The sequence below is a fragment of the Gouania willdenowi genome, chromosome 3 (genome assembly GCF_900634775.1).
Source record: "Gouania willdenowi chromosome 3, fGouWil2.1, whole genome shotgun sequence".
Taxonomy (NCBI): Eukaryota; Metazoa; Chordata; class Actinopteri; order Blenniiformes; family Gobiesocidae; genus Gouania; species Gouania willdenowi.
Window position 1 is genome coordinate 2436384 of NC_041046.1, and position 60948 is coordinate 2497331.

The 60948-nt window shown below is 42.0% G+C and overlaps 2 protein-coding genes and 1 long non-coding RNA gene across 8 annotated transcripts; 1 reads left to right on the forward strand and 2 right to left on the reverse strand.

The window, feature by feature from the left end:
- Positions 1 to 20963: 20963 nt before the first annotated feature.
- Positions 20964 to 40148, reverse strand: phospho2 (phosphatase, orphan 2). Of its 6 annotated transcripts, XM_028439007.1 has the most exons (5): positions 40110 to 40128; positions 39946 to 39997; positions 36162 to 36240; positions 21758 to 21852; positions 20964 to 21684 (listed from the first exon to the last, which is right to left on the reverse strand). In XM_028439007.1, the coding sequence occupies exons 3-5, from the start codon at positions 36230 to 36232 to the stop codon at positions 21119 to 21121; spliced, it is 732 nt and encodes a 243-aa protein (XP_028294808.1). In that variant the 5' UTR covers positions 36233 to 36240; positions 39946 to 39997; positions 40110 to 40128; the 3' UTR covers positions 20964 to 21118. The 6 variants fall into 6 exon arrangements, with proteins under 6 accessions (XP_028294808.1, XP_028294827.1, XP_028294842.1 ...); XM_028439026.1 differs by lacking the exon at positions 39946 to 39997 and having other exon boundaries at positions 40110 to 40146; XM_028439041.1 differs by lacking the exon at positions 36162 to 36240 and having other exon boundaries at positions 40110 to 40122.
- Positions 40149 to 42178: 2030 nt separating this feature from the next.
- On the forward strand, positions 42179 to 55875 carry syap1 (synapse associated protein 1). The gene is made up of 9 exons (XM_028443026.1): positions 42179 to 42500; positions 42757 to 42875; positions 44445 to 44511; positions 50274 to 50347; positions 50441 to 50580; positions 50654 to 50799; positions 54064 to 54113; positions 54202 to 54364; positions 55280 to 55875. Exons 1-9 carry the CDS (start codon positions 42302 to 42304, stop codon positions 55408 to 55410), a joined length of 1089 nt encoding a protein of 362 aa, XP_028298827.1. The 5' UTR covers positions 42179 to 42301; the 3' UTR covers positions 55411 to 55875.
- A 1508-nt stretch (positions 55876 to 57383) lies between these two features.
- Positions 57384 to 58246, reverse strand: LOC114461200 (uncharacterized). The gene is made up of 2 exons (XR_003673818.1): positions 57952 to 58246; positions 57384 to 57861 (listed from the first exon to the last, which is right to left on the reverse strand). It is a non-coding gene; the product is annotated as an uncharacterized LOC114461200 (long non-coding RNA).
- Between the last annotated feature and the right edge of the window lie 2702 nt (positions 58247 to 60948).

Here is a 60948-nt window from a genome sequence, read left to right on the forward strand (position 1 = left end):
GGATTTTCTTGTGTCATTATAGGCCCCTCCCACTGGCCATGATGGGTAATTTGGTCATCGAGCGTTGTTAATGGATGGACAATCATCGTGTGTATCAAATATGAAGCAGTTTGAACTTTGCATTGGAGCGTTATAAGCATTTTCCTGTTATAGCGTGCTGATGGCGAGGGATTCTCCCGTGTCATTATAGGCCCCTCCCACTGATCACAGCCTGTTTTTTCTTCCATAGCAATTTGCTACCCTTTGTGTAGGTTCATCCTACAGTGTTTTGAAGTCAACACGACATATCGTCTCTCCGCTACAGCTGCTCGTGTTGGACAACCACAGAAGTGGCGCCCTCTGAGAACGCAAGGCATTATGGGTAAATTGGTTCTCGAGTTTTGTTAATGGCTGTACGGTCATCATGTGTATCAAATATGAAGCAGTTTGAACTTTGCATTCTAGAGTTATAAGCTTTTTCCTAGAACGGCGTCCTGTAAATGCTAACCGTGTACGTGACCTTAAATGACACCGGTCGAAAACACAAGGCATGATGGGAAATGTTTCAAAGCAGTCATGACCAAGCTTGGGCACATGTCCTTTGTGTGAAATTTGAAGCTGATTGAAGTTTGTGTGTCAGAGTTATGGAGATTTGGAATTTTTTGCGTGCTAACGAAAATTAGCATTGCAGTTTTGTGGCGGCGCCACGACCAAACCGTGACAGATACAAAAATTCTTTCGATAACTTTTCATCTTCAATGGGTCCTATGTGGTGTTGCCAAGTTTTAAGCGAATCGGATGAATCCCCTCAGACGAGATAGCGCAGATGCGTTTCGAGGGCGAAACGCCATTTTTGACCTTTGACCCAAGATGGCTGACTTCCTGTTTGGTTTTGGGCGGGGTCACAATGTAACTTTTTGCTCATTCTGGGGCGAAGACTACATGTGGCGATTTTCGTGCAAATCGGTCAGACCTGGCGGTCGTGTGGTTCTATCGTTTGTTTTGGCGGCGAAAACGCACGCTACGCGTGCGTTTTCTGTCCGTTTTTTTTCACGCCACCAAATTATCAAATTTTTCGCCAGGCCTGAGGTGCGTGCAAATTTCGGTGAGTTTTCGGGCATTTTTAGGGGGTCGAATTAGCGATCAAAGGCGGGCGGGGTATAATAATAATAAAACGATATAATAGCGAAAACAATAGGTTCCTCTGTCCCATTCTGGGACATCGGAACCTAATTAAAGCCGCGAGCGGCGTCATAGGTTCCGATGAAGCGGCCGGGGGCGGTAACCCACGGTCACGTATACCACTGTTGGGGATTTGGGAATTGGCCTGGAGTTGTAAGCGTTTTCGTACAACGGCGTAGTTATGGCGAAGAATTCTCCTGTGTCATGATAGGCCCCTCCCACTTTTCACAGCCTGCTCTATTTGCCATAGCAATGTGCTTCCATCTAATAAGATTCATCCTACAGTGTTTTCAAGTCAACACGACATGTCGTCTTGCCGCTAGAGCTGCTGGCGTAGGACGACCACAGAAGCGGCGCCCTCTGAGAACGCAAGGCATTGTGGGTAAATTGGTTATCGTTTGTTGTTTAGCTCTGGACAGTGATCGTGTGTATCAAATATGAAGCAGTTTGAACTTTGCACTCTGGAGTTGCAAGCGTTTTCGTATAACGGCGTAGTTATGGCGAGGGATTTTCGTGTGTCATTATAGGCCCCTCCCACTGGCCATGATGGGTAATTTGGTCATGGAGCATTGTTTATGGATGGACAATCATCATGTGTATCAAATATGAAGAAGTTTGAACTTTGCATTGAAGCGTTATAAGCATTTTCCTATTATAGCGTGCTGATGGCGAAGGATTCTCCCGTGTCATTATAGGCTCCTCCCACTGACCACAGCCTGTTTTTTCTTCCATAGCAATTTGCTCCCCTCTGTGTAGGTTCATCCTACAGTGTTTTGAAGTCAACACGACATATCGTCTGTCCGCTACAGCTGCTCGTGTTGAACGACCACAGAAGCGGCGCCCTCTGAGAACGCAAGGCATTGTGGGTAAATTGGTTATCGTTTGTTGTTTAGCTCTGGACAGTGATCGTGTGTATCAAATATGAAGCAGTTTGAACTTTGCACTCTAGAGTTATAAGCGTTTTCGTATAACGGCGTAGTTATGGCGAGGGATTTTCCTGTGTCATGATAGGCCCCTCCCACTTTTCACAGCCTGCTCTATTTGCCATAGCAATGTGCTTCCATCTAATAAGATTCATCCTACAGTGTTTTCAAGTCAACACGACATATCGTCTGTCCGCTACAGCTGCTCGTGTAGGACGACCACAGAAGCGGCGCCCTCTGAGAACGCAAGGCATTATGGGTAAATTGGTTATGGAGTTTTGTTTATGGCTGGACAGTCGTCGTGTGTATCAAATATGAAGCAGTTTGAATTTAGCATTCTAGAGTTATAAGCTTTTTCCTATTACAGCGTGCTGATGGCGAAGGATTCTCCTGTGTCATGATAGGCCCCTCCCACTTTTCACAGCCTGCTCTATTTGCCATAGCAATGTGCTTCCATCTAATAAGATTCATCCTACAGTGTTTTGAAGTCAACACGACATATCGTCTGTCCGCTACAGCTGCTCGTGTAGGACGACCACAGAAGCGGCGCCCTCTGTGAACGCAAGGCATTGTGGGTAAATTGGTTATCGTTTGTTGTTTAGCTCTGGACAGTGATCGTGTGTATCAAATATGAAGCAATTTGAACTTTGCACTCTCGAGTTATAAGCGTTTTCGTATAACGGCGTAGGTATGGCGAGGGATTTTCCTGTGTCACGATAGGCCCCTCCCACTTTTCACAGCCTGCTCTATTTGCCATAGCAATGTGCTTCCATCTAATAAGATTCATCCTACAGTGTTTTGAAGTCAACACGACATATCGTCTGTCCGCTACAGCTGCTCGTGTAGGACGACCACAGAAGCGGCGCCCTCTGAGAACGCAAGGCATTGTGGGTAAATTGGTCATCGTTTGTTGTTTAGCTCTGGACAGTGATCGTGTGTATCAAATATGAAGCAGTTTGAACTTTGCACTCTAGAGTTATAAGCGTTTTCGTATAATGGCGTAGTTATGGCGAGGGATTTTCGTGTGTCATTATAGGCCCCTCCCACTGGCCATGATGGGTAATTTGGTCATCGAGCGTTGTTTATGGATGGACAATCATCGTGTGTCTCAAATATGAAGCAGTTTGAACTTTGCATTGAAGCGTTATAAGCATTTTCCTATTATAGCGTGCTGATGGCGAAGGATTCTCCCGTGTCATTATAGGCCCCTCCCACTGATCACAGCCTGTTTTTTCTTCCATAGCAATTTGCTCCCCTCTGTGTAGGTTCATCCTACAGTGTTTTGAAGTCAACACGACATATCGTCTGTCCGCTACAGCTGCTCGTGTAGGACGACCACAGAAGCGACGCCCTCTGAGAACGCAAGGCATTATGGGTAAATTGGTTCTCGAGTTTTGTTTATGGCTGTACGGTCATCATGTGTATCAAATATGAAGCAGTTTGAACTTTGCATTCTAGAGTTATAAGCTTTTTCCTAGAACGGCGTGCTGTAAATGCTAACCGTGTACATGACCTTAAATGACACCGGTCGAAAACACAAGGCATGATGGGAAAAGTTTCAAAGCAGTCATGACCAAGCTTGGGCACATGTGCTTTGTGTGAAATTTGAAGCTGATCGAAGTTTGTGTGTCAGAGTTATGGAGATTTGGAATTTTTTGCGTGCTAACGAAAATTAGCATTGCATTTTTGTGGCGGCGCCACGACCAAACCGTGACAGATACGAAAATTCTTTCGATAACTTTTCATCTTCAATGGGTCCTATGTGGTGTTGCCAAGTTTTAAGCGAATCGGATGAATCCCCTCAGACTAGATAGCGCAGATGCGTTTCGAGGGCGAAACGCCATTTTTGACCTTTGACCCAAGATGGCTGACTTCCTGTTTGGTTTTGGGCGGGGTCACAATGTAACTTTTTGCTCATTCTGGGGCGGAGACTACACGTGGCGATTTTCGTACATATCGGTCAAACCTGGCGGTCGTGCGGTTCCATCGTTTTTTTGGCGGCGAAAACGCACGCTACGCGTGCGTTTTCTGTCCGTTTTTTTTCACGCCACCTAATTATCAAATTTTTCGCCAGGCCTGAGGTGCGTGCAAATTTCGGTGAGTTTTCGGGCATTTTTAGGGGGTCGAATTAGCGATCAAAGGCGGGCGGGGTATAATAATAATAAAACGATATAATAGCGAAAACAATAGGTTCCTCTGTCCCATTCTGGGACATCGGAACCTAATTAAAGCCGCGAGCGGCGTCATAGGTTCCGATGAAGCGGCCGGGGGCGGTAACCCACGGTCACGTAAACCACTGTTGGGGATTTGGGAATTGGCCTAGAGTTATAAGCGTTTTCGTATAACGGTGTAGTTATGGCGAGGGATTTTCCTGTGTCATGATAGGCCCCTCCCACTTTTCATAGCCTGCTCTATTTGCCATAGCAATGTGCTTCCATCTAATAAGATTCATCCTACAGTGTTTTGAAGTCAACACGACATGTCGTCTTGCCGCTAGAGCTACTGGCGTAGGACGGTCCAAGTAGCGGCGCCCTCTGAGAGCGCAAGGCATTGTGGGTGTTTTTGGTAATCGTATGTTGTTTAGGGCTGTACGGTCATCATGTGTATCAAATATGAAGCACTTTGAACTTTGCATTCTGGAGTTGTAAGCGTTTTCGTATAACGGCGTCGTTATGGCGAAGGATTTTCCTGTGTGATTATAGGCCCCTCCCACTGGCCATGATGGGTAATTTGGTCATCGAGCGTTGTTTATGGATGGACAATCATCATGTGTATCAAATATGAAGCAGTTTGAACTTTGCATTGAAGCGTTATAAGCATTTTCCTATTATAGCGTGCTGATGGCGAAGGATTCTCCCGTGTCATTATAGGCCCCTCCTACTTTTCACAGCCTGCTTTATTTGCCATAACAATGTGCTTCCATCTAATAAGATTCATCCTACAGTGTTTTGAAGTCAACACGACATATCGTCTGTCCGCTACAGCTGCTCATGTAGGACGACCACAGAAGCGGCGCCCTCTTAGAACGCAAGGCATTATGGGTAAATTGGTTATGGAGTTTTGTTTATGGCTGGACAGTCGTCGTGTGTATCAAATATGAAGCAGTTTGAATTTAGCATTCTACAGTTATAAGCTTTTTCCTATTACAGCGTGCTGATGGCGAAGAATTCTCCTGTGTCATGATAGGCCCCTCCCACTTTTCACAGCCTGCTCTATTTGCCATAGCAATGTGCTTCCATCTAATAAGATTCATCCTACAGTGTTTTGAAGTCAACACGACATGTCGTCTTGATGCTAGAGCTGCTGGCATAGGACGACCACAAAAGCGGCGCCCTCTGAGAACGCAAGGCATTGTGGGTAAATTGGTTATCGTTTGTTGTTTAGCTCTGGACAGTGATCGTGTGTATCAAATATGAAGCAGTTTGAACTTTGCACTCTAGAGTTATAAGCGTTTTCGTATAACGGCGTAGTTATGGCGATGGATTTTCCTGTGTCATGATAGGCCCCTCCCACTTTTCACAGCCTGCTCTATTTGCCATAGAAATGTGCTTCCATCTAATAAGATTCATCCTACAGTGTTTTGAAGTCAACACGACAGATCGTCTGTCCGCTACAGCTGCTCGTGTGGGACGACCACAAAAGCGGCGCCCTCTGAGAACGCAAGGCATTGTGGGTAAATTGGTTATCGTTTGTTGTTTAGCTCTGGACAGTGATCGTGTGTATCAAATATGAAGCAGTTTGAACTTTGCATTGAAGCGTTATAAGCATTTTCCTATTATAGCGTGCTGATGGCGAAGGATTCTCCCGTGTCATTATAGGCCCCTCCTACTTTTCACAGCCTGCTTTATTTGCCATAACAATGTGCTTCCATCTAATAAGATTCATCCTACAGTGTTTTGAAGTCAACACGACATATCGTCTGTCCGCTACAGCTGCTCATGTAGGACGACCACAGAAGCGGCGCCCTCTGAGAACGCAAGGCATTATGGGTAAATTGGTTATGGAGTTTTGTTTATGCTCTGGACAGTCGATCGTGTGTATCAAATATGAAGCAGTTTGAACTTTAGCATTCTAGAGTTATAAGCGTTTTCCGTATATACAGCGTTGTTATGGCGAAGGAATTCTCCTGTGTCATGATAGCCCCTCCCACTTTTCACAGCCTGCTCTATTTGCCATAGCAATGTGCTTCCATCTAATAAGATTCATCCTACAGTGTTTTGAAGTCAACACGACATGTCGTCTTGATGCTAGAGCTGCTGGCATAGGACGACCACAAAAGCGGCGCCCTCTGAGAACGCAAGGCATTGTGGGTAAATTGGTTATCGTTTGTTGTTTAGCTCTGGACAGTGATCGTGTGTATCAAAAATGAAGCAGTTTGAACATTGCATTCTAGAGTTATAAGCTTTTTCCTATTACAGCGTGCTGATGGCGAAGGATTTTCCTGTCATGATAGGCCCCTCCCACTTTTCACAGCCTGCTCTATTTGCCATAGCAATGTGCTTCCATCTAATAAGATTCATCCTACAGTGTTTTGAAGTCAACACGATATATCGTCTGTCTGCTACAGCTGCTCGTGTTGGACGACCACAGAAGCGGCGCCCTCTGAGAGCGCAAGGCATTGTGGGTGTTTTTGGTTATCGTTTGTTGTTTAGCTCTGGACAGTGATCGTATGTATCAAATATGAAGCAGTTTGAACTTTGCACTCTAGAGTTATAAGCGTTTTCGTATATATGGCGTTGTTATGGCGAGGGATTTTCGTGTGTCATTATAAGCCCCTCCCACTGACCACAGTCTGTTGTTTCTTCAATAGGAATTTGCTCCCCTCTGTGTAGGTTCATCCTACAGTGTTTTGAAGTCAACACGACATGTCGTCTGTCCGCTACAGCTGCTCGTGTTGGATGACCACAGAAGCGGCGCCCTCTGAGAACGCAAGGCATTGTGGGTAAATTGGTTATCGTTTGTTGTTTGGGGCTGTACGGTCATCGTGTCTATCAAATATGAAGCACTTTGAACTTTGCATTCTGGAGTTGTAAGCGTTTTCGTATAACGGCGTACTTATGGCGAGGGATTTTCGTGTGTCATTATAAGCCCCTCCCACTGACCACAGTCTGTTGTTTCTTCAATAGGAATTTGCTCCCCTCTGTGTAGGTTCATCCTACAGTGTTTTGAAGTCAACAAGACATATCGTTTGTCCGCTACAGCTGCTCGTGTTGGACGACCACAGATGGCGAAGAATTTTCCAGTGATATTTTAGGCCCCTCCCACTGACCACAGTCTGTTGTTTCTTCAATAGGAATTTGCTCCCCTTTGTGTAGGTTCATCGTACAGTGTTTTGAAGTCAACACGACATATCGTCTGTCCGCTACAGCTGCTCGTGTTGGACGACCACAGAAGCGGCGCCCTCTGAGAACGCAAGGCATTGTGGGTAAATTGGTTATCTTTTGTTGTTTAGCTCTGAACAGTGATAGTGTTTATCAAATATGAAGCAGTTTGAACTTTGCATTCTAGAGTTATAAGCTTTTTCCTATTACAGCGTGCTGATGGCGAAGGATTCTCCTGTGTCATGATAGGCCCCTCCCACTTTTCACAACCTGGTTTATTTTCCATAGCAATGTGCTTCCATCTAATAAGATTCATCCTACAGTGTTTTGAAGTCAACACGACATATCGTCTGTCCGCTACAGCTGCTCGTGTTGGACGACCACAGAAGCGGCGCCCTCTGAGAACGCAAGGCATTGTGGGTAAATTGGTTATCGTTTGTTGTTTAGCTCTAGACAGTGATCGTATGTATCAAATATGAAGCAGTTTGAACTTTGCACTCTAGAGTTATAAGCGTTTTCGTATATATGGCGTTGTTATGGCGAGGGATTTTCGTGTGTCATTATAAGCCCCTCCTACTGACCACAGTCTGTTGTTTCTTCAATAGGAATTTGCTCCCCTCTGTGTAGGTTCATCGTACAGTGTTTTGAAGTCAACACGACATATCGTCTGTCCGCTACAGCTGCTCGTGTTGGACGACCACAGAAGCGGCGCCCTCTGAGAACGCAAGGCATTGTGGGTACATTGGTTATCGTTTGTTGTTTAGCTCTGGACAGTGATCGTGTGTATCAAATATGAAGCAGTTTGAACTTTGCATTCTAGAGTTATAAGCTTTTTCCTAGAACGGCGTCCTGTTGATGCTAACCGTGTACATGACCTTAAATGACACCGGTCGAAAACACAAGGCATGATGGGAAATGTTTCAAAGCAGTCATGACCAAGCTTGGGCACATGTCCTTTGTGTGAAATTTGAAGCTGATCGAAGTTTGTGTGTCAGAGTTATGGAGATTTGGAATTTTTTGCGTGCTAACGAAAATTAGCATTGCATTTTTGTGGCGGCGCCACGACCAAACCGTGACAGATACGAAAATTCTTTTGATAACTTTTCATCTTCAATGGGTCCTATGTGGTGTTGCCAAGTTTTAAGCGAATCGGATGAATCCCCTCAGACTAGTTCGCGCAGATGCGTTTCGAGGGCGAAACGCCATTTTTGACCTTTGACCCAAGATGGCTGACTTCCTGTTTGGTTTTGGGCGGGGTCACAATGTAACTTTTTGCTCATTCTGGGGCGGAGACTACACGTGGCGATTTTCGTACATATCGGTCAAACCTGGCGGTCGTGCGGTTCCATCGTTTTTTTGGCGGCGAAAACGCACGCTACGCGTGCGTTTTCTGTCCGTTTTTTTTCACGCCACCTAATTATCAAATTTTTCGCCAGGCCTGAGGTGCGTGCAAATTTCGGTGAGTTTTCGGGCATTTTTAGGGGGTCGAATTAGCGATCAAAGGCGGGCGGGGTATAATAATAAAACGATATAATAGCGAAAACAATAGGTTCCTCTGTCCCATTCTGGGACATCGGAACCTAATTAAAGCCGCGAGCGGCGTCATAGGTTCCGATGAAGCGGCCGGGGGCGGTAACCCACGGTCACGTATACCACTGTTGGGGATTTGGGAATTGGCCTGGAGTTGTAAGCGTTTTCGTACAACGGCGTAGTTATGGCGAAGAATTCTCCTGTGTCATGATAGGCCCCTCCCACTTTTCACAGCCTGCTCTATTTGCCATAGCAATGTGCTTCCATCTAATAAGATTCATCCTACAGTGTTTTCAAGTCAACACGACATGTCGTCTTGCCGCTAGAGCTGCTGGCGTAGGACGACCACAGAAGCGGCGCCCTCTGAGAACGCAAGGCATTGTGGGTAAATTGGTTATCGTTTGTTGTTTAGCTCTGGACAGTGATCGTGTGTATCAAATATGAAGCAGTTTGAACTTTGCACTCTGGAGTTGCAAGCGTTTTCGTATAACGGCGTAGTTATGGCGAGGGATTTTCGTGTGTCATTATAGGCCCCTCCCACTGGCCATGATGGGTAATTTGGTCATCGAGCATTGTTTATGGATGGACAATCATCATGTGTATCAAATATGAAGAAGTTTGAACTTTGCATTGAAGCGTTATAAGCATTTTCCTATTATAGCGTGCTGATGGCGAAGGATTCTCCCGTGTCATTATAGGCTCCTCCCACTGACCACAGCCTGTTTTTTCTTCCATAGCAATTTGCTCCCCTCTGTGTAGGTTCATCCTACAGTGTTTTGAAGTCAACACGACATATCGTCTGTCCGCTACAGCTGCTCGTGTTGAACGACCACAGAAGCGGCGCCCTCTGAGAACGCAAGGCATTGTGGGTAAATTGGTTATCGTTTGTTGTTTAGCTCTGGACAGTGATCGTGTGTATCAAATATGAAGCAGTTTGAACTTTGCACTCTAGAGTTATAAGCGTTTTCGTATAACGGCGTAGTTATGGCGAGGGATTTTCCTGTGTCATGATAGGCCCCTCCCACTTTTCACAGCCTGCTCTATTTGCCATAGCAATGTGCTTCCATCTAATAAGATTCATCCTACAGTGTTTTCAAGTCAACACGACATATCGTCTGTCCGCTACAGCTGCTCGTGTAGGACGACCACAGAAGCGGCGCCCTCTGAGAACGCAAGGCATTATGGGTAAATTGGTTATGGAGTTTTGTTTATGGCTGGACAGTCGTCGTGTGTATCAAATATGAAGCAGTTTGAATTTAGCATTCTAGAGTTATAAGCTTTTTCCTATTACAGCGTGCTGATGGCGAAGGATTCTCCTGTGTCATGATAGGCCCCTCCCACTTTTCACAGCCTGCTCTATTTGCCATAGCAATGTGCTTCCATCTAATAAGATTCATCCTACAGTGTTTTGAAGTCAACACGACATATCGTCTGTCCGCTACAGCTGCTCGTGTAGGACGACCACAGAAGCGGCGCCCTCTGTGAACGCAAGGCATTGTGGGTAAATTGGTTATCGTTTGTTGTTTAGCTCTGGACAGTGATCGTGTGTATCAAATATGAAGCAATTTGAACTTTGCACTCTCGAGTTATAAGCGTTTTCGTATAACGGCGTAGGTATGGCGAGGGATTTTCCTGTGTCACGATAGGCCCCTCCCACTTTTCACAGCCTGCTCTATTTGCCATAGCAATGTGCTTCCATCTAATAAGATTCATCCTACAGTGTTTTGAAGTCAACACGACATATCGTCTGTCCGCTACAGCTGCTCGTGTAGGACGACCACAGAAGCGGCGCCCTCTGAGAACGCAAGGCATTGTGGGTAAATTGGTTATCGTTTGTTGTTTAGCTCTGGACAGTGATCGTGTGTATCAAATATGAAGCAGTTTGAACTTTGCACTCTAGAGTTATAAGCGTTTTCGTATAATGGCGTAGTTATGGCGAGGGATTTTCGTGTGTCATTATAGGCCCCTCCCACTGGCCATGATGGGTAATTTGGTCATCGAGCGTTGTTTATGGATGGACAATCATCGTGTGTCTCAAATATGAAGCAGTTTGAACTTTGCATTGAAGCGTTATAAGCATTTTCCTATTATAGCGTGCTGATGGCGAAGGATTCTCCCGTGTCATTATAGGCCCCTCCCACTGATCACAGCCTGTTTTTTCTTCCATAGCAATTTGCTCCCCTCTGTGTAGGTTCATCCTACAGTGTTTTGAAGTCAACACGACATATCGTCTGTCCGCTACAGCTGCTCGTGTAGGACGACCACAGAAGCGACGCCCTCTGAGAACGCAAGGCATTATGGGTAAATTGGTTCTCGAGTTTTGTTTATGGCTGTACGGTCATCATGTGTATCAAATATGAAGCAGTTTGAACTTTGCATTCTAGAGTTATAAGCTTTTTCCTAGAACGGCGTGCTGTAAATGCTAACCGTGTACATGACCTTAAATGACACCGGTCGAAAACACAAGGCATGATGGGAAAAGTTTCAAAGCAGTCATGACCAAGCTTGGGCACATGTCCTTTGTGTGAAATTTGAAGCTGATCGAAGTTTGTGTGTCAGAGTTATGGAGATTTGGAATTTTTTGCGTGCTAACGAAAATTAGCATTGCATTTTTGTGGCGGCGCCACGACCAAACCGTGACAGATACGAAAATTCTTTCGATAACTTTTCATCTTCAATGGGTCCTATGTGGTGTTGCCAAGTTTTAAGCGAATCGGATGAATCCCCTCAGACTAGATAGCGCAGATGCGTTTCGAGGGCGAAACGCCATTTTTGACCTTTGACCCAAGATGGCTGACTTCCTGTTTGGTTTTGGGCGGGGTCACAATGTAACTTTTTGCTCATTCTGGGGCGGAGACTACACGTGGCGATTTTCGTACATATCGGTCAAACCTGGCGGTCGTGCGGTTCCATCGTTTTTTTGGCGGCGAAAACGCACGCTACGCGTGCGTTTTCTGTCCGTTTTTTTTCACGCCACCTAATTATCAAATTTTTCGCCAGGCCTGAGGTGCGTGCAAATTTCGGTGAGTTTTCGGGCATTTTTAGGGGGTCGAATTAGCGATCAAAGGCGGGCGGGGTATAATAATAATAAAACGATATAATAGCGAAAACAATAGGTTCCTCTGTCCCATTCTGGGACATCGGAACCTAATTAAAGCCGCGAGCGGCGTCATAGGTTCCGATGAAGCGGCCGGGGGCGGTAACCCACGGTCACGTATACCACTGTTGGGGATTTGGGAATTGGCCTGGAGTTGTAAGCGTTTTCGTACAACGGCGTAGTTATGGCGAAGAATTCTCCTGTGTCATGATAGGCCCCTCCCACTTTTCACAGCCTGCTCTATTTGCCATAGCAATGTGCTTCCATCTAATAAGATTCATCCTACAGTGTTTTCAAGTCAACACGACATGTCGTCTTGCCGCTAGAGCTGCTGGCGTAGGACGACCACAGAAGCGGCGCCCTCTGAGAACGCAAGGCATTGTGGGTAAATTGGTTATCGTTTGTTGTTTAGCTCTGGACAGTGATCGTGTGTATCAAATATGAAGCAGTTTGAACTTTGCACTCTGGAGTTGCAAGCGTTTTCGTATAACGGCGTAGTTATGGCGAGGGATTTTCCTGTGTCATTATAGGCCCCTCCCACTGGCCATGATGGGTAATTTGGTCATCGAGCATTGTTTATGGATGGACAATCATCATGTGTATCAAATATGAAGAAGTTTGAACTTTGCATTGAAGCGTTATAAGCATTTTCCTATTATAGCGTGCTGATGGCGAAGGATTCTCCCGTGTCATTATAGGCTCCTCCCACTGACCACAGCCTGTTTTTTCTTCCATAGCAATTTGCTCCCCTCTGTGTAGGTTCATCCTACAGTGTTTTGAAGTCAACACGACATATCGTCTGTCCGCTACAGCTGCTCGTGTTGAACGACCACAGAAGCGGCGCCCTCTGAGAACGCAAGGCATTGTGGGTAAATTGGTTATCGTTTGTTGTTTAGCTCTGGACAGTGATCGTGTGTATCAAATATGAAGCAGTTTGAACTTTGCACTCTAGAGTTATAAGCGTTTTCGTATAACGGCGTAGTTATGGCGAGGGATTTTCCTGTGTCATGATAGGCCCCTCCCACTTTTCACAGCCTGCTCTATTTGCCATAGCAATGTGCTTCCATCTAATAAGATTCATCCTACAGTGTTTTCAAGTCAACACGACATATCGTCTGTCCGCTACAGCTGCTCGTGTAGGACGACCACAGAAGCGGCGCCCTCTGAGAACGCAAGGCATTATGGGTAAATTGGTTATGGAGTTTTGTTTATGGCTGGACAGTCGTCGTGTGTATCAAATATGAAGCAGTTTGAATTTAGCATTCTAGAGTTATAAGCTTTTTCCTATTACAGCGTGCTGATGGCGAAGGATTCTCCTGTGTCATGATAGGCCCCTCCCACTTTTCACAGCCTGCTCTATTTGCCATAGCAATGTGCTTCCATCTAATAAGATTCATCCTACAGTGTTTTCAAGTCAACACGACATATCGTCTGTCCGCTACAGCTGCTCGTGTAGGACGACCACAGAAGCGGCGCCCTCTGTGAACGCAAGGCATTGTGGGTAAATGGTTATCGTTTGTTGTTTAGCTCTGGACAGTGATCGTGTGTATCAAATATGAAGCAATTTGAACTTTGCACTCTCGAGTTATAAGCGTTTTCGTATTACGGCGTAGGTATGGCGAGGGATTTTCCTGTGTCACGATAGGCCCCTCCCACTTTTCACAGCCTGCTCTATTTGCCATAGCAATGTGCTTCCATCTAATAAGATTCATCCTACAGTGTTTTGAAGTCAACACGACATATCGTCTGTCCGCTACAGCTGCTCGTGTAGGACGACCACAGAAGCGGCGCCCTCTGAGAACGCAAGGCATTGTGGGTAAATTGGTTATCGTTTGTTGTTTAGCTCTGGACAGTGATCGTGTGTATCAAATATGAAGCAGTTTGAACTTTGCACTCTAGAGTTATAAGCGTTTTCGTATAATGGCGTAGTTATGGCGAGGGATTTTCGTGTGTCATTATAGGCCCCTCCCACTGGCCATGATGGGTAATTTGGTCATCGAGCGTTGTTTATGGATGGACAATCATCGTGTGTCTCAAATATGAAGCAGTTTGAACTTTGCATTGAAGCGTTATAAGCATTTTCCTATTATAGCGTGCTGATGGCGAAGGATTCTCCCGTGTCATTATAGGCCCCTCCCACTGATCACAGCCTGTTTTTTCTTCCATAGCAATTTGCTCCCCTCTGTGTAGGTTCATCCTACAGTGTTTTGAAGTCAACACGACATATCGTCTGTCCGCTACAGCTGCTCGTGTAGGACGACCACAGAAGCGACGCCCTCTGAGAACGCAAGGCATTGTGGGTAAATTGGTTATCGTTTGTTGTTTAGCTCTGGACAGTGATCGTGTGTATCAAATATGAAGCAGTTTGAACTTTGCACTCTAGAGTTATAAGCGTTTTCGTATAACGGCGTAGTTATGGCGAGGGATTTTCCTGTGTCATGATAGGCCCCTCCCACTTTTCACAGCCTGCTCTATTTGCCATAACAATGTGCTTCCATCTAATAAGATTCATCCTACAGTGTTTTGAAGTCAACACAATATATCGTCTGTCCGCTACAGCTGCTCGTGTAGGATGACCACAGAAGCGGCGCCCTCTGAGAATGCAAGGCATTGTGGGTAAATTGGTTATCGTTTGTTGTTTAGCTCTGGACAGTGATCGTGTGTATCAAATATAATGCAGTTTGAACTTTGCACTCTAGAGTTATAAGCAATTTCGTATGACGGCGTAGTTATGGCGAGGGATTTTCGTGTGCCATTATAGGCCCCTCCCACTGGCTATGATGGGTAATTTGGTCATCGAGCGTTGTTTATGGATGGACAATCATCGTCTGTTTCAAATATGAAGCAGTTTGAACTTTGCATTGAAGCGTTGTAAGCATTTTCCTATTATAGCATGCTGATGGCGAAGGATTCTCCCGTGTCAATATAGGCCCCTCCCACTGATCACAGCCTGTTGTTTCTTCAATAGGAATTTGCTCCCCTCTGTGTAGGTTCATCGTACAGTGTTTTGAAGTCAACACGACATATCGTCTGTCCGCTACAGCTGCTCGTGTTGGACGACCACAGAAGCGGCGCCCTCTGAGAACGCAAGGCATTGTGGGTAAATTGGTTATCGTTTGTTGTTTAGCTCTGGACAGTGATCGTGTGTATCAAAGATGAAGCAGTTTGAACATTGCATTCTAGAGTTATAAGCTTTTTCCTATTAAAGCGTGCTGATGGCGAAGGATTTTCCTGTCATGATAGGCCCCTCCCACTTTTCACAGCCTGGTATATTTTCCATCGCAATGTGCTTCCATCTAATAAGATTCATCCTACAGTGTTTTGAAGTCAACACGACATGTCGTCTTGCCGCTAGAGCTGCTGGCGTAGGACGGCCCAAGAAGCGGCGCCCTCTGAGAGCACAAGGCATTGTGGGTGTTTTTGGTTATCGTTTGTTGTTTGGGGCTGTACGGTCATCATGTCTATCAAATATGAAGCACTTTGAACTTTGCATTCTGGAGTTGTAAGCGTTTTCGTATAACGGCGTAGTTATGGCGATGGATTTTCCTGTGTCATGATAGGCCCCTCCCACTTTTCACAGCCTGCTCTATTTGCCATAGCAATGTGCTTCCATCTAATAAGATTCATCCTACAGTGTTTTGAAGTCAACACGATATATCGTCTGTCCGCTACAGCTGCTCGTGTTGGACGACCACAGAAGCGGCGCCCTCTGAGAACGCAAGGCATTGTGGGTAAATTGGTTATCGTTTGTTGTTTAGCTCTGGACAGTGATCGTATGTATCAAATATGAAGCAGTTTGAACTTTGCACTCTAGAGTTATAAGCGTTTTCGTATATATGGCGTTGTTATGGCGAGGGATTTTCGTGTGTCATTATAAGCCCCTCCCACTGACCACAGTCTGTTGTTTCTTCAATAGGAATTTGCTCCCCTCTGTGTAGGTTCATCCTACAATGTTTTGAAGTCAACACGACATATCGTCTGTCCGCTACAGCTGCTCGTGTTGGACGACCACAGCAGCGGCACCCTCTGAGAACGCAAGGCATTGTGGGTAAATTGGTTATCGTTTGTTGTTTAGCTCTGGACAGTGATCGTGTGTATCAAAAATGAAGCAGTTTGAACATTGCATTCTAGAGTTATAAGCTTTTTCCTATTACAGCGTGCTGATGGCGAAGGATTTTCCTGTCATGATAGGCCCCTCCCACTTTTCACAGCCTGCTCTATTTGCCATAGCAATGTGCTTCCATCTAATAAGATTCATCCTACAGTGTTTTGAAGTCAACACGATATATCGTCTGTCTGCTACAGCTGCTCGTGTTGGACGACCACAGAAGCGGCGCCCTCTGAGAGCGCAAGGCATTGTGGGTGTTTTTGGTTATCGTTTGTTGTTTAGCTCTGGACAGTGATCGTATGTATCAAATATGAAGCAGTTTGAACTTTGCACTCTAGAGTTATAAGCGTTTTCGTATATATGGCGTTGTTATGGCGAGGGATTTTCGTGTGTCATTATAAGCCCCTCCCACTGACCACAGTCTGTTGTTTCTTCAATAGGAATTTGCTCCCCTCTGTGTAGGTTCATCCTACAGTGTTTTGAAGTCAACACGACATGTCGTCTGTCCGCTACAGCTGCTCGTGTTGGATGACCACAGAAGCGGCGCCCTCTGAGAACGCAAGGCATTGTGGGTAAATTGGTTATCGTTTGTTGTTTGGGGCTGTACGGTCATCATGTCTATCAAATATGAAGCACTTTGAACTTTGCATTCTGGAGTTGTAAGCGTTTTCGTATAACGGCGTACTTATGGCGAGGGATTTTCGTGTGTCATTATAAGCCCCTCCCACTGACCACAGTCTGTTGTTTCTTCAATAGGAATTTGCTCCCCTCTGTGTAGGTTCATCCTACAGTGTTTTGAAGTCAACAAGACATATCGTTTGTCCGCTACAGCTGCTCGTGTTGGACGACCACAGATGGCGAAGAATTTTCCAGTGATATTTTAGGCCCCTCCCACTGACCACAGTCTGTTGTTTCTTCAATAGGAATTTGCTCCCCTTTGTGTAGGTTCATCGTACAGTGTTTTGAAGTCAACACGACATATCGTCTGTCCGCTACAGCTGCTGGTGTTGGACGACCACAGAAGCGGCGCCCTCTGAGAACGCAAGGCATTGTGGGTAAATTGGTTATCTTTTGTTGTTTAGCTCTGAACAGTGATAGTGTTTATCAAATATGAAGCAGTTTGAACTTTGCATTCTAGAGTTATAAGCTTTTTCCTATTACAGCGTGCTGATGGCGAAGGATTCTCCTGTGTCATGATAGGCCCCTCCCACTTTTCACAACCTGGTTTATTTGCCATAGCAATGTGCTTCCATCTAATAAGATTCATCCTACAGTGTTTTGAAGTCAACACGACATATCGTCTGTCCGCTACAGCTGCTCGTGTTGGACGACCACAGAAGCGGCGCCCTCTGAGAACGCAAGGCATTGTGGGTAAATTGGTTATCGTTTGTTGTTTAGCTCTAGACAGTGATCGTATGTATCAAATATGAAGCAGTTTGAACTTTGCTCTCTAGAGTTATAAGCGTTTTCGTATATATGGCGTTGTTATGGCGAGGGATTTTCGTGTGTCATTATAAGCCCCTCCTACTGACCACAGTCTGTTGTTTCTTCAATAGGAATTTGCTCCCCTCTGTGTAGGTTCATCGTACAGTGTTTTGAAGTCAACACGACATATCGTCTGTCCGCTACAGCTGCTCGTGTTGGACGACCACAGAAGCGGCGCCCTCTGAGAACGCAAGGCATTGTGGGTACATTGGTTATCGTTTGTTGTTTAGCTCTGGACAGTGATCGTGTGTATCAAATATGAAGCAGTTTGAACTTTGCATTCTAGAGTTATAAGCTTTTTCCTATTACAGCGTGCTGATGGCGAAGGATTCTCCTGTCATGATAGGCCCCTCCCACTTTTCACAACCTGGTTTATTTTCCATAGCAATGTGCTTCCATCTAATAAGATTCATCCTACAGTGTTTTGAAGTCAACACGATATATCGTCTGTCCGCTACAGCTGCTCGTGTTGGACGACCACAGAAGCGGCGCCCTCTGAGAACGCAAGGCATTGTGGGTACATTGGTTATCGTTTGTTGTTTAGCTCTGGACAGTGATCGTGTGTATCAAATATGAAGCAGTTTGAACTTTGCACTCTAGAGTTATAAGCGTTTTCGTATTTATGGCGTGGTGATGGCGAGGGATTTTCGTGTGTCATTATAGGCCCCTCCCACTGACCACAGTCTGTTGTTTCTTCAATAGGAATTTGCTCCCCTCTGTGTAGGTTCATCCTACAGTGTTTTGAAGTCAACACGACATATCGTTTGTCCGCTACAGCTGCTCGTGTTGGACGACCACAGATGGCGAAGAATTTTCCAGTGATATTTTAGGCCCCTCCCACTGACCACAGTCTGTTGTTTCTTCAATAGGAATTTGCTCCCCTCTGTGTAGGTTCATCGTACAGTGTTTTGAAGTCAACACGACATATCGTCTGTCCGCTACAGCTGCTCGTGTTGGACGACCACAGAAGCGGCGCCCTCTGAGAACGCAAGGCATTGTGGGTAAATTGGTTATCGTTTGTTGTTTAGCTCTGGACAGTGATTGTGTGTATCAAAAATGAAGCAGTTTGAACATTGCATTCTAGAGTTATAAGCTTTTTCCTAGAACGGCGTCCTGTTGATGCTAACCGTGTACATGACCTTAAATGACACCGGTCGAAAACACAAGGCATGATGGGAAATGTTTCAAAGCAGTCATGACCAAGCTTGGGCACATGTCCTTTGTGTGAAATTTGAAGCTGATCGAAGTTTGTGTGTCAGAGTTATGGAGATTTGGAATTTTTTGCGTGCTAACGAAAATTAGCATTGCATTTTTGTGGCGGCGCCACGACCAAACCGTGACAGATACGAAAATTCTTTTGATAACTTTTCATCTTCAATGGGTCCTATGTGGTGTTGCCAAGTTTTAAGCGAATCGGATGAATCCCCTCAGACTAGTTCGCGCAGATGCGTTTCGAGGGCGAAACGCCATTTTTGACCTTTGACCCAAGATGGCTGACTTCCTGTTTGGTTTTGGGCGGGGTCACAATGTAACTTTTTGCTCATTCTGGGGTGGAGACTACACGTGGCGATTTTCGTACATATCGGTCAAACCTGGCGGTCGTGCGGTTCCATCGTTTTTTTGGCGGCGAAAACGCACGCTACGCGTGCGTTTTCTGTCCGTTTTTTTTCACGCCACCTAATTATCAAATTTTTCGCCAGGCCTGAGGTGCGTGCAAATTTCGGTGAGTTTTCGGGCATTTTTAGGGGGTCGAATTAGCGATCAAAGGCGGGCGGGGTATAATAATAAAACGATATAATAGCGAAAACAATAGGTTCCTCTGTCCCATTCTGGGACATCGGAACCTAATAATAGGAAATAAAAGCGAAAACAATAGGTTCCTCTGTCCCATTCTGGGACATCGGAACCTAATGATAAATATAAAGGATGAGGGATAAATAAAGGATAGATAGAGGATAAAGGATAAATAGGATAAATATAAATATATATATACAGTGCAGCAGGTATCAAGCTGGTGGAGGTGGTGATCGGGTGGGGGGGTTCAGTGGGTGACTTGGGGTGTGTTCATGTGGATGGTGGCAGAGGGAAAGAAGCTGTTTTTGTGTCTGGAGGTTCTGGTCCTGATGGACCGAAACCTCCTACCAGAAGGGAGAGATTGAAACAGTTTATGACCGGGGTGGGAGGGGTCGGCCACAATCTTTCCTGCACGCCTCAAAATCCTGGAGGCGTACAGGTCCTGGAGGGAGGGCAGATTGCAGCCGATGACCTTCTCTGCAGAGTGGATGATACGCTGCAGTCTGGCCTTGTCCTTGGCCGTAGCTGCAGCGATATGGATCGATTTTTTTCTTCTCATATTTTATATTGCGTATGTAAAAAAAGTAATTTGTACTTCATTAGTGTCTTGTTTTCTTTTTTTCTACTGTATCAATCACTGCTGTGAAGACAGTAAGAGGCTCACAGTCACAGCAACTCCACACATACCAGCAGCCGCTCCTCCGACACCTGATCTCAGCTGATTAGAGCAGACACTCTCTCTCCACACTGCAAAGGAATTGGGTCTGTACTTTTCACCTTAGATATTTTTAATAAGCTATTTATTCCATCTGCTATCACTCCCTCTCCCTCTGACTCAGGGTGGACTGCGCTGCACGTTTAACAATCACAAATGCCCCTTTTAGTATTAGATTTTATATCTTTACAGCAAGACAGCATAAAGAACCAAACCTATAGACCTGAAACAAGGTTGGTTTGGTCCCTGCTGATATTTTTTTGTTGCTTTCACATTATGACTTAGTTGTTAATCATTGTTTATCTGCGCTGTGGAGCTCCATCCAATGAGCTGTAAAGCATTTGGGAGAATGGAGCAGATATTACACTTCAGTTTTCAACCTGCTGCTATTAAGGATGACAGAACTAGCTCCATTAGAAGCCATACACAGTACCATGAAAACATTATCACCACAGTGGTTCCCTGATTTTTTTCTTCCATCAGTTAGGTACAAGAAATGTATTGTATTGAAAGGGTGGGGCTCAAAACTAGATAGACGCATGTTTTGTTCATGAAACCGTGGCTAGCAAAACTATTCCAACACCCTAAACATTTCCATAGTTGTTTAAATTACAACATAATGTAAATATATTTGATTGGGATTTTATGTAACTGATAAACAGGCACAACATGACATAACTTTAAAGTAAAAGAAAAATTATAGTTTTCCTTTTTTATTTAAAAAAAAAAAAAAAAGAGAAGTGTTAAGCAAACAAGCATTCAGCAGAAAATATGTTCCACAAAATGACACAAAACACCTACACCTCAGATTTTCTGACAAGTAGCACACACAAGTGTCCATTAAAAAATAATTATTCACCCGATAAGCGTAAAACTGTTTGAATGGTAAAAATACTACAGTGGAAACAAATTGCTGCAAGTGTCTCTGTGCAGTATGTGTGATCTGTCAGAGACGACTCAGGTTGATCGTTGCTATGGGAGCATCTACAGCTGAAGACTCCTTTTCACTTCATCCAGGATGTCAGCACCACTGCTCCAGGCAATGATTCTCGCCCTGAGCATGACATTAGTCTTGTGACCTTCCAGCTTAACCAGCAGTTTCTCAAGAGTGTATCCCACCCTAGGCATCACCACATCCTGTCCTCTGAGACAGAGCGCAGGACAGAGGTCGTTTCCACCGTCTCCCACATAAAACACCTGCTTGTACTCCACACCACTCTCTGACTGCTCGGACAGGTACTGTTCCAGAACTTTTCTCTTGCAGAGGTTGACGGGGCATTGGTCGCATGCGTGAGAGTGATGAAACTGTACCTCCATGTAGCCGCACTCATTAAACTTTGCTGGGTTGGTGAAAACTTTGTCTACACAGGACCGGAGCCCTGCGGCATGGAGAATCCAGTCAATAAACATTGAATTAGAGTCTGAGATGACAATGCAGTCAATGCTGTGTTTATTTTCCAAAATATATTGGAACAAGTCAGTCATTCCACCAGTGATGGGGATGGTCTCCATCACTCTTTGGACAGTGTCGGGACTGACCTCCTGCTCACCTAGATGAATGTAGAGAAAACAGTGTTCGGGTAAGTGTACTGTATAAAAACAAACTGTTTGATGAACTCTGACCTATGTATTTCATCGCTCTGCCCATGAACTCAGTCCAGTGGCCTTTCCTGTAGGAATTCCTCAAAGAAATTGGAAGACATTGACCTGGAAGACATCTGAAAACAAAATAAAACATCTAATCTTACAAACAGGGCTTTAAATGAACACCCGCCAACCTGCCAAATGCGGGTAAAAATTAACTTTGGTGGGAAACATTGTAGCGTTACTTGCCATTTTGGCTGGTGAAGAATGAAACAAACTGTTTGAATCGGTAGGCTGCAGAAACAAGGCAACAAGTCATTGTTGCCAGATTGGGCTGTTTTACACCAAGAAATTTGAAGGTGTTTGTGTGTTTAGACTTTAAAACGTATTACATATCTGGCAACCCTGCTGGTTGTACTAATCCTACATTTCCCATAAACACCATGTTGTGACGTGTCATACAACAATTGGCTACGTGCTTACGTTAGCTTGATTGTTGGTTCGTTTTTGGAGAAGTCAAATGGAAGGAAGATGTAAAATTAGTTATGAACAAACAAACATGTGGAGATACAGTATTTATTGGGTGTAGAGTTCCTATGCAAAGATTGAGCAGCTACTGAGCATATGCAGAATAGCACAGACTCCGAGGAGGATGCTGAAGATTAGATTTCACACATGATCTTTATCATTTGTTCACCTTTAAAATGTGCACTATACAGTTTGTGGGGAGTGGGATTTGTTAACAGTTGAAGAGCATGCATGTTAATAAAACATTTTTCTCTACGTGTATTTCTTAAAAATAGAAGTAATCAGTAGATTACTTCTATTTTTTCTAACTTCAAACAGTGTTCCAGGGTTTGTTTATTAAATTATGAGAATATACTTTATAAAAGGTTCACTTCTCCAACACACCCACAGTTCCATATTGCACCTTTTAGGCATTGTTACAACATTGTTTTTAAATTAAATATACTAGTACAGTGCCTGTCGGAAGTATGCATTCATATAGTGGGAGGAGCTTAAACAGAGTTGTCAATTATGGCCATATGAGTATGTGTTTTGAAGGTTGGATGTCCAAAGAGGTGTACATACTCTGTACTCTGTAGTGTTATAAAGGGGTTTATTTGCGGGTGCAAAATAAAATAGTGTGCGATTTACCTGGTTTATATCTATGGGACATGTGCATGATAAATGTGTTTGTTTTTGTTTTTTTTACTCACTTTTATATTGTTTTTGTTTGGTGTATTTTTTTGTAATGTATATTTTTTTGTAATGTATATTTTTTGGAGTCATTTGTATCTTTCTGTTGTATTTTTGTATAATTATTGTTTTTGTTGCCATTGTAGTGTGATTCAGGAGTCATTTTGTGTATTTTTTGTGTAAATATTTAGTTTTGTGTATTTTTTGTATAAATGTTTAGTTTTGTGTATTTTGAGCCATTTTCATATTTTTGTTGTATTTTTCTGTAATATCTGTTTTTTGAAGTCATCATTATGTGTATTTTTGTATCTTTCTGTTGTCTTTTTGTGCATTTTTTGTATAATTATTGTTTTTTGTTGCGATAGTAGTGTGATAGTGTCATTTTGTGCATTTCTGTTGATATTTTAGTGTATTTTTTGTATAAATATTTATTTTTGTGTATATTGAGTAATTTTCATATTTTGTTGTCGTTTGGTGTATATTTCTGTAATATATAGCATGTTTTCTTCTATCAATGCTCTTGTTGTTTTTATGCTGTAAAGTGTCTTTGATTGTCTCGAAAAGCACTTTTAAATAAAATGTATTATTATTATTACTATTAGATGTTTTTTTGAGTCATTTTGTGTGTTTTTGGAGCCTTTTTGTATATTTTTGTGCATTTCTGTTGTTTTGTGTACTTCTTGTATAAATGTTTAGTTTTTTGTTCTACATCATTTGTGGGGGGGGGGGGGGGGGTGAATCCATCCTAAACTTATGCGCACCAGTCCATCCATGTGTACCTGCCTAACTTTCACTAAACTTATCAATTTTCAGTAGTTAGGTGTAGTGGCAGGTGTGACGTGAGTGAAGCTGCAGTAATCAGGTGACCTTCACTATGTAACACCATCTACGTAACATGTAAACATTTACATCTGACTCAGAGCGTAACACTACAGTCACTACCACACTATGGATGGGTGTCGTGACACAGACTGTAACCGGACTAAATGGTGGTCCGTTATACACTCACTCTCACATGCCTGCATGTATGTCACGTAGACGGTGATCGATAGTGAAGTGCACCTGATTGGTGTGTGTATGTGTGAGACTCTCCACCTGGGACTCTAATCTCCTCCGTTGGGTCTCTCTCACACACACGCGTCGCGAAGAAATGTGCAGCTTTCAACACAGCAGCCATTGCCGTCAATAACTTCCGGGTGAGGTCTGTCCGGTCTAAATAGTGTACGGTTAAACTAACATGAAAATAAACTTTTTGAAACGTCATGACCAAATAACAGTAAAAAAGTATTTTTCCTCAAAAGAGAAGTCCACAGGAGCTCTTGCACGCACTGGAAATGAGCTGTGCAGTGAAATAGATATACTGTAGATGGTGCGCTAGCGCCCCCTCACACACTGAGGTCATAAGATGAATAGGTTTCACTTGCCGTGCCGTCCAGAAGTGAAATAAAATTAAAATAAACATTTTGAAGTTACCAAATTACTCCAAAATAACAGATGCACACACGCGGGGTATTTGGAAGCCGTTGACAAAGTTTCAGCTGGGAGATTTTTGCTGACACACACACACACCTCCATCTTCTCCGTGCGTTATCTCTCACTCTCACACACGCTGCTAGCATCCTTCTTAACACATAGAATAATATAAGAAGAAACACTCACCCTTGCGCAGAACAAACAATAATCATAGTGGAGCCGTGTTTGGAACCAATCCGCTTACAAAGACGTTACATTCCTCTGCCTGAAGAAGCAGATTTTGTGATATGGTCGGCTAATGGCCGTCAGCACAGCCACCGCCCAGTCATGGAGACGGAGGAGGAAGTGACGTCCGTGACCCGCGATTTAAAGGAAGTTTGGAATCACGTGAATAACATTAAATAACCATGAAATATTAACTTAAATGACTTTTAGCAGTACAAAAACGTTTTTAATATTGATCTTTTTTTTTAACCCAAACAAACTGCGACACAGTGACATCATAAACCCAAAACCGGAAGTAGCGTGCTCAATGCTGCACTCATTACCGAGAGGGCCGTAATCTTAAAATGAACGTTTTGCTACACTAAATTATTACACACTTGGGGTATTTGGAACCCGTTGACTAAGTTTCAGGTCGAACTCATACCGCGTTGAGGAGATATTTGCTCCACACACACACACAGACCTTTTTTTTTTGCTTTTATAGATATATTTTTACAATTTTGTGGCTCATAATGTAGTTGATTTATGCTGGAAAAAAAATTGTCTGGTGGAAAATCTGGTTGGCTAGTAACTTTAAGAATCTACTAGCCATGCTGGCTGGTGGTCTAAAAAGTTAATTTAAAGCCCTGTTTATAAAGCACAATTATGCAATCATACAACGATCAAGGAACATTTTAAAACAAACATTGTCTGAAATTATCAACATGTCTAATGTCTAAAGATGCTTTTTAAAAGCATCTTGTGAAGTACATCCTTTTGGGGTGGAACCTGGACACATCTGTAGTGATGTCACCTGGAGTCCTCAAGTGTTAGTTTTTTCAAGCACCACACATTCTCATCCAGGCAACCCCCTTGGTGGTGATCAGGTCCCAGGCTTTTGTCCAGGAAGTGCCAACTACCCACAAATCCTCATCCTCCGCAGTGGCCTTTTTCATAGCCCTTCCCCTCTTGGTCGCTGTGATGAGACTGACTGCATAGGGAGTGGCCTGCCACAAACCTTCTGAATCCCACCTCATTAAGATCACACTTTGCCTTCATCTCATTTTAAAAACATATCACACTCTTGAAAAAAAGGAAAAAAATCCCTCTTCTCTACAAACGTGAGGTGAATCTAAGAATATATTTTATTTAAAAAACTTAAAAGAAAAAAAAAAAACTATCGACACTGAAATTATTATTTAAAAAAACGTGACAAAAATATACTATAAACTGTGTGTATCATTTGACGTTTGTTAGTATCTATGGGGAGATAATTATCTCAAACATATACACAAATTGCTCCACAATTTTCACGTGTATTTTTCAGATTTTCACATGTATTTTTCAGATTTTAAAAATATAAATATAAAAAAAATCCGAGGTATCTTTTCAGCACTGTAGCCAGGCTAACACAAAGTCAGAGCTCTTTTGAACCCATGATTCCTCTAGCCCTCAGCTGTGAGGACTTTGACATTTTTTAACGATAAAATTCATAAGATTAGAGATAAAATTAGCCACTCCCTGCCTTCACCTGGGCCTGCTGTACCATTAAATGTAAATAGGCCTAACCTAAACTGTTTCACACATATAGGACTTCAGGAACTTAACAATTATTGCCACAGTCCTTTAAAGTAGCTGTAATCAAACCCCTTCTCAAAAAAACTACTCTTGATTCCAGCACTTTAGCAAACTACAGGCCTATATCTAATCTTCCTTTTATTTCAAAGATTCTTGAGAAAGTTGTGGCGGCTCAGCTCTGTGACTTCCTTCAAAACAACAGCCTGTTCGAGGACTTCCAGTCAGGTTTTAGAGGTCAACACAGCACAGAGACTGCTTTAGTTAAAGTAACTAATGATCTACTCTGGGCTGCAGATGAAGGACGACTCTCAGTGCTGGTTTTATTAGATCTTAGTGCAGCTTTTGACACTATAGATCACTATATTCTACTAGAGAGATTAGAGAAATTACTTGGAATCACAGGGACTGCCCTAAACTGGTTTAAGTCCTACCTATCCGATAGGTACCAGTTTGTACACGTGAATAATAAGTCTTCTGTGTACACTAAAGTAAGCTACGGGGTTCCTCAGGGCTCTGTGCAAGGTCCAATCCTCTTCTGCATCTATATGCTCCCCCTTGGTAATGTTATGAGAAAATAATTTGTTAACTTTCACTGCTATGCTGATGATACCCAACTGTATGTATCAATGAAGCCAGGTGAGACAAACCAGCGATCTAAACTTGAGGCCTGTCTAAAGGACATTAGGGCCTGGATGGACCAAAATTTTCTTCTTCTTAACTCAGACAAGACTGAGGTCATTGTACTGGGCCCACGACACCTTAGAGAAACCTATGCTAGCCTAACTGCCCTAGATGGCATTACTCTGCCACGAAGCACAACTGTTAGAAACTGTGGGGTTCTATTTGGTCAGGATTTATCCTTCAACTCTCACATAAAACAAACTTCAAGAACTGCCTTCTTTCATCTCCGTAACATTGCTAAAATCAGACCTATCCTGTCTCAGAGCGACGCCAAAAGGCTAGTCCATGCTTTTGTTACCTCTCGACTGGATTATTGTAATTCTCTTTTAGCAGGCTGCCCGAGCAAGTCGCTTAAGACACTTCAGCTTGTTCAAAATGCTGCAGCACGTGTATTGACTAAAACTAGGAGAAGAGATCACGTTACTCCTGTATTAGCCTCTCTGCATTGGCTTCCCATAAAATATAGAATAGAATTCAAGATTCTTCTTCTCACTTATAAAGCCCTAAATGGACAGGCACCAGTCTATCTCAAGGAGCTTGTAGTGCCATACAATTCCCCCAGAACACTACGCTCTCACAACATGGTGTTCATGGGAAATGTAGGATTAGTACAACCAGCAGGGTTGCCAGATATGTAATACGTTTTAAAGTCTAAAAAATCAGTGTGAGAAATGTCAGTGTGGCGTGGCGTGTCGTGAGAATGAGTCAAATTGCGTGACTGTCACACTCAAATGGTGAGGCTTGGCAGCTCTGACTCACTCACACACTACATTCATACTAGGCAATGTGGGTGAAGAGTCTTGCCCAAGGACACAATGACAGATACACATTTACAGATTAGTTGTTTCTTAAGTTGTATTTAAAAAAAAAAAAAAAAAAAATCGCAATAATCGCCTTATACTTTAATATCGGAATGTATCGTATCATGACCTATATATCGGGATAGAAATCATATCGCCAGATGCCAGGCAATACACACTCCTAGTAAATAGTTGATATATTTGTGGATCTGAAAAACACATGGGCAGTGAGGTCCCGAAAAAAGAAAAACAAATAGGCTTGAAAAAAAAAATAGAAGGCTAAAACACGTAGCGAGAAATCACTGCAGCAACACTTTTGGTGGATTATATGAGTGTAATTGTGGCTTTTCTTCTGTTTATTTTGTAGCACTTTTCTTAGAATGATGCATTCTCTCACCTAGTTTTTGTAAACATGATGCATTTACAAGTTGAAATCTGGTATCCATGATAATGATGACAAAAGATTTAGCATAATGATCAGTTTACCTCTTTTCAGTTGAAAATGTACCAACTTATAGTATACCAGTAGTATTGGATATTGGTATCGATCTGTTAGTAGTCCTCTGTAGAATGCTGTCTGGCACTGTAACATATCTACATGATTAACATCATTTTTGTGTGGTTTGCTTGTAGTTGGTTTTGGCAATATATTTAGTTGTATCATTGCACATTAATATTCATAGCATATCTTGCATATACCCTTACATTTGTGATTTTTGTAACCCAGTACCCTGAACGCAGGACTTTTAATTCAGGATTCACGATGATATTGATCATGAATGTTTAAAAAAATACATACATATCCAAATAAAAGCTGCAACTAACAATTATATTGGTAGTCGACTAATCTATCAATACATTTTTCGATTAGTCGACTAGTCACGGTTATTTTTCAGTTTTCAATCACATATTTTGGACTGCTTTTTAGCGCACCTGCTTAAATCCTTCCATCTGTGAAAGTGTCCCAGATGTACTGTCACAGCATGTTTTACAGAGAGGAATTAAAACAATAACATAAAACATGTATTTTTAGTGTAGTTGTTATAATAAACACATAAAATATCATTGAAATGACAATACAATCATGAATAAATGAAATATCAAACTTAAAGCGTAAGGTGTCTTGAACAAAGTAGTAGTAGTAGTAGTGTGGAGCAAATATCTCCCAGACGCGGGGCGAGTTCGACCTGAAACTCGGTCAACGGGTTCCAAATACTGTACCTCGAGTGTGTGTGTCTGTTATTTTGGAGTAATTATACAAAAATGCACAAAAAGACAACAGAAAGATACATAAATACACATGACTCCAAAAAACATATGTTACAGGAAAATACACCAAACAAAAAAATATAAAAGTGATGATGAAATCATGCATATAGTATGTCCCATAGAATTAAACCAGGAAAATTGGACCCGCAAATATAATTATGCTCTCACATGAATGCATACTTCCGACGGGCACTGTACTAGTAACTTTAAAAAGCTGGAGCTACCTTGCCTGCAAGTTGTGGAGATAATGAGGTTTAAACCAATCACAGAATTCCTTTTACTTTAATCAAGTCCATAAAATAAAATAATAATGTCCTGATGACATGATTCCGTTAAAGAGCCAATAGCGGCAAAGCGCCGTGTCCTTTGATCGCTATTTCAACCCGTGTCGAAAGTGCGGATTTCAAACTACAAACCAGTTTTTAAATGATGCTAATAGGCCAAATGAAAGTGGAAATGTGAGGGAAAATGTGGGCATGTTTTTCCGTGACATTTTCTTACACATTTAGTGCCCCCTCCGTGCACGAAGACCAGTGAGGAGTGCTTCTAAAATCAAATCAAATCAATCAAATCAAAAATGAGGCCAAAGTGCTGATGAGCAAAAAAACAACGCTGAAACGTGACACTATAGCTCTATCCTATTGGTTGAGAAGAAGAAGCCCATCGTCCAATCAAAATTTCACATAATAGTGGGCATTTTGTTCCCAGGCGAAAGGTAAACAAACAGAGACGGAGAAGCAGAGACGGAGAAGAGAGGGTGAGTTTGAGAGAATAGAGCGATTATTACCATGATTTGACTGGTTAGCGTGTAGTGAGTGAGATTAGAGTGTAGTGTCTAGTGAAGTCGTTTTTTGTTTTTTATCAGCACAATGAGGCGCCTTATGAATATGTCTCAGGCTCTGCATATATAACTGTGCTGTTTAACTGTGCTGTTTAATTCATCTGTATACAACTTTTTGAAATACATAGTTTAGATTTGCTATACAAGCAATAAAAATGATTCGTTAAACATGTTTGTGACTTTCATAGTAAAAAAATCAAACTTTTTCCCACTCAAATTTGAGTTTTAATAGTGGTTTTAGATCCACTGTGTTAATACAGTATGCCATATTAATGAAAATAATTCAGTCACATTTGTGGGATTGTCCTGAAAAAAATTATACCAAACAAGCAAGGTTTATGGATTTTCTTATTTCAAATATAAATGTAAAATTGAACACAGTCGAAAAACAGCATAAAACGCCTTAGGCCCCAGAGTGTGAACTCATTCAGTGCCAGCCATTTTCAGATTTTCTACCCCCCTCAGTGCCAACTGCTTTTTGGGAGTATGTCGACTGATTTTTAAAAACCCACAGAATAATTTCTACTATGACTATCTGAAATCTGACACCAGATTCTTAAAGACTGAAGCCTCTACTTATAATTTGTTTCTGGCTCGTTACATTCTTTTGAAATCAGCCATTGAATAGAGCAAGTTGTACACAAATCTTCAGTTTCAGAGCAAAAAGCAGAGAAACCAGCCTTTTTCTAAAAAAAAAAAAAACCCTGTCAGTGACTTTAAAGCTATTTTTTTGCTTTAGTGGCAACTCTAACATTTGAACATTGTTTCCTTATATAAAACAAAAAATAAAACACTGAGACCGGGCTTTTGATGGCAAAATTATTATTATTTTGCTATCGTTCCCCGTTTTTTTATATTGTTTTATCTCACCATCGCCACACTATCCATGAGTTCCACACATGCTCTGGTCGAGTGTGCGCTGCTGGGAACGTCAACTTCCGTACGTAGCACCATTTTCTGTCTCGTAAACGCCTTTCCTCCTCTCCTTCTTAGCTCTGCTGAGCACGGATGATCTCTCATCCAAAGGTGCGCTGCTACCTCCTACGTGTCACCTATTATTTTGCTATCTGGCTCACAGGCTGGGGGTATTTTGTACCCCCTCCCCCTTCCCGACACTGAGCGATGACCCGTTTGGCCTGGTTAGTTGATGGTTTTATCTCACCATCGCAACATTATTAATAATCTACTCATGACCATACATGTTCTGTGTTAGTATGTGGAGCTGTGAGCTGCTGGATATGTTACAATATCACTCCGTAGTGCCATAATCTCACTCGTTCCTGCTTCTTCCTCCTTTGCTGGGTAGCATCAGTGGCTAATCTCTCATCTAAAGGTGTACTGCTGCCATCTTCAGGGCACAGTTGGTCACTACAACACCCCACAGTTTAGATAATTATGAGAGACCTCCGCCAGGGTGTATTCCAGTAATCCCCATGAAAAAAACGCAAATGATGAGTTATCTCGTCAATGGCACTGAGCGTTTGGATTTGAAATGACGAGTTATCTCGTCAATGGCACTGAGTGAGGTAATGACTAAGAGTTGAACTTCAGGGCTTACACTCAAAGTTTTTCACCGGTTTGGGTTGCGTTAAGCTTCTTCAGTGTTTTCCTCTCTCCGCCATTCTTCTTCGCTGTTTACTTGCACAAAGTTAGTTGGGCAACACTAGCCCCACTAGCATCCCTAGCGGTCATTGTAAGGTACTGGGCTCTACACTAACTTTTTCAGTTGGTCGCACCAGTACAGAATTTGGTCGCACCCTTTTTTTGAAAAGGGGGGGGGGGGGGTGTACAGCATAGCCATGCATACTAATGATTAGTTGACTTAACTGGTGTACTGTAGTTTTGTATGAAGTAAAAATTGACAATGACTATTTGCAAAATGTTTTCAGGTTTTAGTGACAATATTAAGTTATTCTGCAACAAGCAATGGCTGAAATAACAGGTCATTTATTCTATATAATTAACAGCAAAGCATAACAACAGGTTACATGTTTTTTTTTTTTTGCAGAAAGGCTGTACTTGAATTAACTTAACAGTAGCATAACCAACTTAGCATCTGCATTGCTTCACCCAATGGAATTCAACTCAGAGGGTCCAGCTCTTATAGTTTAGTCTCCTAACCCTCTTCCCCTGGTCAGGGGTATGCAACCTTTACTCTACAAGAGCATTTTGCCTCATCTCACCTGGATTAAATTCCTCCAGGAGCCATAAAAATACCTTCTCAATGAAGACAATACAGTGTATTAAATTCTATACAGTTAAAATTATATAGAATAATGTTTAATTTAATTTGATTTATATTGATCGCATAAATGGAAACTTAAAAACAGTTGAAAATAAAATAAAATTGACATCAAGAAATAAAACAGTATCTTTCATCTGCAAATTCTTTTACATCTCAGTTTACATGAACACAATGTTATATGAAGATTTTTTTTTTGGTTAATGTATTTGAAAGGCTACAAAAAGTAACTTGAATTTGAAAACACATGCTAATTGCTCATTTCTTGCCACACATAAAGCGTGCATATTTAACCGGCACATTGGCGGTTAAATGAATCTGTCCACACACAATTAAAATCTCTATTTTCTTCCAGAATGGTATTTGTTTATTGGTTTAGTTATCTTACCAGGAATTTAAAACTTAAGTTTAGCCACAGGTGCAGAAAAGTTGATGGTCTGTAAATGTTGCAGGAGGTAGAGTAGGAAGGTGCCGAGTCATTGAACAACATGATTTATTTTAGGTTAATGGAGACATATCATGCTTTTAAATCCTTCCTTTTTACATATAAATCATACAGTTGTGGTCTATATAAAGCGGAACTGCAATGCTTGGGTCTGAATTCCTCATTATTATAGCTCCACAGGCCCCTTTTCTACCCCTTTTCTGATGTGCTTCTAAGAGCAACTCGTTTTAGTGCGGTCTCTTTAAATGCAAATGAGACACTTCATACCCCGCCCCCTCTCCAGGTTGCAGCGGTGACACTCGGGTCAACTCCACCCTGTTCTGCCATTTTTGTAGTTTGATAGAAGAGATACGATTAACTAGTGGCGTAGAAAATGTTTATTCACACATAATTTACAAAATGTCAACAACGGAAGACTTGTCCATCCAGCCTTACATGTTCGAGCCAGAGTCTGACCCTGCGGAGCGAGATGAAAATGAAGATGATGAACCTGCAGAACCCTAACAAGTGAGCTAACACAAGCACCGAGCTAACGCTAGCGCCAAGCTAACATCACGAAATGCATTTTAATACAGTCTTTTCGGAGACAAAAACGGCAAAATGAAATGACTAATGAAAACTTTAGACTTAAATTAAATCACGTAGGCCATATCATCAAGGATCTAAAACGAGCACAAAGCGCTAACATATGAAGTCTGAAGACGGTGCAACTGCTATCAAAACAATGACGTCTTATCACACTTTTTAGCGTTATTTACAGCTTACCGAAGTGCTCTGTTCGTCGTCTCCAAAGATAGTTTGAATTGATCTTTCGGCAAATCCTTCTTCATACTGGCGAAGCAGTCATCCTTGAAGTGCTTCGCGCACACAAAAATGACCTTACCCACAGATGTGGGTACATTTCCGTGAAAAATAAAACTCTACCAGGCACTTCGAAAAGGTTCTGATGCTGGGAGACGGTGTAATGAAGCGTGTGGGTTACTACATCCAACAACCGAAAATTTTGACTTATCCTCTCGTAACTTCGGCATCCTTGAGCTTGCACTACAAAATCGCAGCGAGAAATAAAAATGGCGGATTGCTCGAAGTGTTGGGCTGGAGTCGATGTCCTAATTTGGCAGTTCCGCTGCAAATACTGTGACGTTATTGTTCAAAAAACGTAATAGAGAATCGAAAAATTGAAACAGACTGAAAAATATGACCAAAACAGAATATAAAGATATCAACGGAGCACCTGAAGAGACTAATTTGAGGTTTTCTATACTAAATATACAACAAAATGCATTTAAGGGCTAAAAAAGTAGATTTAGCATGATATGTCCCCTTTAACACATTATTATATCTTGATTTAATTTGTCATTAATCATTAATAGCTTCTGTAAAAAAGAACTCTTTATTTCAATAGTTTTTGTTTAAAGCTATAGGGAGCCATTGCAAAAGAGTCAAAGGGCCAGGTTGCAGATTCCTGCACTGGAAGAACCATAGCTGAACATCTGGCCTGGCATCATAGTCCATCAGTTCTGGTCCATGCTGATTCTGATGAGCGTGTATGCTCTATCACTGCACTCGGCACATACATCCTTCCTTTACTGCTGCCCTTAATGTGAGCACGCACTCAGTGAAGGGCTCGTTGTGCCTGGTTCCGTTTGTGGACCGCGCACACTCCAAAGGAGCACATTGGTGTTTATACTCGGCACATTCACCGTTGCAATACCCGCAGCCAAGTTACGTGAGTGTGCACCGTCTCCTCACCCACAGCGCAGAGCGAGAGAGAGATTAGTGCACTCTGTGGAATTTGACGAAGTTCTCAGCCGTTCCGTCCAAAATAAGGTCACCCATACGCACTTGCACGGATGCGACCAGATAAAATTTTCACTCGCACAAACTGAAAATATATTCGCATATGCAACCATTTTGGTCGCAGTCTCGAGCCCAGCTGCAGCAGAAAGAAAGCAGGAAACGGCCGCGTGCTGGATTTTATCATTTATTTACAAGATTAAACGATGCGTCGACGCTATAGAATCCACATTGACAAATGTTTTTAGTCGACATTATCGATTATGTTGACTAGTCATTGCAGCCTTTCAATTCCATAGAGAATAAATAATGTGTAAAGGTGTCAGCAGCCTTTGGGTCTAGTCTCTAATACAGTGGAATGGAAATTTTTCAAGTCTGTTAAAATCAAATGACTTTATAAAGCCACTAACCACTAATGTAATTTAAAGAAAATACTTCTCGAGTGTTTCTCAGCAATTTTTAGGTGAGATTAAAAAAGAGATTAATTGGATTAATTAATCAGAGAGCATAATGAATTAATCCCACAATATCTTTAATCTCCTCAGCCTCCCCGGTAAGGTCTATTCAGGGGTATTGGAGAGGAGGGTCCGCTGGATAGTTGAACCTCGGATTCAGGAGGACCAATGTGGTTTTCGTCCTGGCCGTGGAACTGTGGACCAGCTCTACACCCTCAGCAGGGTCCTTGAGGGGTCATGGGAATTTGCCCAACCAGTTCACATGTGTTTTGTGGACCTGGAAAAGGCATTTGACCGTGTCCCTCGTGGATTTCTGTGGGGGGTCCTCCGGGAGTATGGGGTATCGAACCTCCTGATAGGAAATGTTCGTTCCCTGTATGACCGGAATCAGAGTCTGGTCCGCATTGCCGGCAGTAAGTCGAAATCGAGGGTTGGACTCCGCCAGGGCTGCCCTTTGTCACCGATTCTGTTCATAACTTTTATGGACAGAATTTGTAGGCGCAGTCAGGGCATTGAGGGGGTCCGGTTCGGGGGCCTCAGTATTGCATCACTGCTTTTTGCAGATGATGTGGTCCTGTTGGCTCCAACATACCGTGACCTTCAACTCTCACTGGATCGGTTCGCAGCCGAGTGTGAAGCGGCCGGAATGAGAATCAGCACCTCCAAATCAGAGTCCATGGTTCTCGACCGGAAAAAGGTGGAGTGCCTTCTCCGGGTTGGAGATGAGGTTCTGCCCCAGTTGGAGGAGTTCAAGTACCTCGGGGTCTTGTTCACGAGTGAGGGAAGGATGGAGCGAGAGATCGACAGGCGGATTGGTGCAGCGTCTGCAGTGATGCGGAGTCTGCACCGATCCGTCATTGTAAAAAGGGAGCTGAGCCAAAAAGTGAAGCTCTCAATTTACAGGTCGGTCTACGTTCCAACCCTCACCTATGGTCATGAACTTTGGGTCATGACCGAAAGAGCAAGATCACGGGTACAAGCGGACGAAATGAGTTTCCTCCGTAGGGTGGCTGGGCTCTCCCTTAGAGATAGGGTGAGAAGCTCAGTCATTCGGGAGGGGCTCAAAGTAGAGTCGCTGCTCCTCCGCATCAAGAAGAGCCAGATGAGGTGGCTCGGGCACCTAATTAGGATGCCCCCTGAACGCCTCCCTAGTGAGGCGTTCAGGGCACGTCCCTCCGGAAGGAGGCCCCGGGGAAGACCCAGGACACGCTGGAGAGACTATATCTCTCGGCTGGCCTGGGAACGTCTCGGGGTCCCCCCGGAAGAGCTGGAGGAAGTGGCCTGGGAGAGGGAAGTCTGGGCCTCCCTACTGAGGATGCTGCCCCCGCGACCCGGAAACGGCTAAGCGGGAGAAGATGGATGGATAGATGGATATCTTTATTCTACTGACAGCACTAAAGGCCAAGAGCTCATGTCCAAAAAGGTTCATTTATACTGCGCTGCTGGATTTAACCCTACCTTATCACCCAGGTGTCACTGTTGTCGTCCACCACAGTGTGATCAAAATCAAACACCATCAAAGTCTTCATATTTCACCCTGAAAGACAACACAGTACATACAGTCTCAAATGACAAAAGAAAAAAAAAATATATGCAATATATCCTTCTCTTTTCCAGAAGTGTTGGCGGCGATCGGAATCTGCTACTACTTTCTTTCTGGACGCCTTCTATTCTTAAACATTGTTCATAAATGATTCCTTACCCCTTTAGCACCGAAAGAATATCTGTAAGAGTCACGTTTTTCTATTAGCTCTGTCTGTTAGCATAGCATCTCTTCTTCACTGCTAGATTTTCTGCATTCCAACCGACCACTGGGTTACCAGCGCCCTCTGTTGGTCCAAACAAATATCTGACGTAAATACAGTGAAATTAGTTTTTGTTTTTTTTTTAAATGTCCAATTGTTAAGGCACCAAAAAAAAAATTTCAGTTGCATTTTTGAAAAGAAAAAGAACTATTATGCAGTTTTGCATTGTTTACTGTAGAACCAGAATTTAAACTAATAGGCTTCTTCTTCATTTGTATTATTCCTTTATTTATTTCATTCAAGATTTATTTTTAGTTAAATTGCATTGTTTTGAATAGTTTATCATGGGATTCTTTTGACAATGAAAAACTGGAAACAAGGAAAATAGTACAGTATTTTCCCAAAAAACAATAAAGTAATATTTTTCAGTCATTTGTGTACAGTCCCATTTTGTAAAATAAATCGTGAGAGAATCGTGAATCGAATCATATATATACAGACATACACAGGGCTTTAAATTAACACCTGCCAATTGCAGGTAAAAATTAACTTTGGTGGTTAACTTTGGTGGTTAACATTGTAGCGTTCCTAGCCATTTTAGCTGGTGAAAAATGAAACATCTGTTTGAATCAGCAGGCTGCAGAAACGATGCGAGAAGTCGTTGTTGCCAGATGTTTTTCACCAAGCAATTTGAGGGTTTTTCTGTGTGTTTAGATTTTAAAACGAAATGTATGTATATGCAATATATGTTTATGTAGTTCCATATATAGTTTTTTCATACTGTAAATTTGTTTTAAAGATTAGTGTAAACAGCTAGCTTACCTGCTTTTTTGACGTAGTTAGGCCAACATTAATTTGGTTAAAAACCGTGTTGATATGTGTTGTATAGAGCAGGGGTGGGCAACTATAGTCCTCAACGAGTCATTCATTTGATTCAGGAGTGCTGGAGCAGGGACACATCTATAAGTCTCAGGAATCCGGCCCTCGAGGACTGGAGATGCCTACCCCTGGTATACAGGATGTATTGCTTTGAATTTTCTTTAATGTTCTTAAACTAGCATGGTGTGAAGAGCAATCACATACCAATGTTGATTGACATACTAAAATCCATACCACTTTTATGCATACCACTAAATTCTATTTTGGGGGGGGGTTAAAAATTCATGAGGCTTCATGGACTGCCATTGCCATAAAAAAAAAACCAACCATTGAAGTGAACAGAGTTGTCGCAACTCTATCTCTAAACAGCTCTGGTTAGCGTGATTGTTATGGTTTAGTAGTTGTAAAATTAGTTAGGAAAAAACAAACAAACATGTGGAAATATTTATCGGGTGTTGAAAAACCTGAACTGCAAAAAAGGAAGGCTGCTGCCGACACAGGGGAAAATAAAGATGAAAGAGAATCTGAAAAGAAGAAGAAATTGAGTAGTTTTATTACTAAATGGATGTCAGGTCGTGAGTAGCTGGTATTCAACCATTTGTTCTCCTTTAAAATGTGCACTATACAGTTTGTGGGGAGTGGGATTTGTTTACATTTGAAGAGCATGCTTGTTAGCAAAACATTTTTTTCCCTACAGTACATTTAATTCTTAATACCAATTACTTCAATTTAGGGCTGGGCGATATGGCCTTTTATAAATACCGCGATATTTTTAGGCCATGTCACGATACACGATATATATCTCGATATTTTGCATTACCCTTGAATTAACACTTTGATGCACAAAATCACACCAGTATGATGATTCTATATGTCTACATTAAAACATTCTTGATCATACTGCATTAATATATGCCAATTTTAAACTTTCATGCAAAAAAGGGGATATCACAACTAAGTCAAAGTTGACATAACTGTATTTATTAAACAGTGAGTGGCTCAAACATAAAATTGTCAACAGAAAGTGCACGTTCTGTGCAAAATTGTCACAGAGACATTTCAAAACAAGACATTAGTGCAGGATGCAACTCACATGGCATTTCAAAAGACAAAATTAAAGTGCACTTTTTGTACATAATGCCACTACAATATTTTAAAACAAATAGTGCCCTTTTGTGCATGTTGTCATTAAGATGACATTTCAAAAAAAAAAAAAAAAAAGTCAGCGAGTTTAACGGTATGGTCATTTTCAACACCGCACAGACTACAAGCTGCGATATATCGAGTATATTCGATATATCGCCCAGCCCTACTTCAATTCTTTTTAACTTCAAACTGTTCCAGGGAATCAATTTTCATCTGAGTTAAGTTTATTTATTACGTTATGAGAATATACTTTATAAAAGGTTCACTTCTCCGACACAACCAAAGTTCCATATTGCACCTATTTAGGCATTGTTACAACATTGTTTTTAAATGAAATGTTTATATTTTTACCATTTCAATGTATTTCTGCAATCAACTAAAATAAAAACTATTCAAAGAAACATGAACACTTAAATCTATTCTGTGGCACTCATAATGTAGGTATTTTCGCTGGAAAAAAAATTGGCTGGTGGAAAATCTGGTTGGCTGGTAACTAAGAATCTAAGAGCCATATATATATATGAATCTACACAGCTGAGTTTTTCCCATACACCCCTGAGATGTCCCTCAATTCCTCATTTCATTCCCACTGTTTGACTGGCAAAGAAACGATTCCATTTATCGTTTTTCATTTGATAAACGATCAATATGCTGAAAGCACATTAGTTTGTGACAGTCCGAAAGTAATTTTTGTTTTAAACATGTATTTACACATTGTTCGTCAATCGAAATTTCACACAAATGTTTGATTTCTATACTGAGTAGCGTCACCTTGTCAATCGGCTCCAACGAAATGAATTAAAGTACTGGGATGGTTTGGGAACAAAAATAAGCCTTTTCACACTCTCGCTCTGGTTCAGTTATTCCACATTAGGTCAAAGTTCAAGGGATATAAATCCGCCATAGCTGACGGTATGGGAAGTGAGTCTGACAGAGATTTTGATTCCATAGCTGCATCTACGCGGGCAGCTATGCACCCTGGTCCTTTTTGAACACATCTGCCATTGCTGTGGCAACAAGCCACGCTACCGGAAGTCGGTCGCCAGTTAAAATGGTCGCCACTTAAACTATAACACCGGCGTAATAAAAGCGCAAAAAATCATTGACACGTGTTCACTGAAAGCCGCAGTCTGAGTGTTGCACTTGTAATATATTTGAATGTCAGATAGATTAGGCCTACCCTTATCGTACAAAAAGTCCACTGAAAATCTCAGCGAGTAGCACAAACAGCGTCGTGTATACATTTTTATACCACTTGACCGAAGACCACAGCAGGTCGCGCATGCGCACTTCCAGAATGCAAGGGCTTATTGTTAACTGACGTGCACAAATTTGTCCTCGGATTAACTTGCAGGCTGTACAGTGTTAGATACTGTAAAATTGATTATTATTCATGGTTTCTTTTAACAATCTGAGATATTGAACTCGAGAATTAGCTCAAAAACTCTAACATTACACACACACAGACTGACCTGTTTCTGATTTCATCAGTCCGGTGCAGAGCCGTTTAGAGGCTCTGGTCTGCTGTAGAGTAAAATAATCCTAGACTTTTAAATATTGACATGTAAAAGTACAATATTTTGCTGACTTAATAATGATAAACCCTAACCCTAAAAATTAAAGGAACGATTCTTACCTTTTTCAACATGACGGACGCGCATGCGCAGTTCGCCAGGTGCGCATGCTCATTGTCGACCGCATGGACAATACGTAGACGCCGCATCGACTGCTGCAGCCCACCAGAGCGGTGCGTCTACAGTGCGGCCATCTTGGACCGGTAGCAATCGCTCCTACAGTGCATTACATCTATAGAGGAATGATGTGTTTACACTATTAAAGTTGTCATAAATCACTCAATTCTCAAGCAATTTTCACGAGGTTTATTTGTAACAAACGTCTGACATGATAGATAGATAGATAGATAGATAGATAGATAGATAGATAGATAGATAGATAGATAGATAGATAGATAGATAGATAGATAGATAGAACAAAAGGAACCTAGAAAACGTTCAGATGTGCTCAGGTTTTTATTGACAACCATGTTTAAGGCTATACCTTGCATCATTATTATTATTATTATTATTATTATTATTATTATTATTATTATTATTATTATTATTATTATTATTATTATTATTATTATATCATCATCATTAATCATTGCAGCCAAAGAACTGAAATATTCAAGGATGTGGGTGTTGAGATTAAGTGTTGAGTGGTAAAACCAGCATTTTACTATACGGAGACTGAATTCAAAGTGGAAACAAAGAAGGAAAAAGGTCTATCACTTATAAAATTATCTGTGTTCAAACCAGGGGACGGATCTAAATAAGCAAACCGTTTTTTTTCGTCGCCCTTTCCGGCATGCAAAAAGACAAAAAAACACCATACACAACATTGACAATAAAAAACAAAACAGAAAATAAACTTAAACCAAAAAAAAATCCGAGGTCACTCAAAAGACAAATTTGCAATAATTTAGCAAATCCTGGCAGCAGGTTTAGAATGTACAAACTTAATATTTTATATATTCAATGTTTTTTTCAACTCGTTAAAAAAGTGACAAACATGACTTAGTTTTTAAATATCTTATCCTTTGTCACGAACAAATCAGCTGGTGAAGCTATATTTTCTAAAATGTTCTGTAAAAATTAGTCACTCATAGCCAAGGATTTATGACAATTGCCACTGGGTTATCGGTGTGCTTAAAATGGACAACAGATTTTTGATTCTTTGTAATATCTATGACTACCTTAATCTAAACAAACTATTACTAACTGGATTATTGGTGCAACTAATGGCCTAGCTGTGTCAAATGTATTTGTACATATGACATAATTGTTAGAGGGGATTTAAATATGGTACTTGACTTAACCTATAAGTTCTCCAATCATTTGAACCAAGTTCTACATCATTTCTGTTTAGATCTTAACTTAACAGACCCTTGGAGAAATACAAACCCACTAAACCAATCCTTCTCATGGTTCAAACCAGACAGTTCAGCCAGATCTCACATTAATTTATGTGCAAGATCTATTCTCATAGGATGTAATTTAAAAAATCTGAACCAACTATTTAATACTTCCAATCCCATCGAAAACAAATGTGGTACAATTTAAAACCTTCATTGGCATGTTAGAAATTTCTTAGACATCATTTTGGAATTGAAGATAACTTCAAAAAAACTTGTTCATTGTTTGTGGTTTTTCTAAAGCTTTGTGGGATGATGTGAATTACTGTTTTTTCCCCATGGTTCCTAATCTCAGGACTTCTTCTGCAAAGGGATTATATTTGGATTTTTCAGCAACGAAAAATAAATGCAAAATATCTTAAACGTTTTTATTATAATGGCCATATTTTGTATCCACAAATGCAGATTTCTAAAAACCAAACAGTCATTTCTTACTTGTCACAAATAGGTGTTCTTTTGTTTCTTATGAATACGCTTCATAGAAATCAAACATGCTCTCACCACCTCTATTTTTATTATTTGACACGTTGTTTCTCTCTCTTTCTTGTTTATGTAGTAAACAGTAGTTTTTTCTGTTCTTATCCTTTGAGTATCTTTATACATGATTTCGTCGTTGTTGTTGTACAATGAATATATAAACTTATAAACTGTCAGCGTAAATAAAAATAAATAAATAAATGGAGAAAAAATACTCCAAAAGGAGAAGATTTACCGCCAGATGGCAGTGTTTGGTCAGCAGCGTGAAAACAAACATGCGAAGAAAAACCTCGGACGGTTTATTTCCTGGTTACTTGTAGTCGTATTTATCTCAGCACAGTTTGTTATTTTAAAGCGAAGTATCCGTCCGGGCAGACATGTTTAAAGGTTTTGGAACTTGGTTGGGATTAGAGAGCCCACCGCACACCGTGTCAGCGGATGACACTGATGGTTTGATCGCAGAGCAGGAAGAAAAGGTGGTGGAAGCTCAGAATGTGGTAAACAAACAGCAAGCAGCAGCGGAGAATGATGAGGAGCAGCAGACACACAGCTCCGAGCTCAGCAAGGGCCTGGGAGGTGAGCAGTGGTATTACTTGCTGGCTTTAATTTCTATTTCTGTGTGAACATCAAATATTGACTGTTAATGCGCCTTTACGTATGTGAGTCATCTAAACGCTTGTGTTGAATCCCTGCATCGACATCACCTCCCTGTTTTGATCCATCTTTTGAAACCTTTATACCAGTCACCTTATCCCGGTGTTGTAAATGTTCTAATTAGCAGTTTCATTTGTTTGTTTGACGTCACTTCCTCCTCTTCTTTCCCCATACACAGATTACATCTTCAATTTCGCCTCTAATGCCACCAAGAAGATCTCAGAGTCAGTGGTGGAGACAGCTCAGACCCTCAAGAAGTCAGTGGAGGAAGGAAAGATCGATGGCATCATTGACAAGGCACGCAGCTCTTAGGAATGTTTGACAAGTTGTGCAGCATTTAGAGACGCACTCAAAGTTGTTGCTGCAGGTTAATGACTGCACGCTCCAGGTATCTGCTAGACCAGTGTTTCTCAAATGGGGGTTCGTGTAATCCTAGGGGTACGTGATGGCACTACAGGGGGTACTTCAAAGAGAGAGAGGGAAATTAACAAATAAAGAGTCAGTCTTAGTCCCACCCCAGGCATGAGATGACCGGAAATGACCAAAACCAATAGAAATAAATCTATCCAGGAGCACTAAATCAGTGTTTTGCAAACGTGAAATTTCTGCAAAATTTAGATTTAAAATTATTATGAGTAAAAAAAAAAACACACACAATCTTAAACAATTGTATTTTTATAATTTCACTTTGTGAATGTAGGGAAACAAATGCAGGAATGGTCAAACATGCTACCAGAAATTCTTGATATCAAAATGGGGTCACAGTGCAAAAAGGTTTGGAACCACTGCACTAAATAGTGTTTCGTTGCACTTATTTACCAAATGAGATTCTTTAAAATGAGTGTTCACTCGTTCATTCCATCATTATGCTCTATAGTTGTTTTTTATAGTATTTTGAGCAAAATGTTTTGGTCGGACAAAGGGGGTACTTGGATTTAGAAATAAGAAAAAGGGGGTACTTGAGCCCAAAAAGTTTGAGAACCATTGTGCTAGACATACCTTTCAGGAACTTAATGTCAGGTATCAGTAGCATAAATCTTTAAACATGTGATATGAAGTAAACCTCTGGTATGAGAAAAATAAATTTACCTTTTTTTGTTATGAAACATGTCTTATTAATGCTTGCTTTAACATGTAATCTTACCTATATTACAACTAGTGCTGTGACCATTGCTGCTTTTACTGCTTGCACTCTGGGAGTGCTTTTTAAACAGCCCTGTTTTCATAATCAAACAAACACCATTAAATAGGAGCTATAATTTTCACTGAGGGAGATCTGTGTCAACAGCCCTCCTCTGCAAACACTGCTCACTTTTACATAAGTGTTTACTGAGGTGCTTAAGATGGGTAATGTACTGCCCACTTTTACATAGGAAATCCCGTGTGATAATTCAATATCCAAAAAAAAAAAGATTTATCATATCATTTAACCCATCAGCAGAGTTGCCAGGCTGAAGGGGAAGTTGCTTTTATTTTGGAAGAATATGTTATCGATCAACACCTTATCATAACTTGATGCAAACGTTCAATAATTTTGAGTTGTTATTCTAGATCATTACTTTCATGTGAGTCTTAAAATTGTCTATGGGAGTGAATGTGATGGTCCATGTCTGTGTAAGCTGGTAAGCCCTGTGATAAACCACTCTCTAAATTACACTAGGCATCATCCATTAGCCTTCTATACACACTTAAGGCACCTTAAACCAAAGATACATGTTCATGAATAGTTGGAGGGTATCAGATAAAATCGACACAAGCATGGGGTCGAAATGCAATCTCTTTGTTCATTCACTCTATCCTGTGCTAACCACCAGACCAGGCTTTTGTAATAGTAGAGTCCTCTGATTAAAGTTTGTGTGTTTGCAGACATTTCTTGGAGACTTTCAAAAGGAGCAGGAAAAGTTTGTCCAAGGAAACAAGGCCAAAAAATCAGGTATGAATAATTCTGCTGCTGTAAAATGAGATATTGCTCATCTGTAAATATAATCAATTTGTTATTAATTCCAAGTCTCATGACGGGTTCCATGGGGTTAAAGATCACATGACAGCTGTGACATCTAATGTTTTTAACACCATTTTATTCTATGAAGGAAATTATACTGATACCAGCTAATAAAATAGCCAAACTGGACTCAGTTTATCTGTAATCTTTAATTTAACATTGGATTTTTCGCCAAGCGCTGCGGCTAAAATTCAGCAGTCTGACTTTGACATCAGCTGAGCAATCCAAAGCTCATGAGCAATACATCTGAAGCTCACAAATGTTGGATATCCTGATTTTCTTCAGCATTCAGTATGAACAAGAGGAAGGATACTGACTCCTGTCTCTTCTGTAATAAGGCACAGCGCTCCGTGGCTCCTTGATTACTTCCAACCTGGCAACACACACACTTAAGAGCCGCTGCTTGACAACATGCAGGCTTTGTAGTCTCCACTCTTGTTACGAACGTCATCTGTTAGATATTCAGCGAGATTCATATTCGACAACGAAGAGTGTGCGCATCTTGCACGCTTGTTCCCCATGCACACTAATGCAGTCATCTGAGAAGTTCATACTTAAGTAATATCGCATGAGGGAGTGCTGTTGTGATGAAATATCAGCACTGAGGGGTATTCCATAAAGGCAGGTTAACAAACTCTGAGTCTATCCATAAACTCTGGGTCAACATACCCCGCAATGGGAAACTCTGGGTATCGGATTCCATTAAAGCTGGTATGAAGTGGGTTAATCAACCCTGAGTATGTAAACCTTGGGTTACTTACGTGCACGCGCGCGACAAAAAAGCCATCATCAATGGATCAGAGATTTAATCGAGCTGCCATGGCAACCAAACGGAAAATAGTGATTTATTCACACTGATGGGTGAAATAAGCCGTTGTTTGATGAATATGAGCCTGTTCAAAAGGTGCGTTCAGTCTTCAGTGACTATAGTGGCTTAAATCACCCATAATTAGTCACTTTTTGGTCGCTTCATCACTTTATTGCTTCAGTGACGTGACGAGCGGTGAATAATGTAAATAAAATGTGTCTGAGGAGACGTGGCAGCTGCATAGGATGGCTGCATAGAGAGCCCTCCTGTTACACTGGATATAGACAGTAAATGCCGCTTGATATCGCATCATTTATATTGATTTTTTATGTAATATTGTCACCAGAGTCATCTCAACGTCCTAAAAAATGTCATAAAAAACATTGAAGCGGGACGCGAACCCGCAACTCGTCACTTACAAGCGCAACGTCACACTTCACTGCGCCATCATAACTTCAAAGACGCATTATCTACAGATTTAACTGTATAACAATATAAAACAACAATTAAGCCTTAAAAGTGGATTTATTTAAATTATCATCTCCTCCTTTATATTATCCACAGGTTTGTATTCAGTGAACTTTACTACAGACGTCAGTAGATGTTTTAATGCAGATCAACCTCTGTGTCTTTCACTTAATGATCTGTATCCACAATGTTGGAAAGAAAACTACCGTTTGCACAAAAAAAAAAAATGTAAAGCAACACAACATTAATGATGTGAAAACGTCTGTGTTGTGTGATGTTACTAATGTGTTTCAGAGAAAAGTGTTAAGGTTTATTAAAGTGTTCAGAAACGGTGTTCAGGTGGGCGGAGCCAGGTAGAAACCCAGGGTTTCTTTGATAAAACCTGCCAGCGACCAGGTTTAGTTCACGGACAATGTTGCCCGGGTAACATACTCAGAGAAGTACATACCTCGCTTTTTGGAATGGGATACTCAGAGTTTCCCTCATTTGAGCCTGAGCATAGTCAGAGTTTGAACATAACCCGCTTTATGGAATACCCCTCTGGTGTGATTCGTTCGTAGATAATCACACCAGTGCTGATATTTCACACAACAGCAAAACCTCTCGTGTGATATTGTGGTGACCCACAAGTAGACTGAAGAGACATTCACTAAAGGTCTGTACCTTTAAGGGAGAAATGTTGTGGTTTTGTGTTTCCGGGTTTACGTGTGTGTGACGCTTTTGACCTCTCTTGCTGCTGTGTTTGTACATATACTGTACATGAAGTGGAGCGTAAAGTGATTCCAAGCATCTCGGTCTCTCGTCTCCTCACTTACCGCACTCCACAATTGGTGACCCCCGACGCGAGTGGAATGTGGCTGGTTTATTGTCACACAACGACGGTGGTGGAGATGCTGTTGCGGTACCGTCCGCAGTTACTAGCGGCGCGGCTAATGTCGGTGCTATATACGCTGCCACCATTAAGCTGCCGGACTCTTGGCAGCGCAATCCATTGTCCTGGTTTCAACACATCAGGCACAGTTCCAGCTGAGACGAATAACACAAGATGTTACAAGGTATTTTCACGTTGTAGCGGCCTTGAATGCCTCAACGACGGCCAGGGCAATGTTAGAGGCTCCTCCGGGTGACAGCAAGTACTACGCGCTGAAGTCCTTCTTATTGAGCTTTTTTTAACTGTCTGAGCTGGAGAAAGCTGACCGCCTGCTGTTCCTAAATGGCCTTGGCGACAGCAAGCTGTCTGAGTTAATGCAATTGATGCTGGCTGTACTGGATGCAGCAGATCCCTCATTCCTCTTCGCCCACATTTTCCCTTGGCAGGTTCCAGCACCCGTACGCACCGCACTGGCCTGTTCCTCCATCCCTTCCTCCAGAGACTACCAGGAGCTGGCTGTAGAGGCGGCCAGGTTTTCCTCCCCAACTGGCAGCAGTTTGTACATGTGCTGTTGCCCCCACGGCAGGCTCTTCCCCGTTCTCACCCCTGGAGGACGACCACAGTTGCTGTGACGGCCCGCCGACAGCGTGAAGATGGGTGGTGTTATTACCTTTCCAGTTTTGGAGCCAAGGCCAAGCAGTGTCGACAGCCTTGCAGATTTGGGGCCCAAGGAAAAGCCAGGGCCGGTGCTCATTAGCAGCTTGGGGTGCTGGCCGTGACTGCAGGCTGTTATACATCACTGACACGTTGTCTGGCCGGTGGCTGCTGGTTGATTCTGGGGCTCAGCGTAGCATCCCGCCGGCAAAGCCTGTGGACACCATGGCCGGCGGGCATGGCCTCCCGATGGACGCCGCCAATGGCACGCCCATTTGTACCTATGGCACAAAATATGTGGAAGTGTTTCGGTGGGCGGCGTTTTGGTTGGGACTTTGTCGTGGCCACTGTGTCTTCGCGGCTCCTGGGGGCGGATTTCCACTGCGCTTACAGACTATTAGTGGATGTTACAAACTGCCTCCTGATCGACGTCCTCTCTCTTGTTTCATACCCTGCACGCTGGGAGGGGTTGCGGCGCTTTGTCGAACATGCTGGCTACTGGGGACCTGTATCAGCGCCTGTTTGCTGAGTTCCCTGACATCATCACACGATCGTTTTCATCAACAGTGGTTAAGCATGGTGTGGAGCACTATATCATCACAGCCCCCCAGGCTACGCTTGAACTTGGCGCCTCGACTTTGCCAAGCTCGCAATTACCAGGAAGGAGGTCGCCACCATAGAGCACCTCAGCATTGTGCGCCGCTGCAACAGCCCGTGGGCCTCCTCCCCGCACATGGTGACCAAGGCTGATGGCAGTTGGTGTCTCTGTGATGATTTCCGGAGGTGCAAGCATAACGGACAGTCCCCACATCGCTGCTCATGGACGATGTAGTGTTTGACGCGGCCAACGCTACATTCCTCTGCAATGTCTCCACTGACCAGCCACGCACCATGGTGCCTGCTGGCTGGAGGCGTAAGGTCTTCGATGCCATCCACAGCCTTTCCCACCCGGGGGTGAAGGCCTCTACTAAGCTGGTGGGGGCCAAGTTTGTCTGGCCGGGCCTGCGGGGGGAAATCAGAGCCTGGATTGCTGCTTGTGTGGCGTCCCAGTGTGCAAAGGTGACTCGTCATACCGAGGCCCTTTTGGTACCATTTAAAGTGCCTGAGAGATGTTTTGATCATGTGAAGGTGGACCTGGTGGGCCCACTCCCCCTCTCCCGTGGTTACACCTATCTCGTCACCATGGTATACAGGACCACCAGGTAGCCAGAAGTGGTACCCTTGTCTTCCATTATGGCAGCTGAAGTGGCCCGGGCGTTCATTTGGGCTTGGGTGGCGTGCTTCGGCACCCCGTCTGACCTCTCCTCAGACCGGAGTCCGCAGTTCACATTGGAGCTTTGGTCTGCGGTCGCCGAGGTCCTGGGGGTGGAGGTCCACCGTACCACGGCCTATAACCCGCAGAGCAATGGAAATTAAATATTTTTGAACATTTTTTTTAAATTTCTTTATTTAAGTAGGGACAGTACATATCAATGAACATTCAATATTGCTTTTATACAACAGTATTACAAATGTTTTTTATTAGTAAACAATAATTAGTGACAAAACATTATGATTTGTTTATTTAAGCATTTGGCTCCACCAACAAAAATAGTTCCATAAGTGACCCAAATCTGATCTCTATGCGACCTGTATTCAATCGATTAAAGACAGTCTGATCAGCACAAATCCAACCTAAGTCACTTTACATAACCTAAATCCGATACGTATCCGAATGGCTGAGGCACTTCCTCCTATGTCGTCGCATCCAAACAGTTTGTTGTAAAGATGGAGCAGCTATCGATTAGCCTGTCTCTCTTCTTTTTCACTCTCCTTAAAGGTATGAAGTGCTGACTTCTGTTGGAAAATACATTTCTCAGTGCGACACACAATACACTGGACGCCTCCATATTTACTTCCGTAAACACTGTACGTGCCTCTTCTGCGCATGCGGATCACTTTAGGGTTGCTTACGTCTGCAGCTTAAGCCAAGCCTGCTGCTTAAACCTGGTTGGGAGCATGTTTGACCCACGGACTGTGTTACTATGGTAACCAAGGTGTTTTCTCGTAAATGAAACCGCCGTTCCAGTTAGAACCCGGCTTAACAGAGCTGGACTCTCAGGTTAAACCTGGACTTAACCCTGAGCTGGGTTTGATGAAATACCCCCTGGTGTTTTCACGGATTAAGGGTTGTGGACAAAATAATGGTGGGTGACGATATTGTGCATTCCACTGAACCACCAGACAACAATTTAATATCTTTCGGAGTGATGTCATATCACAGGGAATACTATAAACAAGGCATGAAAAAATTACATCAAGTTGAGCACTGTCCTTTCTGGTGAAGAAATACACAAAATCACGGTAAGGAGGAGGTAAAAAAAAGGTTTTTAAGAAACTTTTCTGCCTCGGTGCCGTCTTTGCTTTCCTCTACAATATTTTTAGAAAATTTTAAGACTGAAAATTTTAACCTTCAACATTTGTGACTAAATCCTTCCATTTTACGCAAGAAATACCTTTGATTCATTGATCTATGAAGACTACACTATGTCTTTATTAGTGTTATTTAACATTGTTAGTTATAATCCCCAGCAGCTATAAGGTAACTAGTTCAAAGACGTTATTGATGTTATTACTTTGGCATTTAAAGTAGTCAATTATTCAGTGTCTTTTAGGAGGCACAAAAAGGTTGCTTTGTACTAAAAATTCTTTGTGGGTCACCAGATGTTTTATAATGCACAAATCACAAATTTTTGAGACTCTTCTGATCCCACGAGCAGAGAGTGCAATAGTATCTGATAAAGGCTTTGATAATGTCATGCATTATACCTTTTTAAATCACCATCATATAGAAGCAGGTTCTATGTACAAAGAAGTGAGGACTGATGGCTGACGTGTGTTTACTTAATATAGACACAGCGGTGCCTCCCTGGGTCGGCTACAATGAGGAAGAGACAATCCAGCAGCAGATCCTGGCTCTGTCAGCTGTAAGTAGGATGTGTTGTTCATGTAGCATCTAACATAATCCACCACTGCACTACTTTGCACATGTGATCACTGCTTTCTGATTGCTGCCCCAGGATAAGAGGAATTTTTTGCGAGATCCTCCTGCTGGAGTACAGTTCCACTTTGACATGGAGCAGATGTACCCTCTGGCTGCAGTGATGCTAGAGGAGGACCAGGTCCTCAACCGCATGCGCTTCGACCTGGTCCCCAAACAGTTAGTCCTCTCCCATTATTCCCATTGTTGTGTGTGGACTGTCCACACCACTGTGCTGTTTTGTGTCTGACAGTGTGAAGGAGGATGTGTTTTGGAGGAACTATTTCTACCGAGTGTCTCTGGTCAAACAGTCGGCTCAGCTCACGGCGCTTGCAGCTCAGCAGCAGAAGGACGGGGAAGAGAGGAAGGTTGTTTCACCGGAGGACATTGTCCTAGCGGGTAGGAATTTTCACAGATGTTCAACAGGAGATGCATGGTATCCTTTTTTCAGTAGGTCACATGAGATATCTATTCCATACACACAGTCTCCTGTGTGTAACCAAGTGTCTGTAGAATCACAAATTAAGGGACCAAGTAGTAGTTCCAGGTGAACTGCTTTCAAAAGAATTGAGATTTATTTGAACAAACTTCCCAATAGTTCATTAGAACAGTGATTCTCAACTGGTCTCATCCTGGGACCCATATTTTGTCATTGGGTCCCACTTTTTTTTCGAATTCAACCAACCAAATTCATTTTTTTTAAATGGCTGTTGAAAACACACATACAATTTTTTATCTTTTTTTTCAAACATAAATCTATATATTTTCCTGTGCAACATGCATTTCACAGCATGCCTGTCAAAAGAAAAGACAAGCCCAACATGAGACATTAAGTATGTATTTATTTTTGACCAGATGTCTGTGACCCACCAAGTACAAGTCCACGACCCACTTTTGGGTCCCGACCCACCAGTTGAGAATCACTGCATTAGAAAACCAATCCCTGGTGTTTCCACACTTAAAGTTGAGCTCTTTGCCTGGCAGCTCAGTCACTGTGTGTGTATGAATTGTGCTATGTTTGAAGGCTCTGGTTCTTGCCTTATTTTTCCAAAAGTGACTTGCGACAAATCTAACAACTTTTCCTTGTGTTATTGAAGTTTTAGCGAGTCTGACTTGAATGACACCGCATTCACTGTCGCAAGATATGCAATTAAATTGCGGGAAGTGGAGCCTGAGCTGAAGACGAGTTTAAAGGTAAAACAGATTTTAACTTAACAAGTGACATTATCTTTTGTAATTTGTCTTTTTGTTTGATGTCAGCCTACATTTTTAATTCAAGATTTAATGAAAAATGATATGTCGGCTAGTTAGTTAGCTTACCTAATCTTTCAAGTGCCAATACGGAGGTAAGCTTACTCTATGTAAACTGATGAAAATCATCCCTAATGTAGACGTTTTAAATCATCTCTTTCACTTTCAACTTCCATTTTTAATAAGAGGTATGTGACATAGGCTTGGAAGGTATTTTCTTTGGTCGGAAACCCAGGGCTAATTTGTAATGTTTTTAATAATTCTGAGAAATTGTGTCAGTGTTTTAACTGCTGTGTTCTGCTTGTTTAGGAGGACACGGCATCACACCAGGGGCCGAGCTCTGCCTCACTGACAGAAGAAGAAGGTCCAGAAGACATTAGTTTGAAAGATTATCATCTATCACAATTACTGTTCTAATAATGTATGTTCTCGTGTACAATACTGCAACAATCTAGAATGCTTGTACCCTAGGAAAAAAGTACTAATTTCTGCTAGATTTATTGGACTGGTTTGTCACTTATTTTGTATTTGACATTTATTTGTTTATTCAGTTACTATGGTGTGATTTGGATGTACCAGCTTAATTATTGAAGCAATAGAACACTGTGTTGTAATGTTAACTGACTGTAAGACTTCGGCTACATTCACAGAACTTGGCTAAGGCTGAATGACACATGGTTTATGGTCCAAATGATTTTGCATTGTTTGTTCAGGAATCGATAAAAAGCTCATTGAAAGAAAAAAAGCATCCAGTTTTTTTTTTGTTTTTTTTCTGTGACTGGTTTTGAGTTGATTTATTTTAAAATGAATTTGAGACATATAATGTGAAAGCTGCTGTATTTCTGAAAATATTACCAAATAACACTGGGTATGAGTCATGGGCATGGTTTGTGCTGTCTTAAAAAAGTTTTAAAAGCTAAAATGCATTCATTTTCAATTCAAGTATCGTAAAAACTAACCCGGGGTTTCCACTGGATACGTCTCCGCTGCGCCACGGCACCGATCCGGTATTTCACCGCTGTCCGGTAATTCACACCGGTTGCGTTTGTAGTGCGCCGCGGTGCGCTCCGGTTGAACGACTGTGACGTCACGAGACAGATCAGTTCTCACAATATTTATATAATTGCGCGAGAACGCAGTTAAATGTATGTGTTATAAACGCGACAATAAACAGACAAACAGGTCAGTTTTCCTAACGAAGGAGAACAAGAAGGTTGGACTCTGGATTTGTCATAAACATTTTTTATCAACAGCCAACAGAGAAGAGATAAAACTGCACCAGTAAAACATGAACTAAATCAAAGTTGCTGCAGTTTACAGTGTAGTTACAGTATGAAAGGAATCAATATAGTGGATGTGAATTTGTTTTTACACATTATGACGTTTTGGTGATGTATTTACTTGAAATATAATCTGAAGTTTTTTATTTGGAAAAGTAACCCGATATTTTATTGCGGAGTACGTGCTTAATTTCCTGTTTAGCTTCATTTGCTCTGTGCTGATTGATGCTTCGTGCTCCGGTGTCCGCCAGAAATAGAAGCCCTGCGTATATCTGGCGGAGGGCACCGGACTACTGCATCTGGGAAGGAGCTGACACGCACCGCAGCGGACCCGGTGGAAATTATCACATAGACTAAAATGGAAACCTATCAGCTACAGTAACACGGCGGTGACGTTCCGCAGCGGAGCCGCATCCAGTGGAAATTGGGGGTAAGTTGGGAGTCGACGGCTGCCCTACCCTTAAAATACCCTCACTTTTAAAAATGCAAACTAAACTACTCCATCCCTGCTCCTCGCCCTCCAGCTGTATGTGTGGCAATCTGTGATCAGATCTTCATATTTGGTCAACTTGCTCTGTTGGACCTCATCCAGAAGGCTTTGCTAATTCCATCATGACAAGACAAAACTCTAAACATTGCCAGAGAGAAGAACTCAACTACCTGAAAAAGTTGTCAAATCAGAGCTTTGCACCTTTACACCTCCTCCTAATTGACATCTAATGCAGTTCTTCCAAAAATGTTCTCTTTTATTTAGAAAAAAGTGTTCTGTGACAACTAGTTATTTGAACAAGTATGGCTGGTATTAAACCTGTTTTCCTAAAGCATTCTTTATGCTGTCTACACTGCCTGGGCGAAGCAGTATTTTTCCATGATTTACTCTTTTGAGTAAATGTTCGGATCTTTGGTTTCAGCCCTCCGAAAGGGCTAGGCCAGGTATCACACAGATTTCACAACCCGTGTTTGCATTTGTTGGTTCTTACTCGAATCGCTTTCTCAAAAAATGCTCCAAAATATGGTAAATGCATTGCTTGTATATGGGCGGGGCTTGAGTAAACAGGATGGTTTGTTTATAAGATGACTAGCATGAATCTACTTATGGGAAACTGATATTACTCTACTGCCTCCTTTCCAGTCAACGTCAGACCAAAAACTCCTCCAGTTTCAATCAGTGACAAGCAGAAGGTAGAAGTCAAGCAGCTCACAATTACTCCAGATCATGAGAAAGTGTTCGCCTTATTGTGCTAACAGTTTTTTGTTGTGTGACTCCCAGACACCACCAGAGGAAGAGGAGGAGATGGAGATGTCTACAAGTCCTGGGGTGTCGGAGTTTGTTAGCGATGCTTTTGACTCAACGGGTATCAACCAGGAGGATCTGAGGAAAGAGATGGAGCAGCTGGTGCTGGATAGTAAGGAGAGTGTCCCGTCTCCTGATGGTAAGCCTTATAGTAGATCTTTGTGTTTATGTAAAGCATGTGAAAGCAACTTTAGGGTATCAGTGTGCTTTAGATTTGTAATGAGTCATTTTGAAAGTGACATAAAAACAACGTGAAATGCAAATAGTCATTGCATAGCCCTTATCATAGCAAATTAAAGCAGATACATGTTTACTGTATATTTGCATTCAGTGAGTAGATAACAAAAAGGAAACACTTGTGTCAGTGTGCAGAATATAGAACAAATAATAAAAATATATTTTTTGATTAACCGAATCTCTAAGAAAAGTGCAGATTGCTGGAAACAAACAGAAGTTGGTGAGACAAGATTAAATATGTGCAGATTATTCATTGTTGAGTGTAAAGATGATTTGTCATCTGTACAGACACAAAACATTTACCTTTACTTTAGTGGTCGCAAAGCCATCACACACATGTAGCTTACAAATCACAGCTACAGATGTATGTCATCTGTAAACACCAGTGGTGGGTAGAGTAAACATTGATGGTAATCAAGTAAAAGTACTCTTAAAATCAGTACTTGAGTAAGAGTAAAAAAGTACCTCATAAAAAACCACTGAAGTAGTGAGTAACAATTTATTACTTCCAAAATAAACCAACACTCCATGAATGAGAGGCTTGGATATATTCCTAAATAAATTGTAGTCTGCTTAAAAACAGAAACAGGTTGAGAGGCCTTTGCGGAGGAAGCGTGCGGGAGTAGTCGTGTTGCCGTGGTTTAAATGCAGCGCTGAGACCAAATCTAACCAATGGGAAGCATGGAACATGATCAGCTGGATGATTAACTGATTTGGGGATGGACTCTGGCAGTTAACAGCTACTGACAGAAGAAGGGGCTGGACTAGCTTGACTTCCATGTCTGCCTGAACTAACGCAATGCTTAATGTCTTACAGATGAGTCAGCCGATTGGGAGAAGGAGCTGCAGCAAGAACTCCAGGAGTACGAGGTTGTCTCTGGGTCAGACAATAAGGACGACCAGTGGGATCAGGAGATCGAGAAGATGCTTCAAGCGGATGAAAGTTAGGAAATCCCAGTGTACCTGTGGCCTTTACATGCAGGAACCTGGCCGAACGAATGAAACCTGACCGACATACACGGGAGAACTTCTCTGTCTTCTGACACACAGCTCAATTAGAAGATATAAACAACATCCTGTTCCAGATAAAGTTCTGTAGAATGTGTCATTCTGCTGGATGTGGCAGTGATGGTTAGTTAAGTTTAAAGTCATTGCGTCTTGCTATAGTGGGGTTTCTATCTTTTTCTCCTTGTCTTTACTTTAGTAAGGCCTATAGAGGGTGCTCTCGGATAAGTACCATGTATTTTCTAATGAAGGTGAGCTGTTTTTTGGCCTTGTTCTTGTGAGGGGACAGTCAGGTGTTGCCATTACTACTATTAAAACATATATACATGTACATAAAAAGATAAGAATGCTCCATTACTTTATGTTGAATAAAGTTTAATAAAGTTCTTCAACTTTTTTCCCCCTTCATTCTGTAATAAATGTGCTCTGACTGATTCCATTGTTTCTGGAAGGCCTGTGACAACTTGAAAGATCTTAAAGAAATAAAAAATATAAATTTTGCCTTCAACTGTCACAAAACAGATTTATAGAAAGACAATGTTACAAATGGAAGCAAAAATAAATTTAGAATAAGTCTGAATGAACGAAATGGATGTGTATTATAGTCTGTGTCTAATGCAAGTCAGTGATTTCAGGTCTCTGATGGCAGAGATAAGTCCAGTAAGGTTTGTTCAGTCTTCAAATTAAGTTCGATGGACTGGTGACTAGGGAATGTGCGATATTTTATCGTCAAAAACATTATCACCGGTAAGAATCTCATCCCACGATTTAAACGATAAATTCCCATGTCGGAAATTAGCGAGGGCCACGGGCCATTTGTCCCTTAATTTAGCCAAGAATGCACATAAAATTCTTGTTCCACAGGCCAAGACTGCCCCTGTATGTTGTCAACTTATTCTCTGGAACGCTGTTAACGGGAGCTCCGCAGCAAAGCCTGAGGGGCTGCAGTGTGCACCACGCCTCCTGCCCCAGCTGTCACACTCACAGACGGCGGTGCTGCCGAGCTGTGATACATCATGGACCGCTACTTGGTTAAGACCAGATAAACATCCAACAAAGTGAACCAGTCCAACTTCTTCCGTCAGATCCACCCAAAGTTCCACAAACACCGGGACAGAGATGAACCCTCAGCATCGATTATGAACTAGAAACTCAACTAAAGCTAACTACGCTAAGCTAACCCACCGACACACTGACTGGGCTAAGAGCTAATGCTAACCACTCCATATAGAAAATAGGCCAAATAAAAAGAACACGTCTTACTGTCATAAAACCACAGAGAGCCGTTGAGTTGTTTATGGTCAGATTTAACACTTGTATGAAAGGATAAAAGCTAACATGTCACACGTTGTGTGAAATAATGTTAGCATAAATACTAATGTCACTATGCATCTGTCCAAACTTGTAAAAACGTAATATTTTTTATTATATTTTATGTCACGTGTTCACAGACAAAGCTGGTCCCATTAGACTAATGTAACTATTTAGATTATTACACCTAAATATACTGAATGATTAAATCATCAGCTTGATCTGGTTTAATTATAGGAAATCAGTGAGCTATTTATTAACTATAACTTTATGTAACTCATAAGATGAACAAGATTCAGCAGCAGTAAAAACACTAATGAAGTTATTTGTGCTTTTCATGTGCTTTTTTTTTTTAGGAAATAATTTCATTTTAAGTGAGGAAATAAATTACACTATAAATATAATATAAATACACTATAAACACTAATAGAGTGATCCACATGTACTGATATATTCCATAAAATATCAGCTCAAGAGCTCATTGAGTCAGCAGCTATTGTAGCCTTTTTTTAATGTGTTGATATATTCAAATGTATTTGTGTTTGTAAGTGTAGCAATTAGAATGAACAATAGGTGTTCAGAATTAACTGAAAAAGGGCTGGAGGTAGGTTGTAATACATTTATTGATACTGGCACATCAAACAATATAAGCCCAGTAATCACGATAAGTATACTATCACTTTAAAATCAGGGCACACAGCAAACCAACAAAACCACAGCAACTTAAAATACGGCCGCAGTGATAGATAAATATAATGATTACCAGCAATACATAATTACCAATTAAGGTGACATGATTACATTAAAACATATACAAATGGTTAAAAGGTTGGTGGGATAAAAACAGTGACAGGTAAAAAGGATTCACTCACAGTCCTAGAGAAAATACAAGTTATTAGACAATCAATCAAACAGAATTAAACAAATCTATTACAAGTGGAATTCATACCTTTGCCAAAACGGGTCCTTTTACAGCCCTTTACACATCCAGATAGTTATGGTAATTTAACCCATAAATATTCAACTGGAGCTTCACTGTCTCGTTCTGGCCGGAGATTCAATCCCGTTCTGCTTTGATCATGCCTAATTATACAAACGTGCATTTGTTTAGGTTAAAAGGACGGCATGTAAAGTGACTAGTGCAATGAGCTTTAAAAGGCTAAAGAAACTTACAAGCTTTATCTCAGGATTCCGTGCACAGCAGCCGTGTTGTGCTTTCAGTGAGGAGCAGAGAGGGAGACGGACTGATTGTGCGTCGGTTAAATAGGTCCGTCAATACCACGGACGTCCTCCGTGGTTCCCACCCACTGACTTCCGTTCACCCGTTACACTGGCCCCAGTTTTGAAAAGTCACCGTCCCGGTGACCACTTATAACCATGGCCTAAACGCATATCTTTGTCCCTGGCTCATAGCTCGGGGGGCACTCTGTAAGGATGCCACAGTTGACTGGTTAACTGCCCTAGGGAGATGATACATGTTTGTATGATGTCCTGCAGTTGTTCTATGGGTACGTCTCAGCATCACATTTGTGTTTAAAGAAGTATCATTGCCCAGGGTCTGCCTCAGATTCTGAGTTGCCAGAGGCTGAACGGTTATGGGCGCTAAACTCTGAGGCCCGCTCTCTGCACTTTGTGCCTGCCTGGGGGAGGAGAGAGCCCTGACTCTTGGTGGATTTTGGTCCATTACGATAACAATGTCCTCTTCTTCACTGTCATTATCGGACAACTCCGGTGGAATGTCTGGTGGGGCATTGCATAGTAGGCCTAGATCAGGCAGAGATGTATTTTTTTCACTGCAGTCTTGCACCGTTGTCAAAACTTTGATTTCAGCTCTATTTACATTTTTGTGTGAGCCCATAGCATCTCTTGGACGGATTTGATAAACTCTCCCCTCTTGGTCCATATTTTTAACCACAACATACACTGTTGGGTCCCAAGCATCATGGATTTTGTGGCGGCCTAGAGCATGGCTCTTTTTATACACCAATGTGCCAGGGGGTAGGACAGAGGTCACATTTGGCTTATAATGACAGTTTCTTCTCGCTGCTGCTTGCTGCAACCTTTCTTTTGCTTGGGCATACACTACAGTGAGATGGTTTCGGTGCTCGTCCACCCAATCTTGAGGTGATCTTGTGGCCGGGCTCTCTTGCGACGTGCCTAACAAAAAATCCACAGGGAGTTGAAGCTTTTGGCCAAACATTAGCTCAAATGGTGAAAAACCGGTTGATTGGTGCTCTGTGGTATTGTAGGCATAAAGAACTTCGGGCAGATGCTGTGGCCATTTTCTTTTACTCTCTGGGGGGAGCGTCCTCAGTAAATCAAACAAGGTTCTATTAAATCTTTCACACTGCCCATTGCCTTCCGGATGGTATGAGGTGGTTCTGCTTTTTTCAATACCATATAGGCTACATAGGCTTTTTAACAGATCTCCTTCAAAACATCTTCCTTGGTCACTATGAATCCGTTTAGGGACTCCATAGGTGTAAAACCATTTATCTGTAAGGACTTTGGCAACTGTGCTTGCTTTTTGATCACGAGTAGCATAGGCCTGGGAAAATTTAGAGAAGACATCAGTTATGACCAGCACATTTTCTCTCCCATTTGTGGCTTTCTCTAGCAAGGCAAAGTCCACTGCCACTATTTCTAAGGGCTTTGAGGCCATTAGGCTTCCTCTCGAGGTCCGCACCTTAGGCTGGGCTGCTTTTGCTAGGGTGCAACGATGACATTGTTGGCAGTATTTTTCAATATCTCGCCCCATGAAGGGCCAATAGCACCTACTTCTTAGAAGACTGGTGGTGCGTTGGATCCCTTGGTGCCCGTGGTTGTCATGGAGATGTTTTAAAACTTCAGTTTTCAGACATTGTGGTAAAAGAAGCTGCCACAAAAGTCGCTCCCCTGGAGGCTGAATCTGGCGATACAAAACTCCATCTTTAACTTTTATTCTTGACCACTGCTGTACCAGTTTCTTTACGTCTTTGCTTGCAGCATTTAGAGCTTGTTTATTCGGGGGAACCCCACTGCTCCAGTACTTCAGGAACTCACTAATACTAGGGTCAGCTGCTTGTAGTGTGGTGAGGTCAGCACTTGGGCGAAAGGGGTGGGCTGATATTGCATTGCACTGTGCTCTGGTCATTGAACTGGATGGCTGAGTCGACTGATGGACCTCTCCTGGGACAATAAAGCCCGGGGCAACTAACGAGATGTCTTGTGGCTGTGTTTGACGTGATAAGGCATCGGCATTTCGATTGGCCGGACCAGGGCGGTACTTTATTTCAAAGTTAAATACTGCTAGCTCCGCAGCCCAGCGTTGTTCAACTGCACTCAAATTTGCTGTCTGAAGGTAACTTAATGGGTTGTTATCAGTAAAAACGCAAAACGTGTTACCCAACAGATACTCACAAAACTTTTGGGTAACAGCCCATTTGAGGGCCAAAAACTCAAGCTTTCGAGAACTGTAATTAGACATGTTTCTCTCTGTGGGTCTAAGTCCGCGACTAGTGAAAGCAATTGGCCTGCGTCTACCATCTTGGTCTTGTGATAACACTGCCCCTAGCCCTGCATGGCTTGCATCCACTTCGAGGATGAAAGGTTTTGTAAAATCAGCATAGCCGAGTACTGGAGTGGTCGCTAGCATCTTTTTGAGTGTCTGGAATGCACTTTCACAATCCTCTGCCCAGAGCTCTGCAATAGCATTTTTTCCTCTAGACTTTCCCTGTTTTATGCCCCCCAACATTGCTACGAGCTTGTGAAGGGGCACTGCATGTTTGGAGAACCCTTCCACGAACCGGCGATAATAGGAGATAAAATCCTAAGAAAGACTGCAGCTCTTTACATGTAGTAGGTCTTGGCCACTCAGTGACTGCACTTATTTTAGCTGGATCTGTCGCTACTCCGGCAGCTGATATAACGTGACCCAAGTATTTGACTTCAGATTGGAAAAAGTAACATTTTTTTCGCTTCAGCTTAAGGTTATTTTGTTTTAGCCGGGACAGAACCAGATTGAGTCGATGAAGGTGCTGATCAAAGTTGGGGGAAAAAATAACGATGTCGTCAAGATACAACAACAACGTTTGGAAGCTTTGATCTCCAAATATGCGCTCCATTAGTCTTTGAAATGTACTTGGTGCATTGCACAGCCCGAACGGCATTCGATTAAACTCAAAAAGCCCA

Excerpts from the sequence above, each read along its gene's own strand:
- phospho2 (XM_028439026.1), bottom strand. The coding sequence starts at position 36,232 with ATGAAGACTTTGATGGTGTTTGATTTTGATCACACTGTGGTGGACGAC. Across the intron at positions 21,853-36,161 it reads AGTGACACCTGGGTGATAAG|ATGTCTTCCAGGTCAATGTC; the intron begins GTAGGGTTAAAT and ends TTTTGTTTTCAG. Across the intron at positions 21,685-21,757 it reads CAGAGCGATGAAATACATAG|GTGAGCAGGAGGTCAGTCCC; the intron begins GTCAGAGTTCAT and ends ACATTCATCTAG.
- syap1 (XM_028443026.1), top strand. The coding sequence starts at position 42,302 with ATGTTTAAAGGTTTTGGAACTTGGTTGGGATTAGAGAGCCCACCGCAC. Across the intron at positions 42,501-42,756 it reads GCTCAGCAAGGGCCTGGGAG|ATTACATCTTCAATTTCGCC; the intron begins GTGAGCAGTGGT and ends CCCCATACACAG. Across the intron at positions 54,114-54,201 it reads CAATCAGTGACAAGCAGAAG|ACACCACCAGAGGAAGAGGA; the intron begins GTAGAAGTCAAG and ends TGTGACTCCCAG.